Source organism: Elephantulus edwardii, unplaced genomic scaffold, assembly GCF_000299155.1.
Source record: "Elephantulus edwardii isolate Elephantulus edwardi_28Jun2011 unplaced genomic scaffold, EleEdw1.0 scaffold00074, whole genome shotgun sequence".
Lineage (NCBI taxonomy): Eukaryota > Metazoa > Chordata > Mammalia > Macroscelidea > Macroscelididae > Elephantulus > Elephantulus edwardii.
The window spans coordinates 257379-329091 of NW_006399824.1; the positions used below are offsets into that span (position 1 = coordinate 257379).

Genomic DNA, 71713 nt, shown 5'->3' on the forward strand with positions numbered 1-71713 from the left:
CATTTTACATTCTGCCTAACAATGTCTGAGAGTTTCAACTCCTCCCCACAGTCATCAACATTAATAGCTATCTTTTTTATTATAGTCATTCTGGTCACATGAAGTATTATCTCATTGTAATTTCCATAAGGATCACAAATGTTAAAATCTTTTTATGAATGGCTGATATATCATTTGCATATCTTCTTTGCAGAAATATGTATTCAAATTTTTTATTCACTAATTTTTTTATTTGAGTGAAAATTTATAAATCATTGATTCTCACTCAGTCATACATAGGCATTTTATTGTATAACATTAATCATTGTTAGGTGCCCACCAGCTCACAATAACTCCCAACAACTCTTAGAACAACAGATCTAAACCTTGCCTTGTCCAGCACCATCCTTGTGATCTCTGCCATGTTTGAGTTCATTGTCAAAGTCAGTGTCAGTTCAACTTGTTGAGAGTTATCCTCTCTTTCTCTGACCTTGAGCATTTCCCAACATATTGTCTTTTCTCAAAGACTGGTCCCTCCTGACAACATGCCCAAAGTATGTGAGAGGAGGGTTCACCAACCTTGTCTCTAAACAACAGCCTGGTTATACTTCCTTTAAGACCCATGTGTTGGTTTCTTTGGCAGTCCTTGGGATATTCAAGACATCACCAACACTACAACTCAAAGGACATTAATTTTTTTTGATTCTTCACTGTTCAACCTTCAGATTAGGAAGCAATTACACAGTAACCTTTGAACTGATATCCTTGTTCCTCTTTGGAGAAGTCCCTGACAGCAGACTTTCCTAATACTACCTATTTCCTGATCTCCTGACAGCTGTTATCATGGGTATAGATTGTGGCTTCAACCACAATAAAATTGTTGAGTACTTCAATCCAGCCTTCAGTATAGACTGAGGCTCAATGTCAAGAAGACAAAGATTCTCACCACTGTACCAATCCGTAGCATCAGGATGGATGGTGAAGAGATTGAGATTGTTCACAGTTTCAGTTTGCTTGGCTCCACGGTCAACACTCTTGGCACCAGCAGCCAGGAAATCAAAAAACATATCGCGATGGGAAAGTCTGCTGTTAGGGACCTCTCTAAAGTACTCAAGAGCAACGGTGTCTCTCTGGAGACTAAGGTGCCCCTGATACAGGTCATGGTCTTTGCAATCAGAGAGTTGGACAATGACTAGGGAGGATAGAAGGAGAATTGATGCCTTTGAACTGTGGTGCTGGAGAAAAGTATTGAATGTACCCTGGACTGCCAAGAAAACAAACAGATTCATCCTTGAGAGGGTTAAACCAGGCTACTTCTTGGAGGCAAGGATTCTGGGGCTTCGTCTGACATACTTTGGACATGTTGTAAGGAGAGACAGGTCCTTGGAGAGAGACATCATGCTGGGTAAGGTGGAGGGACAGCGCAGGAGAGGAAGACCCTCTATGAGGTGGATTGATTCAGTGACTGGGGTAATCGGGATGGGTGTGTCAGAGGCAATGGGACTGGCACAGGATAGAGCAGGGTTTAGGGCATTGTACATAGGGTCGCTATGAGTCGCAAGCATAACAACAACATCCAGATGTTACACATTGATCCAATGATGAGGATTTTTGTTTTCTTAGCACCGAGATGTAATCATGTTGAGGGTTAAAGTCTTTTATCTTCTTCAGTAAATGCTTCAAGTCTTCTTCACTTTCTGCAAGAAGGTTGTTTCTTAGTAATGTGTATAAATACTCCATTGTACGAATGTACTATAGTTTCTTTAGCAATTGTCTGTTGATAGGCACTTGGATTGTTTCCAGCTCTTTGCTATTGTAAGTAAAGCTGCAATAAACATGGGCGTGTGTATGCCAGTTTGTGTCACAGACTTTATTTCTTTGAGATGTAAGATTTTTGTGTTGCAGACCTCAATTCTCTGAATTTTAAGAGTTCTTCAAAAAAAAAAGAAAAAAAAAAGAAAAAAAAAAGAAAAAAAAAAAAGAGTTCTTCATGTACCTTAGAAGCAAATCCCTTATCAGATATTTGAATTGAAAATGTTTTCTCCTTGTGTAACAAAACCTCAAAATCATAAAAAAGACCAGGCTTACTAGTTTGTTAGAGAATGGGTGAGACCCTATGACCCTTAACCATCCTTCAAGCTTGGAGCTAAAATCACTTTTATGACTCAGTTTTCAATCAAACAATAGACAAACTTACAATATCATCAATAACATCAAAGAAAAATTAATTTACTGAAATAATGGACTATGCTTAAGTGGGCAGCATTTGTGCAGGGACCCATCTCAGAAGCAAGGAATGGACAAGAAAGAAAAATGGAAATGGGAAGTGCAGGGAACAAATAGACAGGGTCCTATTGTAATGGGAGGATTTTATTCAGCATATCAAAACAATGTGTATAAATTTTTTAATGGAAAATCAGTTGCTCTATTAAACTTTCACTTAAATCACGGGGGGGGGAATAAGAATATATACCGCTACTCTGCAATATTTTTTATTTCTTTTTTTTTTTCAATGCCATGTACATTATTTATTTATCCCCTCTTTTCTTTTTTTTTCTTTAAAAAAGAAATATTTTTGCTTTTATATAAATTTACTTACAAAGTTCATGTACATTGTTTTTCACACTTGATCTTTCCCATATCCTTTACCACCCCTCTCTCAATACATCAAATTGTGCAACCACCACCACCACCACCAACAATTCCTGCCCATCCTCATCCCTCTGTCCCCCCCCTATTTTTTATTTCTTAGTGGTGTTTTGTTGTTTTAAATAAAATTTTTATTTTATACTGGCTTACTTACAAAGTTCATAGTTTTTCACACTGGATATTTCCATTTCCTTTACCCACCTCTCCCTTTTCCCATCAAATTGTGTGACCCTATGATTAACAACCCCGCCTCACACTCACCTATCCTCAGCTCTTTGCTCCCACTCTCCTCCTCATGGATTCTCATACAGGTTCTACAATAATGGTCTTATACAGTATTTGTCCTCATCAGGCTGAGTTAGTTCCTTAGTGGTGTTTTTTGGGGGTATGAAAGTTTTATATTTTTAGACAATCTATCAGTTTTGTCTTTGTCATTCATACATATCTAAGAAATAGTGCCTAACTGAAGATCATGAATATTTACTGTGTTTTTTTTCTTAGAGTTTTATAATTTTAGCTGTAACTTTGAAGTCTGTGGTTCATAGCTGATAAGATACAATACAAAAGCATACAATGATATTAGAGAGCTGCTAAATTTTCAAGCTGGAATCAAGAAGAATGAGTCAGGGAAGACACAGAGGAGAAAAAAACAAAGGGATGAGACTGGCTCCAGGCCTTAATGGAAGGGCAGGGCTTTTAGGCAAAAAGAAGAGAAAGAAGAGCTGGTGGAAAGCATTGCCCGAAGGAAGCAGGGAATGAGCAGAGCCTGGAACTAGAGAAGGGGACAGACTGTGGAATGGAAGTGGAGAAAGCCAGTCATGCTTCAAGGAGAGGACATCTCCTCTGAGTTTCTTGGAAACATAAGCCTTATTTTACCCTCAGGCTGACTATCTAAGGAAAGGAACAGAGTGTGCTCAGCTAATTCTTGACTTCGTGAGAGATTAATGTCACCCAGGCCATCATTCTCAATACCAACAAGACCTCTACTGTGGAGACAGACACAAATGTTTTCCCTGTTTTTCTGGGGGCTGGGGTGGCCTCCCTGGAAGCACAACCCTGAGTGGAAACATGAATACTATCTTAATTCTATTACTCCCTGTCCTCACTCTCAGGGATTTAGAGTGAACAAAGTCATCCCATGGTCAGAAGATGATCATTCAAGGGCTTGGGCCTCTGTTTACACATCCTTATAGCAAATCAGGAGACATCTTGCACTGGAAAAGTCTGTAATCAGGGACCTCTCCAAATTATTGAGGAACAATAATGTCAGTTTGAGATCTAATGTATGCCTAGTTTAGGACATGGTTTTTGGTTTTTTTGTTGTTGTTGTTGTTGTTTGTTTGTTTTTTCAGTCACTTGCTATGCATCTGGAAACTGGACAAATAAAAAATATGACAAAAGAAGAATTGATGCCTTTGAACTGTGGTGTTAGAGCAGAGTGCTGAATATCCCATGAACTGACATAAGAACAAATACATGTCTTGGAGAATGTGATGAAGCTTCATCTCACACACATTAGAAATGTTGCTAGAGGAGGCTATTCTTTGGGGAGAGACATCATACTTAGAAAGATGGAGGGTCAGAAAAAAAAAAGGTCAGTGCAGGATAGGTATCTGGGTATCTTCATTATTGTCACCCTTCATTTCCAAATCTAATTCTAACCCAAGTTGTTTGATTTAGGAGAGCAAATCACCCACTTCTACTAAAGAGATGTGGTACAGCTGAGACACCTCAAAGTTCAGGCTGAGTGTGAATGTCTGGGAGGTTGATGAAAAAGTAAATTTCTGGGTGTCTGCCAGGAAGTCACAACTCTTCTGGGTCCTATGTTATTAGGCATCAGATCTACTCTTGAGATGGTCTCTAAATGCAACAATGAATGAAAAATTTTTTTCAAAAGTGAACTGTGGGTAGGGAGGAAAATGTGCAACACAGAATGAATGAGAATAAAAAAGAGAAAGAAATGGCTTTTAAATCCAGGTGGGACACATTCAGGTCATTTTTTGGCTCTTATGGGTTTATTTTACTCTTCTTCACTTTCAACTTGAACTTGTGTAGGAACAATTGATGGTCTATTCCATAGTCAGGCTCTGGCCTAATTCTGACTGATGATATTGAGCTTCCTCCTTATTTCTTGCGACAGATGTAGTCAATTTAATTCCTGTATTTTCCACTGGGGGGTCATCCATGTATATAATTGTTGATTACAATTTGTGTGCGTGTGCTTTAAGGTATTTGCAATGAATAAGTCAGTAGTACAAATTCTATTTTGCAACTTCTGGCTTCATTTCTATTATCAAAGCCATATTTTCTGACTATGTTTTTCTGTTTCCAACTTTTGGATTCCAGTTATCAATTATAATTAATGCATTTTAATTGCCTGTTCAGTCAATATCTGACAGCAGAAGTTGATAGAAATCCTCAATTTCTTCATCATTGGCTTTAGTGGTTGTTCATGAATTTGATTACTAGTTATATTAACTGGTCTTAAAGAAGAAACCCAGGCTGCACTGATGGTATTGATCAAAGTAAGGCTCCAAGAATGGACAGAACACCTACTGAAGTGCTGTAGCAAACAGGTGTAATTCTGGATGTGCTTGCGTGTCTATACTAACAAATTTGGAAAGCAGTTTTCTGGCCAAAGAAATGGAAGAGATTCAGATTTGTGTGCAATAAAAAAAACTATTGAATGCAGAAAATAGCAAACAACATTAATATCACACAAACATAAAATCTTGCTGGAGATTATTTCAAACAAACCAACCAACCAAGCAACCAGCTGAAGCAGTAAGTACCTCAATAGGGAACTGCCAGAAATTCAATTTGGATTCAGAAGAGGTCACAAAACAAGGAATGTTGGTGATGTCAGATGAAACTTGACTGGAAGCAGAGACTATCAGATGTTTACTTGTGCTTTAATGATTATATAAAGGCATTCAATTTACATAAATAAATTGTTGTTGATAACATTGAGAAGAATGGGAATTAAAGAACACTTAAATGAGAAACAATGGTTAAAGATCCTACACATGGACCAAGAAGCAGACTTTATTTATTTCTATTAATATTTTTTAATTTTTTTTTTAAACCAAGAAGCAGACTTTTGAACAAAACAAAGGAAACAACGGAAGGTTTAAAATCAGGAAAGGTGTGCATCAGAGTTGCAACCTTTTACCACACCTATTCAATCTGTATAGGAATAAATAATTTAAAAAACTGGACCTTAATGAAGAATGTGTAGTGGAGGAAGACTCAACAACCTGCATTATGTAGATACCACAACCTTGCTTGCTGAAAGTAGAGAGAATTTGAATCACGTACTAAAGAGGAAAGTCTTTCTATTAATTACATCTCAACATCAAGAAAACAAAAATCTTCGCAACTAGACCAATAAGTAACATCTTGATAAATAGAAGATTGACATTTTCAAGAATTTAATTTTACTTGAATCCACAATCAACACCCATGGAAACGGCAGTCAAGAAATTACATGATGTATTGCATTGGGAAAATTTCCTGCTAAGATTGCTTTAAGGGAACTCTGGTGGCCTAGTGGAAAAATACTGCACTGCCAACTTGAAGGCACATGGTTCGAATCCACCAGATGCTCTCTGAGAGAAAGAAAGGCAATCTCCTTCCCTGCAATTTACTGCCTCTGGAACACTGCTGAAAAAGTCAGCTATGGGTGGATTCTGACTCAATAGTATACAGCAACAACAAAGAGCAAGAATGTCACTTTAAAGAATAAGGTGTCCTAAGCATTTTCTATTGCTTTTTTTATATACGTTCATATAGGTATAGGGAGCTCTGATGATGCCGTCTGTAGAAGTTGTGCTGATAACCAAGCCTCTTTGGTGATTGGAATCCACTAGTGGCTCCCATCAATTTGCCTGGGTCAACTATGAGTCAGTTCTGATTTGACAGCAATGAGTTTGTTAACTATACGAAAAACAAGACTGAGGAAGAATTAATATCTTTGAATTATGGTGATGACAAAGAATTATTGAATGGACTGCCAGAAGTACAAATTTCCCTTAAAAGAAATGCAGTCTGAGTGCTTCATAGAAGTAAGAATGGCAAGTCTTCATATAGTTTGGACATGTTAAGAGGAAGACCCTCAGTGAGACGGATTGAAACAGTAAAGGCAAAAATGAGTTTAAGCACCACAGAGGCTGTGGGGCTGGCCAGGACTGGGCTGTGTTTGATCTGTTGTGCATACATGCTTGTTATTCGAGTTGACTCAAGTCTCCTAAGAGCAGCAGCAGTCAAAAAGCCAAGGCCCTCTGAGTGACACAAATTATTAAATGTGCTGCCTCTGAACAAAAAGTTAGTGATTCAAGCCCACCTGGAAGGAAAGGCCTAGCTGTCTGCTTGGGTCATAGCCTTAAAAACCCTGAGTGGCGCGGTTCAAATCCACCAGATGCTCTGCTGGAGAAGGAGGGGGCAATCTCCTCCTGTACCAGTCAGATCTGATTTGATGGTACACGTAAAATAATGCAATAATAAAAAAAAAAAATCCTGAGTGGAGGACCACTCCAACCTATGCCGTCTCTCTGAGTTGGAACCGACCTAGAAGCAGCTGGTTTGCCTTTTTGGTTTTGCCTCAGCCCCACTTAATCAGACTCTCCACAGGGATCTGTGTTTAACCAGTCACAAGGGCTTTGACAGCACACTGAAGTGGAAGAACCAGTGTTTCAGTCTTGTGGGCAAACAAGACCTATCTGGGATCAGGAAAAGAAACAAGGGAGATAACTGTACAAAGTCTAGCTGGTGTGGGAGGACCAGTCTCAACAGCCTCAGAAGTAGGAAGGCCTTGGCCTTCATGTAGCCCAGCCCCCATGTTGGTGATAAGGAAATTGAGGCCCAAGCAGCACAAAGAACCCAGGACTCCCAGAATGTTTTTCAGACAGGCTTGCAGTGACTAGGCTCCGCCCTCACTGCCCGCCTCGCACCTTCACCTCTGTGCACCTGTAAGGTGTGAGTGTGTGGTGTGGTGTGGTGTGATGGGGAGGGAGGGCTGGATCTGCCGTGGGCATGGCCACGCCTCCTCAAGGTGGTAGGCCACACCCTCCTCTGATCCCTAGCTCTAAGTGTAGATTAAGTCATTTTTTTGCTAACCTTTTCCTGGTGTGCCTGGTCTCTCACCCTTTAAGATTCCAGTATTTCATGGCTGTAGAAAAGTCAAATTGTGATTTATTCCCTAGAAAAAACCCAGATTCTTCTAGCCTTAACATCCAATACCTCAAAGGAGACTAGACTCCAAGCAGGGTGCCCAGGTGAGCTCTTGCTAATACGCTCTGGCTCAGCAGGGGGCCAGAGTGACCTCATCTTCCAGTTCTTTCCCTGGCAGCCTCTCCAGCAAGGAGCCAAAACTTTTGGCACAGACTGCATGACTACATACCTCTTTCCAGGTTGGTAGTCCATCCCAGTAGAGGAAAACACAGGTGAACCCCAGGGTCAGAGGAAGCTGGGTTTACCAGCAGCTCCCTCCCTCTCCTTTTATTTCAGAGCACAAATGACAAGCAATCGTTTTTAAAAACCGTATTTTTTATTAGAAAAGTACAAAATATTGCATAGGTCTTAATACTTGAACATCAAGTGTATTCATGAACAGGGAGTATCTTCATGTAAACAGTTCTAGATGGAAGACCCAGATGGCACTTCTTTGGCGAGGGGTCCAGCCCCCACCTCCAACCAACCCCATCCCCTCCCTCCAAGCTCCACTCCTCAGTACACAGCGGGGGATGGGCCAATGCAGCTCCAGGTGCAATTTTTCTTTAAGTGTCAATGATCTCAGTGATCTCAACACCGATTCCTTCCTAGTCTTACATTCATGCGTCTGTAAGATAGCTGCCTAGAACAGGTCAGTAGTGAAACTTCGATCAGAAAAACAAATGATACGAAAACAAACAACAAACACGCTTGGTCCGTTCAGACCATGACACACACACAGACCACCCTCCATGGCCTCCCCCCTCCCACCAGGGCAGGCTACAACAGAGCAACTCCGGCAGAAGCCAGGGCAGCTCGGCTGCTCTACAGGCCCTGTAAAACCACTGCTGTCTTAACTGTCAGTAATAATAAAAATAATCAGGTACATGCTACACATCTGGCCAGAGTCTGGCTGGCCTCTACGCCTTTGTTTCATGCTACAGTACTGAGGGGCCAGCGCTTCCAAAGCACGGCCGCTTGCACACAGCGCAGTGAGCTTCCTAGGAAGCCTTCTGGCCCCTACTTCAGCCTTCCTCCCATCAGGTGGCTGTCGTCAGTTTTCTAAGGGCAGGCGCAACAGTCCCTTAGCTCCTGCCTGCCCAGTGTCCACCCCCAAAAGTCCCATGGTCTCTGTTGTGGACTCAACACTCCTCGATGAGCAGCTGTTCCGAGCTATACAGCTTTTTCTTGATGACTCTGAAGCCTGTGCTCAGCGTTAGGGACTGGCTGAAGCCCGGGACGAAGGAGGAGTTGGCAGAGCTGAACAGCCCCTGGATCTTGGGCCAGAGGCGTGAGTCCAGGCGTAGGACGAGGGTCAGCTGGAAAGTGGGCACCAGGCTGGGATCGAGGGCCAGCTGGCCCACGCTGTGGCAGCTCTTGCCCTGCTCTACGCAGACGTCCAGCAGCGCCCCCCGCAGACCGCACGGCTCGCTGTAGGCCAGGCGCAGGAGCTCCTTGCCCACCTGGCTCACCAGCTGGCCGGGCATCAGCAGGCGCGCGGGCCGCCGCGAGCCTAGCCGTGCCTGGGCCAGGTTGTCCTGCAGCAGCTGCATCAGGCTGGCACATAAGTGCTCGTCCTCGGGGTCGCTGAGCAGCTCGAAGTCGGGCAGGGATACCTCATCCAGATAGGATGCATCTGGGAACGTTAGAGCGGATAAGACTGGGATCATTTAGAGGAGCTGCTACTCTAAGAATCCCGAGCCCTTCCACTCCGTGCCTCAGTTTCTGCCCCACGTTCCTATCCTATGCTCAACCAGCTTCCCAAATCCCCGATCTCCGCCTATCCATGCTGATGGGACAGGAAGCCCCAGTGGCTTGAACCCCTACTTCCACGTCCTCGTTCACCACTACCCCGACCCCTCGAAAGGCTCCGGTCCCAGATCCCAGCTCACCTTCTTCCGGCCCGAAGCCGCTGTTGCTGCTGTCCAGGGACTCACAGTCCGAGTTCTCCAGGCTCGCGCAGCGGCCCAGCCCCTCCTCTCGGGCCGCTGACCCCCAGGCGGAGCGCGGCTGGCTATCTGAGCTGGGAGTCTGAGACAAGGACGAGGACGACAAGGATGACGACGAGAAGCGGTCCCAAAGACTAGGCATGGTGGCTAGGGACGCCAGGACGTCTGCAGATGAGCTCAGGATGCGGAGGCACGGGAGAAACTGGGAGACGAAAGGGATACACAGCCCGGCGTCAGTCTAGGCTGGGGAAAACCGTGAGCCCCTATTCTAGCTGACGCCGTCCGCATAGGGATAAGTACTCACCGGTTAGAGAGGTGATGGAGAGTTTCTAGACCAGGTGTAAACAGCCGCTTTAATGGGTGTGCAGAATGGTGCCAACCCCGAGTCCTGCCCGAGCTTGTCCCTTCCACCCACCCTCACCTCCCTTTCAGCCCTCTAAGCTCCCTAGCACCAGGGTGGAGTGGCCTATAAGGACTACCTTGGGGAGGGCGCCTCCCCTCCGCACCGCGGGCCAATCTAGACCCGGGAGTGTGGCCCTGCTCAGCCAATGGGCTTCGGGCGCACGTTCGCAACGTTCTCTCCTGCCCGGTGACAGCGGCCTGGCTCCGCCTCCCCTGAACCCCAGTACGCTCCCGGCCCAGGCGCAGCCACGCCCCCTTTCTGGAAGGGCTGAGCTAAGGCTGCAGCTGCTGAGGTCCCCGAGGGCGCTCGCGGCAGGGGAGGCTCAGAGAAAAATTTGTTTATTATAGGGTCGCATTGCTGGGGGAGGGGATAACCCGTGACCTCGCGGGGTGGAGAAGCCGGGGAACACTAGGTAGGCAGGGAAAACGGTTGTTCCATAACCCCACTGTCCAGCGTCTGGGACCAGGAGAGCTGCGGGCATTTGGGTGGATGGTTGCTCGTGGGACCATGGCGTCAGGAGCAGTCTTTAACTAGGCTGGTGCTCGCGCACGCATGCCAAGCTCTCCAGCCTTACAAGGAGTCGGGATATGAGGATGGAGGCCAAAGACTGAGCGGCTCCGAGCATGAGGAAGGGTCCTACGCACCCTCTGCCCGGTACTCCAGCGGTTAATTCGCGGGACAGTGTCTCCATTGTGATCCCGGTCAGCAACACGCTTCCTCCCTCTCCCTTGCGGCTTCAGAAGAGAGTTTGAGGAGGGTGCTTAACAGGCATCCAAGGAAGGGACGGAGAGGGACACGTGCATCTGGGCGCAAATAGCGGGCAAGGGGCGGCAAGAGGCGGCCAGCCAGCGGGTCACCTCCCATCTCGGTCTCCGAGGCCGGAGAGCGGGGGAGGGGGAGCAAACTTCGAGATTGCTCCGGAGAAACAGGCCTCTCTGGTGGCTCGGGGGTTGTTGACCAGGTATAATGAATACAGGTCTTGCTCTGGGGCTGAGAAAGGGGCCCCATAATCAAACTGATATACTGAACCCTGGGCTGGTCGGACAGAAGGCCGCGCTGCAGTCCTTTCCAGGCCAGTTACGGCCTGAAGCGTGGGCGTCCGCCGGGTCCTAGCGCGCTGCCTTCTGAGAGCTTAGTGTAAAAGATCCAGAGAATTGCATCAGGACCAGGGACCTAGATCTTCACAAAAGGCCCGGAGTGCAATGACCACCTTTAGTTTCGTCATTCAGACAAAACCACATAAAATCTGACCTGGCCTCGGCGACTGGGAGCGTGAATGGATAGAGCCTGAGTTACAGTAAAAGGAGGTTCCTTGTAGTTGCATTCCAACCTTTATTTCCTTAAGGCTGTTAGTTTATTAGAACACCGGACCCTGATGGAAGAGGGAACAAACTTGCATCAGACCCGCAGAAGCTTAACCAGATCAGACCGGCCAGCCTCGCCCACTCCTGAATGGCTTGCACTGACAGATGACAATTGCCAGAGAAGTTCAGGCCCCTGCCATCATTAGCCCTCCCCCCATCCCACTTAAGAGGAAGAAAAAAAATTAACCCACTGGTAATCCTTGGAAATCAAGACACACAGGGCCAGAACCCAAACTCTGTGCCTCCAAGTAACAAATGTATGGTTTAAAAGTTAGGGCACTCAGGAGATATGTTAAAGATGGCTGTAGCATAAACTCATCTCTGAGACTTCAAAGTCTGCACAGTCCCCACATTAGTCACTTGCAGGGAGCCTTGGTACCAAATCAAGGTGTAATCACCCCTCATTGAAGTGATGTGGACTACCCTGTGGGCGGTAAGGGTGTGAAGAAGATCTATGACCTCCATCCAGGAGGAAAGTCCATCCAGATTCCCTCCAGCATTCTCTCTGACCATGCTGGCCTGTAGTGAGAAATACTTAGGGTTTTTCTTTTTTCATCTTTGTTCTTTTAGCTCCTATTTTTTGGATGGTGGTTGTTGGTTGGTTTATTTTGTTTGTAAGACAGTATATTCAAACAGTATCAAACATTGAGCTAAGAAAAATGAAAGTTTATTTAGCTAATTGTAACTGGATATTGATAAACCAAAGACTCCTGAGCAAACTAAGATAATCCTGTTTATTAGGACTCATTCATTGATTCAATGAACACCATCACTATGTGGCTGTCCTCATTATGTTAGTAAAATGGCTGCTTCCATTGTATTTGCTAACAGTTTTGAGTTTTTTATAAGTGAAGAAAAAAAGAATTAGCTCCCAGCCCTGGAGGTGTTTCTCAGAGTAGGAGGGAATTGGGTGTAGAGTCCAAGGTAAACAACCTTCTGCAAAGGGCCTGTTGGAGGTATGCGCTTTGTGTAGCTAGTCCCCTGACACCCCCACCCTCCTTGAAAGATTGGGAGCGGCTTCATACCATTGGAGCCCACAAGCAGAAACTTTGATCCTAGAAGGGGAGGTTTCTAAATCATTAATTCTTCTGCATAGCCAAGGTGAGGTCATCAGAGATAATATGAAAGCCAATTTCTTAAAAAATATTTTTTAAAAAGTATTTTTAATTTATTTGATTACTTTTTAAGTGAAAGTATATGAATCATAATGGTTTTTCATTAACTCATTCACACACATTTTGTTTTATAACATTAATGATAATGAATATAATTAATTATATCTGATCAGCTTCTAATTAGTATATTACATTTCCTTTCACCCAACTTAATAATTGTTCAATATCTGTTTATCTGTTTGTTCATTTTTACTCCCTTTCCCTCCCTTCCTATCCCTTAATAATTATCCAGGAATGATTTTTTTTCCCTATGTGTAAACCTTGCGTGAGTTCTTAATGATAGTGGTCTTACCATAATTGCCCTTTTGCAAAGGACTTATGTCATTTAGCATCATTTCCTCTGGATTTATCCATGCCATGTCAAGAATTTTTATCATTATTTAGTGTTACATAATACTCGGTTCCTTTAACCACTTGTCTTTTGTTGGATTTAGATCGCTTCCATCTCTTGGCTATTGTAAATAATGCAGCAACAAACATTGGTGTACATATATCAGTTTGTATCACTGCTCTCATTTCCTTAGGATATACACCTAGTAGTAGAATTGCCGGATTAAATGATATTTCCATTTTCAACCTTAAAAAGAAGCATGAGACTAATGAAAGTCAATTCCCTTCTGTGAGTTGGAGGGTAGGATTCCCTCTACTTGGCTGGGACTCTTATCAAAAGGGTCAAGGGATGGGAAGACTAGTACCACTGCATTCCCCTTTCCTTCCCAGAAGATGCCTTGATTGGGTTCAATCCACAGGGTCAGGTGGAGAATGGGGCTCCATCCAGGCTTCTGAGCTAGACCTCTTAAGATTCCTAGACAACCTGTAAGCCTGACATTTGCTGCCCTCTTCTCTCCTGTGCCTTCGGGTCAAGACTGCATGTGCCCCATCAAGGATCAGACTTGTCTGGACATGCCCCATCAGCAACCAAGGAGACTCAACACTGGCATCTCTGTCTCCAGGAAGTTTCCCTAGCAACCCTCTCTTCCTACAAGTTTTCATCCTTTAGTGTCCCTCTCAGACAGCATCTTTATGCTCTTTGCATATCTGTTATTAATTATTCTTTTCATTCTAGTTTCCATACCCATACCGCCTGTGAGTAACTTCCAATAGTAACTGTGCCAGATATCCAGCAGTAGCTCAGAACATGTTCCTTGAATGGAAAATAGATAGTTGGATGAAGCAAGGAGGTGATTTCCCCCAGATTTGTACAGATTTACACTGCATTTCCAGCATTTGAATGCATCTTCTGGGCTGTCCAGAGCCTTCCCTTCCTCCTCAACTCTGGTTTGAGAGTGGGGTTGCTTTGAGATTTAATTTTAAACAGGAATAAAAAGGCTTAAGTTTGTCACACATAAATTAATTTTGTTTATTGCAAGGTATTCATGTCAAGGCACAAAAGTAAGAGCACAAGATGTTCATGTAACAAGGGATAAAGAATAAGAAAGGACAATGACAATGTTATTTCAGTGGTGAGCGTCTCAATCTTCAGATTTCAGCCTTGGTCTCTGGCAAAGACTCATAAGAGTGTTAAGGGTCTAAAAAAGGAATCATTTGCCTCTATGTTCTTTCAAGGGATATATAGAAGCCCGGTGCTTACAGACAATTTTCTAACATCAACCTCACGTAATAATGGCTGGGTGACATCATGTTTGGCATGTTAAATGTTTTCTTCAAAGTCAGACTTTGCGCAGTATGGCATCTACTAGATATTAAGGAGTTGTTTAGAACTGGCTTAATATCTCAAGGCCCCCTTCCAGAGATAAAATTTTGTTACATTTTCTTTTATCACATCTTGTAGGTGTCAAGGCAGCTTAGGGAGGTTGTTTATGACATATCTCACATGCTTCACATTATTTCTGTTTTTTAATTCAGAAATTTTCTATTTTTACATTACATTGTCGATGACTTATGAATTTGTGGCATAAACAAACACATCAATACCTAATGCATTTTGCAGACACATACCTAACGCTGTTTGTGAATGTGTGATTTGAGAAAATTACAGAAGAAGCTATATAATGTAGTTAACAAAGGCTTCTAAGCAACTCAGTTCTTCCTGCTGGGATCTGGTGGACAACTCCAGGAAGCTGGAGAGAGAGAAGATAATTGTGAAGAGGACTGACTTGTTGTAGGAAATAATTTTAAATAGCCAATACTTGCTTTTTAAGTGCTTTAAATGTTGTTGTTATGTGCCGTCGAGTCGCCTGCGACTCATAGCGACCCTATGTACAACAGCCCTAAACTCCGCTCTGTCCTGTGCCAATCGCACTGTCTCCGACACTCCCATCCCAATTATCCCAGTCACTGGATCAATCCACCTCATAGAGGGCCTTCCTCTCCTGCGCTGTCCCTCCACCCTCCCAAGCATGATGTCCCTCTCCAAGGACCGGTCTCTCCTCACAACATGTCCTAAGTATGTTAGACGGAGCCTCAGAATCCTTGCCTCCAAAGAGCCACCCGGTTTAACCCACTCCAGGACAAATCTGTTTTCCCAGCAGTCCATAGTATTCTCAATACTCTTCTCCAGCACCACAGCTCAAAGGCATCAATTCTCCTTCTATCCTCCTTGGTCAGTGAGGAGGTCACAGAGAAGCTCAGTGCTTTAAATACTTAATTTTTTTTGTAATTGAAACAAAATTCACATAATATTAATTACTTTAAAGCAAACAAGTCAGAGGCATTCAGTGCATTCACAGTGTTGTGCACCCACCACTAAAACACCTTTAAAAGAAACCCTAAATCAAGCATGTCTTTCAAAATGCTTTTAAGTCTTTGTTGCTGTTCATTGCTTTGTCAATGGGGTGCAGGGCTGGCCCTTTGCACAACTCCAGAGGGCACCAGTCCCACTGGGTTCTTCAGGTTTACATTTATCCTCTAGGGAGTAGAGTTCCAGGAACACACATCACAGAGACCACAAAGCGCATCATGGATTCTCTCAAGGCAGCCCTAGCCAGGAGACTGGCTGAACCCTGAGCAGGGAGTGGGCTGGTGTCACATCCCAGAAGACTCAGGTCTCTGGAGCTGGTGACCAAGTTCCACGTCCCAATCTCTGTGGTCAGGCTCTTGCCTTTTCTCTGGCCCTGCTCTGTTCCCGTGGGACCCTCCAAAGCCTGTAATTTAAAGTCACCACTCACTCCCAGACACCTCCCTCTCCTTGCTTGGGCAATTTCTGTCCTGCACCCAGTTCCCAGGGCCTTGGTCTGATAAGTTGCCCTAGTCGAGTTTGGGGAGTTAAACCAGATCTGAGGGGTAGGGGTGTGATTCTGAGAACCTCAGAATTCTGGATGGGAACCCCTGAAGGCTGGCCAGCTTGCCCACACAGGCTCTAACTCAAGTGCCTCTGACTCTTTGGAAACATCTTATTTCAAGGTAAGGGAGCAAGAGAGGCCAATAGGTCAAGGGGTGGATGGTGGGAGGATGTGGGGACAGTGAAGTCACCAAAATTGCTTAAAGGATTTTGATGGCTTTTTTACTTGAAAACCAACAAAGTGCTTGGTCAAAAGAGCAAGATTATAAATGCACCTGGCATTTATAGAAGAATTGGGGGAAACTGCCCATAGCCCAGGGTTAGGTAGGATTTAAGTCACTGAAGAAAAACCTCGTGTCAAGTCAGCAAAACAGAGGAAGACTCTCAGTTAGACGGACTGACTCAGGCCTGCAACAGTGAGCTTAAGCACAGAAGATTTTGAGAAGGGCAGAGAACTGAGTAGGGCTCAATAGTTCTTCCCCGCCTCTGTGAATCTGAGCCCAGGGGAAGGCACCAAACACAATGCCAGCATTAAGGTAGAAAGAAAAAACCCAAACCCTCAATGGGAGATATTTGCAAGTAAAGTTCTTTTGAAATGGGAATGCTAACAATACACTGTGGTTTTGCAGCTTTTCAGAGAGTTTTTAACACCTATTATCTATTCACCCCAGGAGGAATGAACATAGGCCCCAAGCTAAACAAGAGGAAACTGAGGTCCAGGAGGTCCAGCAGTCTTGCCTTCATCAAACATCATCGAACCCAAGCCTGAAGGATAAGACAACCATCTGAGGAGTTCTTGAAGCACAGGCTCACACCTCCACCTTCCATTCTGATTTAGGTGCTCTGGACAGGTCCAGAAGCTCTTTGGTACAAAAGCTCAATGGGTAATTCTGATGCTCATCTTTAGCTTGACATCAGTTGACCTCACCGAAAGAAATGTAGGGCCTGGGATGAATGCTGGGTCAGCTCCCCAACTGAGCAAAGGGCTTCAGTGTGGGAGGGGGAGCTCACAGGCTCTTCTGGGGTCCTGAGTTTCACAAAAAGTCATTTTCTCTGGTGGACAAGCAGGGGCCCATGACAAACACCACTCATGACAAAGGATGGAGGTTTTTTTGTTTGTTTTATTTTATTATTTGTGTGTGTGTGTGTGTGTGTGTGTGTACCGTCAAATCAGATTTTACTGGTACAGGAGGAGATTGCCCCTCCTTCTCCAGCAGAGCATCTGGTGGATTTGAACCAAGTACATCTGGGATTGCAGTGCAGCCTCTTGCCACTAAGCCACCAGAGCTCCCTAGGATGGAGGTTTTGAGAGCTAAGAAGGCAGCTTTAGGATTTTGAGGGACCCCCATTTATCTTATAGATAGTGAAGTCACAGTATTCCAGACTTCAAGCAGCTTATCCAGGTTTGCTTGTCCCAAAGCCAGAGTGGTCAAATGAATTGTCCCAGGTGAGCCAGCCAAGCTTGGGATTTGGCTCCATGATTCTCGTTCCCATGAATCTATCCCATTGCCTCTTGGGAAAACTAGTTTCCCAGGATTCCTCTCTCATCCAGTTCTGAACCCTTTTGATGAAAATAAAAAAACAATGAAATAGAGTTCACATTATTTTCTCAGATTATTACCTCCTTCTCTCAAATTACTACCAGAGTTCTTAAAGTCCTGGGGCAAACTCTCTTGAAGTCCTAGGCAAGGCCAGATCCTGTGACTAAGGGAACTGGATTTAGCTGATTTGAGTTCTAAGATCTATGTGGCCACTAAAGATGAATCAGGTTTTGCCCTGTGGCCTGAGCAGCCCCCAGGAAGCATGTCTTTGAAATCTTTGGTATTAAAAATTTCAGCTTGCTTGGTTCCACAATCAACTTTTCTTGGTACCAGCAGTCAGGAAATCAAAAGACAAATTATACTGGGAAAATTTGCTGTCAGGGACTTCTCCAGAGTGAAGAACAAGGATATCAGACTGGAGACTAAGGTGCACATGATCCAGGCCTTAGTCATTGCAATTCAATTAATTACTGAAGATGACAGAAGAAGACTCGATGCCTTTGAGTTGTGGTGTTGGAGAAAAGTATTGGACATTCCATGGACTGACAGGAGAACAAACAAATTTGTTCTGGAGATGGTGAAACCAAGTTGCTCCTTGGAGGCAAGGATTTTGAAGCTCTGTCTGATATATATTGGGATTGTTGCCAGGAGAGACTAGTCCTTGGAGAAGGGCATCATGCTTGGAAGGGTTGAGGGATAGAACAAAAGAGGAAGACCTAAGATGAGATGGATTGACACAATAACTGGGGTGATTGGGGTTAGATGTGTCAGAGGCAGTGAGATTGGCTCAGGATAGAGCAGCAGGTATCAGCGCTGTTGTGCATTGGGTGGCTATGACAACAGCAACAAGAGATCCTTGGTGGCTTAGTGAGTAGGGTATTATGCTACCAATCCAAAGATGGGCAGTTTGAATCTACTAGCTGCTCCATGGAAGGAAAGATAAACAATCTTCTCCCATGTTATTTTTAGCCTCTGAAAACATGCTGGAGGCTCAGCTATGAGTTGGTTCCTATTAGGCAACAATGAGTTTTATATTTTGGGTTTCTGATGGTAATAAACTGTTTATGCTATTTAGGTGCAAACCTAAAGGTTAGCAGTTCAAATTCATAGCAGCAATATGAAGGGAAGACCTGGAGCTTTACTTCAATAATGCTTGTTGTCATTGGCTGTCACAGAGTCTGTTACCACATATAGTGACCTCACGTGACGGAGTAGAACTGTGCCATGTGGTCTTCTTGTCTGTAATCTTTACAGAGGCCAATCACCAGGCCTTTCCCAAGGAGTTCAGTTCAAGCAGTTAGCAGGTGAGTGCTGAACTTTTGCACCACCATGGCTCCTTCTGCGGCAATTACAGGCAGGATCAATTCTGCTCTCTAACACATGGGGTCACCATGAGGTGACATCAACTTGAGGGCAACAAGTTCTTTCTAACAGATAACAGAGACTTGCATTCTGCTTTATATTTTATCTTATTTTTAATATCAAATGCTTCAATTACTTAATTTCTCCTGTCAAATAAATAAACCAACTTAAAAAATAAAATGGTACTGTGTATTTATGCTATGCCTTCATGTAGTGCTGTGTTTTTCACATCCCAATTGTAAGTAAGCCAGGGAATCTCTAAAGCTTCTTCAACCTCCTCAAGACATTTAGTGACTAAATTTCATGGAGTTGCTTTTTCAAAAGTCCCAGGCTGGTTTATAGGGAGGAAGCCTACAAAATAGAAACAAGCCCTTCAGTTATTTCAGTGTTTATGCCTTTTGAGGGTTTTGCCTTATGTCAAAGATGGCTCAGGGCCAGGCAACACTCTGTTCTAGCGAACATGGGGTCAGCATGAGTTGGGGTGACTCAATGATAACGAACAACAACAACTTGTCCCAAGGGGCTGCGGGTTGTGGAAGGGCTTTCTGGATGCAGTTGGGTTGGCTGAGAAAGAAGCAATCCCTGCCTGGATAGTCTCAGAAAAGATAAGATCTGCCCAGTACTGGGGATCCCTAGGAAGTGAGGTGAGCAGGGATCAATTAGGGTGTTCAGGAGAGAGAAGAATCATCTCTCTGTCAGGATTCCAGTCAGTATCAGGGCTGTCGGGGTGGGTGTGCGTGGGTGGGTTAGGAGAATGCTTCACCCAAACTCCTCTTCTACACTTTAGAAAGAAGGTGGCCTTGTGAGGTGCCCACCCTCCTGGTGTTCTCTACCTGTTGTTAGGCCTCGCTTGACAATCAGGAATTTATTTACTTAGAAGTTGGAGGACTTTCTTCTCCTAGGTTTGAAATCCCTTTCTCTGCCAAGCTTCTAACCTCACTCAGTTGTTCTTGTGCACTGTATCGTCAAGTCAAAATTTGACTGGCTCCAGTGGGTTTTCTTTTCTTTTTTTTTTTTTAATTTTTATTGTATTATTTTTATGTGTACCGTCAAATCAGATCTGACTGGTACAGGAGGCGATTGTCCCTTCCTTCTCCAGCAGAGCATCTGGTGGATTTGAACCGTGTACCTCTGGGATTGCAGTGCAGTCTTGCCACTAAGCCACCAGAGCTCCCTTCCAGTGGGTTTTCTGAGGCAGTAAATCACACTGAAGGAGATTGCCTATCTTTATCTCAAAGAGCAGCGGGTTGATTTGAACTTTCTACCTTTGTACTGGCAGTGCAACGCCTTAACAGTAAGCCACCAGAGCTCCCTTAGTCCATTTTTATCTTCAGGACCTCAGCAGCCAAAGACTTGGGAAACTCACTGCTATAGAAACCCTGCATTGGGTTTTTGAAGCTATACCTCTTATCAGGAGACTTCCCAGCTTTCTTGGCCACTGGTGAATTCCCACCAGAGGGCACAAGGACTTTTGCTCAGCCTGTGAATTATATCACAGAAATCATGTCTGTTAGGAAGACAGCTACTCAAGGCGTGTGTCCTGGGCCTTTCTTTGTAATCCTTTGGTCTGCAGGTGCTGGGAGCTTCCAGGCCCACATTTTCACAATGATTTTATGTAGCTCTATCATGAGTTAAAACCACTTTTAAATCCATTGGTATTTTTACATCAAGTCTGTCAGTAAAAGTAGCTAATATTTTATAGTGAAGGCAGAACAGGGCTCTCATTAGCACCACCTCATAGATGAGAAAACTAAGGCTCAGAAACATGTAGGGACTCGCCTGAGGTCACAGAGCCACTCAGGAGTGGCCACTTTGGAGTCAATGGCTCTAGATTTAGGCTTCCCTCCTTGACTCCTGGCTTGTGACATTTGTAATTTAGAGTCAAAGAGGATTGCACAGCTTGGCAGAGAGGAGGGCATAGGGCAAGGGTGGGTGCATGTGACACGGGCACAGGTGGTGTCAACACCTGAAGTCACTGTGGATGGCTTTATTGACACAAGACATTGTCTCCAAGTTAGCCCTGTTTTATCAGATTAGATTCTTTCCCCGTGGAGTTTGCCTCTCTTGCTCTCATTGCTATCCAGTTGGAACTGGCTCATAGTTGACCTTCCAGTGGTTTCTGAGGTTGTAAATCACTCGCTAGGCAGGAGATTGCCTAGCTTTGGGAGTTGCAGATGGATTCGAACCACCAACCTTGGGTCTATAGAGGACTACACCGCTAGAGCTTCCTAGACTCTAGCAGGACCCACCTAGGCTGGCCAGCCAAGTCAATGGCGTCCAAGGGCTTGTTAACCTTCGGCTGGACACATGAAGTGGTATGAAATCCATGAAGTGGCAGTGGTTCTGTCACCACTTCCCATCTTGGTGCCTTACCCCTAATAGCGTTGATCACACCAGGGAAAGTCAAACTAGGAAAGGGTGCATTCAAAAGGAGCTCCTTCTCTTCTCCAGGTGTCCCATTTGTAAGGCCACCAGGACCCCAGAGTGAATCTTTTTGTCTTTAAAAAACAAAGGCGAAAAAAAAACAACAAACCAAAAAACAACAAAGGCGGAGAAACACACAAACCCCTCCAGAGCGTGCTGCCCTGGGGACGCGAATGCAGAGCTCAGCCACTTTCCCTGCGGTTTGCAGGGGCCGCCCGCAGCTGGCCGGCGAGGGGGGGTGGGTAGGGGAAGACCCCCAGCCCTCTCCCTTCCTCCCAGGAGGTGCGCTGTCGGGGGAGCTGGGCCGCCTAGGTGACAGAGGCCGAGCAGCTGACCTGGCCGGGGGCAGGAGGAGAGGGGCTCTGTCCTCCCTGACCCTCTGGCGGGGGTGAGAAGGAACCGAGCGGGGACGTGACTTGGAAAACGTGCGGCTGGGGGACGGGAGGGAGACGGAGCGAGGGTGGGACTGGGGGCCGGCCCCGCCCACGCCGGGGGAAAGGCGCGGGGCCCCGAGATGCTGAGCTCAGCGCTTTAGGCGCCCCGCTGCTAGGTGGGGGCAGGGCGCCAGGCCCGACGCCTTCTCTGTGGGAAGGGAGAGGGGGAGGCGGCTGGAGGGCGCCCTCAGGACCCCGGGGCTGGAACTTTCTCGGGCGGGGTCGTGCTAACAAAGGGGTCTCTGTTGGGGTGGGAGAGTCCTCCTGGGGCCCTGCGAAACCTGAGGAGGGGAGAGAGGGCCCCTGTTTGTGAGTCACCACCCTAAACCCTGACTTGGTCTCAAGAACCCGCGTCACAGAGGCCGAGCCTCTGTGCCCTCTGACCCCTGGATTTGTTTGGTGGAGAAGGGTGCCCAGCAGTTCCTGCCCCCGCGGGGCGGCCTTCTAGAGTTGGCCTAGTCAGTGCAGGGAGGGACTTTTTGTTTTAGACAGCCTTAAAAAGAACAGGGAAGATCAGCTTGGAAGGGGTCGGAAGAAAGCCCTTTGTACCCACCTGGCACAAATGGGTAGCCAGGCCAAGTGGGCGGGTGACTATTTTTGAAGCTGACCCACATACCTATTTGCCTCTTTATCTTTGTATTGTTACAGTTATTATGGGAGCGTTTCTATGGCACTTGGTGCAGCTGCTGCAGCTGCTGAGGACTCAAAGCCAGGCAAACTGCCCGGGTGGGGGTAGGAGAAGCTCCACTTTCCTAGCAAGAGAGTCTGGCTCTAGGAAAGGATCCCTGGGCTGTCAACTGCCACAGGTTCAAATCCATTAACCTGCTCTGCAGGAAGATGATGTCGCTGTCTGCTGTTCCAGTAAGGGATCACTGCCTTGGACACCCCTGGGATCAGTTGTCCCCTGAGTTACAGGTTTGGTAGGCATTGCAATGGCTCCATGACAATAGGTCATTAGAAAAATCATCACCAAACTCTTCCTAATCCTGTTGCACTGGATTCTTTGCTTGCAGAGAATATTCAGATTGGACAAGTGTCTTGGATTTTGCGAAGGCCTACCAAAAATAACGCTGCCTCTGGGGTTTGTTGTTTTACAGTGTCAGTCAGATTGTCCTGCATCTCTAATGTGCCCCTGGAGGCTTTCCTTTATAAGTGGGGAAACTAAGGCATAGATTTAAGTTGAAAACAGAAGTGGCTTGAGGTTTACTGCTCTGATCATAGAGGCAACTGTTAAGAAACAAGAACAGTCTGGAGTTTTATTTATTTTACCTTTGCTCAATTTCTCTGGGACCTCCCTTGCAAATCCTTTTAATAGCTCCCCTTTGCCTTTAAAGCAAGTTTGGCTGTTCCTGTTCCTTTAGCCTGCCAATCCTCAGGGCAGGCCCTTGACTATCTCTGGATTCATCTCCCTCCCACAGCCAAAGGGGAGGGGGAATCCCATGTGGTTCTAATTACCTCCAAAATGCTCTTAAATTTTCCTTACAGAACAGTATGCCTGGCTTTATTTATACAGCTTTGCATAGTAATATGTATGGTGGTTGTTTTGTGCCCTAGAGACAGAACCAACTCAAAGACCCTCCAGTGGGTTTTCAGAGGCAGTTATACGCACAGGAGGAGACTGGAGCAGCTAGTGGATTGATCTGAATGCTTTTGGGACTGCAGCTTCTTACTCCTGGACCACCAAAGCTCCAATACATATGGAAATCTGCAAAATATATGCACCCACACATAGTGCATTACAAAGAGGACATCAGCAAAGTCACATATACATTTAGAGTTTCTTTAATTACACTTCAAAGACAAACAGAGAGAAAAACAGATTTCTGTCTTTTCCCATCTAGTGCCCATGCTGAGGCACGACTTGTGCTGCATATGCTAATCTTTTTGTCTCCATAAACTCTACATCCCCCCCCATGTTACTGTTATTCATTGATTTAACCCAAGTTAACTCTTCCTTGTAGTTGCCAATCTTCTGTGATCTTCAGCATCTTCAGTTGACACTGCTCCCCTATTTACATGGATTCTACCTTCTCTCAGTCTGTCTCTGACATGGTTCCTCCAGATCTGAGAAACTCCATGTTCCCCTCCTGGGAGGTGCAGTGCAGGTCCATCCCAGACCTTTCTGACCACACAACCTTGGATGAGCATCTTTTCTTTCTCAACACAGCATATTCAAATAATCCTATCCTGCTCTAATGCCATTCCTCTTCCCCCATTAGATTATAAAATTCCTCAGGGATGACTTATTTTTCATCTTTAAACATCCCACCAGCCACTCCACACAACTCCATACAGTGTGTGCTCCATACAGTATATACAAGCCTTTGGCCCAGGACCCAGTGGAACTAGAGCCTGCATGTGACTCAAGGCCAAGCCATGAAGTCAGCAAGAAATCTCCCCCTGACTTCCCAGGCAATGGGAACTCTGCTTCCCTTGAACTCTGATAGCCTTTATTATTGCCACAGAAGGTTAAAAGTAGAAGGGGGTTTCCCCTTCTTGTACAGATGAGGAGACTAAAGGGGAAGTGACTGGGTGGCCTAGAATGGGAACCAGATCCCATGTCTCCTAGCTTGCACTGGTTTGCTACCCAATGCTGCACCTCCTTAGTTCTTCAGAGAGGTCTTCTCTGCTGTTTCCTTTCAATGTGCTCATTCTACTTATAAATACAAATGTATTTATCTGGGGGGGTGGTGTCAAGGGCTGTATTTTCCATTAAACTGCAAGCCTCAAGAGACCAGGAACTACATCTTTTTCATACAGGAACCCCAGCGCTCTGCACAAGTCAGTCACAGCGTGCTGATAAATAAGTGAGGAGAAAGAGTGAGCATCCTTGAGAACCTTTGTCCAGTTCCCCAGGACAGGCCCTGACTTAAACACTGCACTGTGGCTGGTCTGGAGAGTCCAGCACAACTAAGACTGCTTCCAGGAGCTTAAGGACTGGAAGGGAAGATAAGAGGACACCTAGTGAACATGATACCACAGGGAAAATAGTTAAGGGGGAGACGGACAGATGGATGTTGGCAATGTTTCTCTGGTAACGTGTTGAGAGTGAGTTAGTGATTTAAGACCAGAGGCACACATTTGATGGTTATTGCAAAATCTTAAAAGCAACTGTGGTGCCTTGGAAGAAAGGCCTGGTGACCTGCTTCTAGAAGATCAGAGACTTAAAAACCCTGTGGAGAGTAATTTTACTCTTGCAACTCATGAGGTTGGCACTGGTCAGTTCTGACATGATGGCCAGTGATTTCGCTTGGCAGAATTGTTAACTAAATTATAGTCCATCCAAATATTATGTGAGTGTTAAAAAGACTGAGGTAACTTTTCAAAAGGTGCCCAAATACCTTTTTAGATAAAAAGAACAAGTTGCAGCTAGTGGGAATGTAAAATGGTACAACCATTATGGAAATCACTTTGATACTTTTTAGAAAGTTGGAAATAAGGATACTATTTGATCCAGCAATCCCACTACTAGGTTTATATCCAAAGGAAATAAGAGCTTCACTACAGATTATATGCACACCCATGTCCATTGCAGCATTATTTATAACAGCAAAGTGAGGGAAACAACCCAAGTGTGCATCAATGGATGAATGGATTTAAAGAAACTATGGTATACTCACACAATGGAGTACTAAGCAACCCTAAAAATCAGTTCTTGAAATACTGTATAATATATTTGTTTCTAGAGGACATTAGGCTTAGTTCATAACAAAAGGACAAATATTCTCTGAGATCATTACTACTAAAATTGAAGGAAAGGTTTACACACAGGTAGAATCACTCTTGGATAGTTACCAGGGATTGAAAGGAAGTAAAATTTAGAAATCTGGAGGACAACTGACTGGAAGAGATATTTCCATATTTCTTACCATTCGGAAAAAGGTGGCCTGACAGAGTTTGGAAATTATTGTACAATTTGGAAGCAGGAGTAGCATCCACTTCCTAAACAATATGCCTCCAGAAACTATGGACTTTGATAAATGTCGATAGTTTAGAGGGGCTTCAAGCCTTTTTGTTCATAGGGTTGCAATGAGTTGTGCTCGACTTGAAAGCAATCAACAACAACAACATCACTTATATCACATGCAAGAAAAATCCTGCTGAAGATTATCCAGAAAAGACTGGAACAGTACAATGACAGAGAAATACTAGAAATATAAGCTGGGTTCTGAAGAGGCCGTGGCACTAGAGACATTATCACAATGACAGATGGATCTTGCCAGAAAGCAAAGAGTACCAGAGGGATATCTATCTGTGCTTCATTGACTATGTAAAGGCATTTGACTGTGTGGATCACAACACACTGTGGTTAACCTTGAAGAGAATGGGAATCCCAGAGCACTTGATTGTACTTATGTGAAACCTATAGGAAACACTGCATGGTTCAAAATTGGGAAGGGTGTACTCCAGGGATGTGTCCTATCTGCATACCTTTCAACTTATATGCAGAACATATTATCCAGGAGGCTGGGCTGCATGAGAAGTGTGTCATCAAGACTGGAGGAAGATTCATCAACAATCTGCATTATGCAGATGACACAACCCTGCTTGCTGAAACTGAGGAGGACCTGAAGCGCTTACTGCAGAAAGTCAAGGACTGCAGCCTTCAATATGGATTTGAGGCTCAATATCAAGAAGACAAAGATTCTCACCACTGAGCCAATTGGCAGCATCAGGATGGATGGTGAAGAGATTGAGATTGTACACAACTTTAGTTTGCTTGGCTACACAGTCAACACTCTTGGCACCAGCAGCCAGGATATTAAAAGATGTATCTCCAAAACAACTATGAGATATAATTTCACCCCAGTAAGAATAGCAAAATTTAACAGAACAGCAAGCAACAAATGCTGGTAAGGCTGTGGAGAAACTGGAACCCTTATTCACTGTTGGTGGAAGTGTAAAATGGTGCAACCACTATGGAAGGCGGTATGGCACTTTCTCAGAAAGTTGCAAATAGAGATACCATTTGACTCAGCAATTCCACTACTGGGAATATATCCCAAAGAAACCATAACTGACATCCAAGCAGATATATGCACACCCATGTTTATCGCGGCTCTGTTCACAATAGCAAGGAGTTGGAAACAACCCAGGTGCCCATCAACAAATGAATGGATAGAGAAGCCGTGGTATATTCACACAATGGAATACTATGCTGCATTGAAAAACAAGGAACTTATGCAATATTATTCAAAATGGGTGAGCCTGGAGGCCATTATGCTGAGTGAAATATCTCAGTCGCAAAAGGACAAATATTGCATGGTGCCACTGTTGTAAAATGGGTCTGATCCCTGTGGAAAGCAGTATGGCGCTTTCTCAAAAAGTTGCAAATATAGATACCATTTGACCCAGCAATTCCACTACTGGAAATATACCCTGAAGAGACCATAGCTGACATCCAAGTAGATATATGCACACCCATGTTTATTGCAGCTTTGTTCACAATAGCAAGGAGTTGGAAACAACCTAAGTGCCCATCAACAAACGAATGGCTAGAGAAGCTGTGGTATATTCACACAATGGAATACTATGCTGCATTGGAAAACAAGGGACTCGTGCAATATTATTCAAAATTGTTGACTCTGGAGAACATTATGCTGAGTGAAATATCCCAGTCACAAAAGGACAAATATTGCATGATGCTACTGTTGTAGAATGGGACTAACCTCGGGGTTGGGGAGAGGCTGAGTAAGATGGGTTCAATAATGTATACTGCACTGAAACAGAGGAGGGAGAAAACTGTGTAAAAGAGATATGTGACTAGGTATTTCTGTCATGACAGGAGTCTAGAGAGATGGCTCCATGGTGGAGGGGACCTGGGGGAGGGTTTGTAAAACAATGAAAGAATCTTTTCTTTTACTTTTCCATAATTTTTGACTCATGTACTTTTAACTTGTTAGTTAAATTTGTGTCTTCTAGGTTGCAACACCCCCATAATACATCTTCAAGGATATGAACATGTAAGGCTAAGCACAATTAATAACAGTGCATCTAAATTCCAAAATCAATCTCCATGTGTTTTCTACTGCCAAAGGGGCCCTTTAGAGTAGTGAGAGAAGATCTTCACCCTGAAACCCACAGTGTCCCTTTTCAGCAGGAAGTAGCTAAAAGAATACGCCATCCCCTTTTCCTTCTGAATCAGGGTGAAGTCTCTCTCAGGGAAGAGTGATAGGGAATGGCAAAGGACACACTGACAAAGGAGATTAATCAGAACTGGCTTTGACAAGCACTGTGGCAATTGGACAATTAAAACAGACATTCGGAGGGCGGGGGAAGAAGAATAAACTGGAGAGGAGGGTAGAGAGAACGGTGCAGCAATGAAGGAATGAAAACCCCAAATCCATGTAAATGTTCATTAAAACTAATAAAATTTAATAATAATAATAAAAAGAAAACAAATGGGACTGATAATCAGGGTTGGGGTAAGACTGAGAAAAACTGGATAAATTGTGTATACTGCACTGAAACAGATGTTGTTGTTGTTATGTGCCGTCGAGTCCTTTGTGACTCACAGGCGACCCCATGTACAACAGCCCTAAACTGTGCTCTATCCTGTGCCAATCTCATTGAGGGAGTGAATAATTTAAAAGGGAAGGAGTGTTTCTTTTACTTTTGAAAGAGAGGAGCGAACTGGGGGCCGGGGCGGGGGGTGGTGGAGGGCTGGGCGGGGAGAGAAGTGCAGCAATGAATGAATGGAAATCCAAAATCTCTGTAAATGCTCATTAAAATTATTATTATTTTTTTTAAAAGATGTATCTCGATGGGAAAGTCCGCTTTTAGTGACCTCGTGAGAGTACTGATGAGAAATGGTGTCACTCTGGAGACTAAGGTGTGCCTGATCCAGGCCATGGTCTTTGCAATCACTTGCTATGCATCAGAGAGCTGGACAATGACTAGTGAGAATAGAAGGAGAATTGATGCCTTTGAGCTGTGGTGCTAGAAAAGAGTATTGAATATACCATGGACTGCTAAGAAAACGAACAGGTTCATCCTGGAGAGGGTTAAACTGGGCTGCTCCTTGGAGGCAAGGATTCTGAAGCTCCATCTGACATATTTTGGACATGTTGCAAGGAGGGACCAGACCTTGGAGAGGGACATCATGCTTGGGCACAGGAGAGGAAGACCCTCTGAGGTGAATTGATTCAGTGACTGGAGTAATGGGGGTGGGTGTGTCAGAGACAATGAGATTGGCACTGGACAAAGCAGGGTTTAGGGCTGTTGTACATAGGGTCGCTATGAGTCACAGGTGACTTATCAGCACATAACAACAACAACAACAACAACATACTTGGACCAGGAAGCAGACCTCAGAACAGAGCAGGGAAACACTGCATGGTTCAAAATCAGGAAGAGAGTGCATCAGGGATGTGTCCTGTCTTCGTACCTTTTCAATCTATTTTCAGAACAGATCATTCAGGAGACTGGGCTTATGAAGAGGAATGTGGCATTAGGATCTGTGGAAGAGTCATCAACAACCTACATTATGCAGATGATACAACCTTGCTGGCTGAAACCGACGAAGACCTGAAGCACTTGCTGCAGAAGATCAAGGACTGTAGCCTTCAAATATGGATTGAAGCTCAACATCAAGAAGACAAAGATTTTCACCAATGGGCCAACTGGCAGCACCATGATGAATGGAAAAGAGATTGAAGTTGTTAACAGTTACAGCTTGCTTGGCTCTACAATTAACCTTCTTGACCCCAGCAGTGAGGAAATCAAAAGGTGAATTACATTGGGAAAATCTGCTGTCAGGGACCTCTCCAGAGTACTGAGAAGCAATGATCAGTGCCTGATCAAGACCATGGTCTTCAGATTTACTTGCTATGCATCAGAGAGCTGGACAGTGACTAAAGATGACAGAAGAAGAATTAATGCTTTTGAGTTGTGGTGCTGGAGAAGAGTCTTGAAAATACCACGAACCACCAAGAAAACAAGTATCTGTTTTGGAGAGGGTGAAACCACATTTCTCCTTGGAGGTTAGGATTTTGAAGCTGTGTCTCACATACTTTGGGTATGTGACCAGTATGGACCAATCCTTTGAGAAGGACATCATGCTTGGAAGAGTGGAGGGACAGTGCAGGATCGGAAGACCCTGGATAAAATGAATTGATACAGTAACTAGGGCAGTGGGCATAGGTGTGTCGGAGTCAGTGAGACTCTGGTTCCTGACAGGGCAGGCTTCAGAGCTGTTGTACATAGGGTTATTACATAACAACATCAACATCAAAAAGCACACATTAAAATGGGCTAAAGGAAAGATGATACACAATTAGGGAGTGAATAGCATAACATCACTAAAGAAAGGGGAAAAAGAGAGGTATAAAGGATTAACGTTGTTAGATGCTGATGAGTCAACTAGGACTCAGTGAGCCCATGGACAACAGTTCTGGACTCTGTCCTATCCTGTGCCATCCTCATCTCTGAAATACTTGATGGAAAGAGAATACTGTAGTTCCCTGCCCACCCCAAGCACTTGGACCAAGGCCTGATCCTGACAGTACCTTGAGGAGGCCTGGCAGTGTCCTGATAAGATCTGACCACATCTTTTATCTTGGCAAGGTCTAATTGGCCCTGGATCCAATCATATCCTGACAGGACCCCTGTGCCCAAATTCTTGAGCAAACTACCACCCCCTATAAATCTCCTTAACAGCCCCTATAAAAGGAAACTGCTTTTGTCTGCCTGCATACCATTCTGATCTTCTCTGTGCACAGTCACCTGGCATCCCTCTCATGTCTACTTAATGAAGGTCTGTTTGTTACTTGGGACCAACTTCTTTTCTTTTTTTAAAAAAATTTTTTTAAATTTTATTTTATGCTGGTTTACTTACAAAGTTCCTATGTATTGTTTTCCATAACAGATCATTCTTATTCCTTTACACTTCTCGCTCCAGCCATCAAATTGTGCCCCCTTCTCCACCCATCCTCACTTCTCTGCTTCCCAGTCCCCTTGGACACTCATACACATTCGAAAACAATGGTCTTACACAGAATTTGTCCTTATGGGACTGAGTTAGTTCACTTCAACTTCTTTTCTCTCTCTCAGCTCTCTTTCTAGCACTTGAGTCCATTGCTGAAGTCACTACGTCAATTCATCATTCATTGAGGATCTTCTTTCTTCTCTTTCCCTGACTCTCTACCTTTGCCAGTATGATGTCTCTTCAAGGACCATCTCCCTCCTAACAAGGTTCTCAAAGTATGGGAGAGGAAGCTTCCCCATACTTATTTCCTGGCTGCATTTCCTCCAAGACAGACTTCTTGGTTCTTTTGGCAGCCCATGGGATATTCAGTCCTCCTCACCAACAACACAACTCAAAGACATTGATTCTTCTGTTATCCTTAGTTATTATCCAGCTTTCAGCTGCATGATGGAAATCAGAATTATGGGGAAAAGAGCAGTTACATGGTGGATATTGAAATTAATGTTACAGAACAAAATGTGCATGAATGGTTGAGTGAAAAATTTATTTGCCCTGTACACTTTCACTCAAATCACAACAATAATAATAATAAAAAGAGAGAACAAGTTGTAGAACAATTTGTACTATGGTCCATTCAGGGGAGGAGGAGGAGGGCACTCCCCTACAGATCTGCAGATCAACACGCTGAAACCTGCAGAGAAAGCACTGGCGCTCCAGGACACTGAAGCTGTTCACAGATGTTATCTGAGGATGGGGCGGGAGGGTTTCCCGGGCGGGAGGGTTTCCCATTTTCCCCTTCACACCTTGGATGTTCACTGTTGGATTTTTACCCTGAGCACATATTACAGTCACCGTTTTTTGGTTTTGATTTTCACTACTGTAGGACTGACAGGCTGGGGGAGTGGGAGAGTAAAGAAGTTGGTGGGGCTAGAGCAGTGGAGACCCAGCGAGAAGTATCCTGAGGGGGGGCTTTGACCCAGCGGCGTGCTGGGAAGTGGAAGATACGCTGAAGGGAACCAGAGGCACTGTGAGGCTAGTGAAGGGGGTCCTTTAAGGTGATGCTCCATGACACAGGGCACTGGGGCAAGGAAACCCCGTTTTGGGGGAAAACAGGGCAAGGAAAGGAAGCAAATCGACCTTTAGGACCCTACGGATTCCTTGGCTGTTTGCACCACCCTTCGGGTACAGACCGTTCTGTCTGCCGCTGGGAAACAAACAGAGCTAGGAGGGGCCAAAGCTGGGGCAAGAGGAGGTGCACTTTCCCTGGCGAGATCAGCAGGGACTCCACCTCATGGGGCAGCCAGCCTCCTCCTACTTGTTTTCCAGGGCTGCCAGATGACAAGTCTGCCAACGCCACTCACTCACTACAGTCGGAACCGACCCATAGCTGACCCTCCAGTAGGTTTTCAGAGGCTATAAATTTCACAGGAGGAGACTGCCCTCTTCCTTCCATGGAGCTGCAGGTGGTACTGTGTCTTTGAGATAACAGCATAATTCCTTTACTACTAGACCAATAGCGCCCTTCAAGAAAGGCCAGGGCCATTGACCCAATCCGAAGGCAAAGCCCCCTTCCCACGTCACAGAGCAGAGGAAGCCGGAACAGTGCTGTTCATGGACAGAAGAGGGCGGTCTAGCAGATTTAGATATTTCATGGCCCAGATATGCCAGTAATATTACTCCCATGTTTATTGCGGGCTATTTATAAAGCAGGGAGTTCTGGTGGTTTAGTCCGTAGGGAGGAGTACTGCTATCGAAAAGGCAGAATCTGCAATTCAGAATCAGCACCTGGAGCTCCATGGAAGCAAAATGGACAATCTCCTCTTGTGCGATTTAGTCTCTAAAACCCTCAGCTATGGGTTGGCTTCAACTCAGTGGTAACCAGTTGAGTTGCTGAGCTTTGATTTATAAAACAGTAAAAAGTTGGAAACAACCTCAGTGTCCATCAAGAAAGGACAAATGGCTAAAGAAACTGGCACATTCACACACAGTATTATGTGCCACGGAGAAATGATCAAGAGCTTGTGAAATACAACACAGATGTGAAACCTGAACAAATTATGCGGATTGACTTTGAATCAGCCCCCATAGGACAGCATGGTATGAGACTATTAATATAGAAAGCTAATCTAGTATAACATAGGGAGCTCTGGTGGCCTACTGGCACTGCAATCCCAAAGACATGCAGTTTGAATCCACCAACGACTATGAGGGAGAAGGATGGGCAATATCCTTCTGTGCTATTTACTGCCTCTGAAAACCCACTGGAGGGTGTGCTATGGGTTGGTTACGACTTGATGGCACACACAATAACAACATAGAAAGCTAAGGAAATGTTTATACACAGAATCATCTCGGAGGTCTAACAGAAATAAGAAGCTACAGAAAGGGGGGGGATTATTATGTTCATTAAAAGAAAAGAAACCAAACTGCTTTCTCCTTCAGCAGCCAGAGTGTCTGCCCTATCGCAGCAGCCTCTCCTCTGCTCTCATTGTCCCTTCTCTCCTCTTGGGGGTGGAGGGGGGAAGCACCTAAGGCAAGCTGGTGATAGGTGACTTATAAAAAACTCACTGTCATTTGTCATCATCTGACTCACAGTGATCCTCCATAAGGTTTCTGAGCTGTCTTTATGAGAGAATTGTCCATTGTTTCTCTTTGGAGCAGCTGGTGGATTCGAACCACCAACCTTTTGGTTAGCAGCCTAACATTCATAATGCTATCATGGCTTCTTATATTTCTAAGAGAACAGTTCATTTATCTCATGAACAATTAGTCATTACTTATTTTAATTATAATTAATTATTATTATAATTATCTCATGAGTTTTCAACCTGTATGCAGAACAGATTATCCGAGAGGCTGGGCTCTATGAGAAGTGTGGCATCAGGATTGGTCAAAGATCTATTCACAATCTGCATTATGCAGATGATACAACCCTGCTTGCTGAAATTGAGGAGGACCTGAAATGCTTGCTGCAGGGGGTCATGGACTACAGCCTTCAGTATGGATTGAAGCTCAATGTCAAGAAGACAAAGATTCTCACCACTAGACAAACTGGCAGCATCAGGATGGATGGTGAAGAGATTGAGATTGTTAACAACTTTTAGTCTGCTTGGGTCCATGGTCAACATTCTTGGCACCAGTAGCCAGGAAATAAAAAAAATGTATTGCGATGGGAAAGTCTGCTGTTAGGGACCCCTCCAGGGTACTGAAGAGCAATGGTGTCACTCTGGAGACTAAGGTGCATCTGATACAGGCTATGGTCTTTGCAATCACTTGTTATGCATCAGAGAGTTGGACTAGAGAGGATAGAAGGAGAATTGATGCCCTTGAGCTGTGGTGCTGGAGAAGAGTATTGAATGTACCATGGACTGCCAAGAAAACAAACAGATTCATCCTGCAGAGGGTTAAACCAGGCTACTTGTTGGAGGCAAGGATTCTGAGGCTTCGTCTGACATACTTTGGACATGTTGTAAGGAGGGAGAGGTCCTTGGAGAGGGACATCATGCTTGGGAGGGTGGAGGAACAGCGCAGATGGGGAAGACCCTCTTGAGGTGGATTGATTCAGTGACTGGGGTAATCGGGATGGGTGTGTCAGAGGCAGTGCGATTGGCACAGGACAGAGCAGAGTTTAGGGCTGTTGTACATAGGGTCGCTATGAGTCTCAAGCGACTTGATGGCACATAACAACAATAACAACATGAGTTGTATCACTGCCCATATGCAGGGTTGGATAAGAACCCTCCTCTTAGGAACCATGTTTAAGATCCCAAGGTCTCACATCCTGGGCTGTTAATTTCTCAGAAAGCTACTAGTAAAGGAAGAATAACCCACTCCGTGTACCATGAGCACTTGCGGTACCTTCACAGATGTACTGCATCCACTTAACCAACACCTTTAAAGGAAGTTTGTTTTTTACCAAGAGGAAACCGAGTCTGAGGAAGATGGCACCTATGACCATGTCATTAGGAAATTTGAAAACTGGGATTCGAACCTGGGTGTGTCCATGTCCCATTTATAATTTGGTTGCTTGGAGCTCAGAACACATTTTCCCATAGAAATAATGCTGTAAGTAGTGGTTTGGTTGCCAGAATGGCCTAGTTTACTCAGGGGCTAGCTAGGATTAATTCTATGTTTCATTGCGGTTGTGGATGAATCAGGCTTCACTGGGCAAGCTTAGAAATCTGTAGGAGAGAGAGAAAATGCATTTGAGGGCGTGCTCAGCTGGGAACTCCTGCCCTTCCTGTAGCTCCTGGCTCAAGGCAAGCAGGGAATATGGTAACTCAGGAAAAACTTGTCCATCCCTAGGGGTCTACCAGAAAGCTGCTCACAGAAGTGGGCCAAGGCATCTGGCAGGATTGATGTTTGTGATAGAGAGTGCTACATGAGGAACATACATTAAACTTTGGACTCTGATAATCACTGCCTCTCAATTCTATGCAGAGTATACCTTCTTCCTCTAGGGTGAATACTTAGGGCAAGTTCTTGGGCTCATTTTACTACAAACCCAGACTGATGTTTGTTTGTGAGCTGGACGGTAATGACCATCCAGAGCTAGTGATGGATGCTACAGCAGAGTTAGTTATGGATGCCACAGTTGTTGAGAGAAGGCAGGATTAACCAAACCTGTCATAGTGAAGTCAGGGAGGGTTTTCACTGATTTGTTTTCTCATGCAAAGGTTTAACAAACCCTTGCTGTGGGTGGGCTCGCCACTATGTTATTCCTTTCATGACACTTCTGTTTGAAAGTAACACTGGGAAGGTGACTGAGGTTCTCAGACCCAGAATACTAGCATTGGGAGCAATCCTTTTACAGATGGAAATGGCAGCCATTCATTAATTCATGAACATTTGAGTGTCAGGCTCTGTGCTAAATGTTGAGATTATATTAAGTATGAAAGTCAAGGTCCAGAGTTAGATGGGAAATGATTTTCTCATTTTCCCGGTCCAGGGTCCCTGTGCTGAATTAGCCAATCCTTCCAGCCACAATCATGGCTTTTCTGCCTCATGGTGATGAATATGTCCCTGTCATCTTTTAAGCTTGCCCAGTTTCCACGGGATTGCAGTCTGGGGCAGTCTGCAGAGTTCTGGGGTCCTTTCTTTACTGCTCAACAATGCCTGGGCCCACCTCTGGCAGGAGGATGAATCAGAAGGTTGACTTTGTTGGTAGAGCTCAGGCACTCAGAACACGGCTCTCACTGAGCCACACGTTCTTCCAGTTTTTGATTCTTTGCACTATTATCTCAGGGTCCATTTCCCCAGTCTCCTTCTCCTAGCTAATGCCAACTTCCCCTCTGGGATTGAAAGATATTTTCAAGGAGACATTCCTGGGCTTTCAGCTCTTCGCTTACATACAGCAGCACCCTGGGCTCAGAGATGGGTTTTAACCTTCCCTCCCCTACTGGAGGGGCAGAAACTACAGCTGCCTCTTCTTTGTAGGCTTGTTTTCCATCCGTGTTGTCTTAGCCAGTCCTTGGTCCCAGTAGGTGCTTAATGCATAGCTGTTGGATGACCGAGATTCATGGTTTAAAAGGCAAGTCTTTCTGATAAGTGACTGCCATTTAGTATTCAACAATGATTTCTCAAAGACTCAGCACACACAAAGCAATGGATGTTGTCAGGCAGGATACACAGATGATTGAAAGAGGCTTACAGTCTAGTAGAGGAATTTATAATTCAAGACCCAGTTTAAAATCTCTTAACTAGCGCAGCTCTCTCCCTTCCAAGTCTCTGCTCCCTTTCTGCTGACCCACTGACCTAGGTTCCCTCTCCTGGGGCCCAGTGTATGATTCAGTTCCAGGACCCAATAGCAGCACAGGGCAATGCTGGCCAGTGGCAGTGCTGCACGAGCACTGAATGTGGCCCTTACAGGGTTTCTTGCACAAGGGAGGGAAGGAAAGTTGGGGCTCTGTAGGTCCTGTCCAGGAAGGAGCAGGGTGGCAGTTTCTCTACGTAGCTCTGTGTCACAGCAACCAAGAAAAAAACCTTATCTTCATTTGAAGATCATCCTGAAGGCAAAGGCTCATGAGGATTTAGTTTTGACATGATGCCTCAATGTCAGTTATTCCTGAAGTGACAGAGGACCAGGGTCCAAAAAGCTTTCCTAAACACTCACTATTGAGTATTTCAGCATTGTCATCTGAAAGATGGTTGGCTATACGATGCTATTGTGTGAGTACCAAGTGCCAAAAGACAAGATGCTTCAGAACATCAGGATGATGCTCATAGTCTGATCTCTCAGGGCTTTAACCAGCAGGTGAGCCATCGATGAGATATCTTCCTTGAAATGCAGAGTGCAGGCCAGTGAGGGCTGAGGCCTATGGAGAGGAGCACTAGGACCCAGGGCTGAGTACGTTGCAGCTTCAGCCTAATAAGTTCACAGCCAGAACACAATGTTCTCAGCGTGCCCACAGGAAACCCTGAAGAAGAGAACTGCACATGGCCCTCGGCTGGGTGTGTTCTGGTCTCAGCCTTTTATTCTTTTCCCTAACCTCAGTCCCCACTTTCACATCCTGTAACCAGCAGGGCTGCCCTACCCCACCCTGCTTGGCGGGTCCTGGCCCTGGGGAGCAATCAATGCAGGAAGCCCAGGGCCTTGCCAGGTTTCACCATTTTCAAATAAGACCTGTTTGCCTCTAACCTTGGCTTCCTGAATTGACCCTTTGTGATGGAAACTTTTTCCAGTGAGGAAGATAGACCCAGGGGACAAAACTACATTTTAAGCTGAGGTGAGGGTCTTGGCCAGGATGCAAGGGAAACAGCTGATGTTTCTTTACCACCTCCTCCCTTCCTCCAGAAGGAGGGCCCACCTGGGACCGGGTGAGGCCCCGCTGCTGTGGCATAAATCAGAAAGGACTTGGAACTGCCTGGGGAGCCAGAGTCAACTTTGCAGCAGAACATCCTATGATGTGGTTCCTCGTTTTTATTTCCACGAGTGCTAGAATATGTTGTCCCATCAAGCTATTTTTATTGAATGAGAGAGAGAGAAGAAAAAAAAAGTCTGCAAACCTAACAGCCCTTTACAGGGAAGGACAAGATGAACTTTTCACTTCCTTCCCCCAGCCCATCAACTCATGTGTGGTTTGCTGTCACCCATACACATTTGCTATTATTCCATCTCAATTTTTGCCTGCCTGTTTTTGAAGCTGCAAAAGCAATGCTCTCAAACCTGTTATTCCTGCCAGCTGCGTGAGGCTTTCAAAGGAACCTTCACTGATCTGCGTTCTCCCCTTGCCTCTGCATGGGTTCTCACTCACAGCCTAGCACAGCCTATAGGGTTCCCACAGTTAGAAGTCTCAAAGCAGACTGCAACATTGCTGTCTTGCAGAGTCGTGGGTGGGTTCCAACGGTCAACCTTCTGGTTAGAAGTCAAACATGTTTACCACTGCACCACCATGGATATTTGAGATTGCCTAATGGAGACCTGACAACCAACCCAGTACGAGGGCAGGATGCTAGGCCCAAGAAAGGTGGCACAGTGGGTGAAGCACAAGAGTGAGAAACCCAACACATTCCCAGGCAAATTCTGGCAAACTGCCTTGCTCCCTGGGGGCTGCAATGTAGGAGAAAAAAAAAAATCTCCAGATGGGACGTTTTTATCTTGATAATAGTCAATAAAAATAAAATCAGGAATTCCTTTGAGTTGTGGTGTTGGAGAAAAGAACTGAACATCCCATGGACTACCAAAAGAACAAACAGGTAGTCTTGGAAAAGGTGCAGCCAGAGTGCTCCTTGAAAGCAAGGTTGGCAAAGCTTTGTCTTTCATACTTTGGGCATGCAGTGAGGTGAGGATATAACTTGGTAAGGGATATATATCATGCTTGGTAAGATGGAGCGTCAGTGAAGGAGAGGAAGAACCCCAATGATTGCCACTGCTACTTCAGCAATGGACTCTAGTGTGTCAGAGAAGCTGAAGATGCACATGATAGGGGAGGGCTCAGGATGGCTGTTCATAGGGTCACTAATAAGTTGTACTCAACTCAATAGCACCGAACAACAATAACAACAACATATTAATAAAAGAGAGCTATGTTGGCCCAGTGGTAAGGAATTGTACTGCCAGTCTAAAGGCACAGGGTTCAAATCCACTTGCTGCTTTGTGGGAGAAAGATGGGCATTCTCTTCACCGTGTGAATTACAGCCTCTGAAAACCCTCTGGAGGGTCAACGATGAATTGGTGCCAACTTCAGGGTACATAAAGACAACAGTATTAATAAGGCTCTTTCACTTAGGTATTTTTGAGTTTTCTCTCCAAGTACTGGTTGCTAAGAACGCCCCTGTGTCTGTGCCCCAGGTCCGATTGGGCTGTGCTATCTAGAGGTTAAGCTGGCCCGCTGTGTGCTTCTTAGCTCATGCGCAGAGACTGCACTCTGGAAGGGGATCCTTGAGCGGCTTTGCTGCTATTCCTGTGTAGTTTTGCTCTAGACTTGACTTTTCAATGACCTGGACTGTATGCAGTGTTAGCTTTGCAAAACCTGCTGTGTGACTCTGTGAAAGTCCCTTTCCTACTCCTGGTATCAACAACCTTATTTATAAAAGGAGAGGGTTTGACTAGATGCTCTAATAAGGTCCTAACTAGTCTTAAGATATAGGGCTCTTTCCTCATCTCTTTCCCCTGTAAGAATCCTGTTTGTCTTCCTAAGCCAGAGTGAAGACTGCTAAGCGTAATGTCCCCCACACAGTAATGTTCACTGGTAGCTAATCATGACTCTTCCTAAGAGTTTCCAGAGCCTGGAGACTTCTAGTACCTTCGCTAAGACTAGAAGAGATGGGCTTTCAGCTCTGCCCCTCCAAGATCATCACTGATGCCTTGTTCTCATTGCCCTGGGGACCATCCAGAGATCTTTTAAATGGAAGGCTCAACTGGCCACAGAGCCAACAAGGTTAGAAAAAGACACTGCAGCAGCTCAGAGATTATTTCTCTGTCCTTGGGTAAGAAGTTTTCTTCAGTTGGATGAGATGATCCCCAGGGTCACGTAGACCTGCAGCATGCCGGTGCTAAACCTGTTTGCCCATTTACCTCATTAATGAGGATAATGCTTGGCAGGCTGGGTATTGGAGCAGGCTTACCTACAGGCTGTTGCTGGGCTTGTGCTTTTAAAATCAAGGCACTAACTTCCTCCCCATTATTCACCGTCCCTCCCAACCTCTTCTCTAGCACTCGAAGGCATGGGAACCATGTCCAACTTTCTTCTTGGCTGCTGAGTGCACAGGCCTTTCATGACCATGGCACTGTGGGCTCTGGCTGCAGTCTCAGGCTGGCTAGGACAGCTATTTTCCTTTTTCATTATCAAGAGTACTCTTAAAAACCACTCCTCATCCTTGAGAGTTGAAGCAGATCATAAAGCAAGCCTGGAGCCTCCCCTGGGCAACAACATTGGCCTAGGATGGCCAAGTCCCAGCCTGTCCTCCAGTTAGTCGGTGTTTAAGAGCTAAGTAGTTACGCAGAATAGTCTAGATTTTTAATATTTTGAAGATTCTGAGGAAAATGGGTAGAATCTGGTTTGAATAGCTTCCAAACATGACCTTTGGGTTTGCTAAACAAATCAAGTATCTGTTGTTTATGTTCAAAATTATGCTTGGAGATTTCTAAGAAGAGAGAGGATATGGGAGTTGACATTAGGCTTTCCTAGCCAGGGTTGGAAAGAGAAGAAGGAATTTTTTTTGGGGGGAAATAAAACCTCTCTTCACGATGTCTATATACTTTATATTTGATCACTTCAGGCTGCCCCTTATCCTGGTTTTTGGCTCAGAGCCCAGAAAGGAGGCTCCTTCAATAATTCTGAGCAGATGCTTTTCCCAAGAAATAAAGAAAATAAATACATAGATACATAAGTACAAATCTCAGAACAAAATTACTGTTCACCACCTAGTGGCCTGCCAAGATTACACTGATACATTCAACCAGCTTGTGAGTCTAACTCTTCTAGGCCCTGAGAAGCCTGTTTTCTCAGTTATTTATTACAATAGTCAGCATTATTGGCCTCTTTCTTAGAGAAATGTTTGTTTTATAGGAACTGGTTTATGGTGAACGTACCTCAATACAATCTGGTTCTCGCTTCCCTCTCTGGAGAGCAGTTGGCACTCCCCCGTTTATAGCCTTTTTTCCAGCCACATCAAACCAAACCTCACTGCTGTCCAGTCAATTCCTATGCAGAGTGACCCTCCACTGGGTCTTTGAGGATGTCAACTTTACAGGAGGAAACAGACCATCTGTCTTCTTCAGGGAAGTTGGTGGATTCAAACTACCCACCTTTTGGTTGGGAGCACAATTTGCACTATGCCAGCAGGGCTCCTCCTGCACACAAGCGACCTGGAATTCCACGCACATGCAGCTGCTGCTGTGCTGCCTTGACTGCACTCGGGGCTTCTTATACTGGGCACCCTTCTCCTCTTACTCAGCTCACTCTGATTAATCAGTGATGCTTAAGTATAAGTTCGTTTTTTCTAGGAAATTTTTCATCATCCCCTCAGCATCCCAAACCCCAAGCTCTCTGGCCCTTCATTGAACCTTGAATAGTACCCATAGACTAGCACCCTGGCTTACTTCACGGTATCAGGTCCGTATGTCTGCTCTTCTACCAGTCCAAGTACTTTCCAAACTTGGCTACATGAGTCACATTGGACTCCTCTGACTCAGGATTCCTCCCTGAGGCCAGCGAATCTGCCTTTTTATTAAGCTGATTCTGAAGCACAAACAGGTTTGCTACCTATAGCCCTAATCTTTTCGTTTTCTTTAATACTGTCTGAGCCAAAGTATGGCAAAATTTCATCTTGCATACCTTGGGCATGTTGCTTGAAGAGGTTATTACTCAGAGGAGAGGATATCATGCTTGGAAAGGTAGAGGGATGGTGAAAGAGAGACCATCAACTAGATGGACTGACACAGTGACTACAATTATGAGCTTGAGTATTGTCAGAGATTGTGAGGTTGGCATAGGACAGGACTCAGATCTATTGTTTATAGGGTTGCTATGTCATACTTGACTGGATGGCACCCAACAACAGTAACATTAAACTTTCAAAGTTTGACCCTTCCAGTTTATCTCTGGCAACCTCTTGTTTTCACTTTCTTCCCTCTGCAGCTTAGACCAACAATTTCTCACCTTCCCCCCCCCGCCCCCGCTCTTGCACACATAACCATAACCATTCCTATGCTGGGAGCTGCTGGTGGACCTCCTCAGAGACGGGTGCCATTATACGTAATTTGTGTACTCCAACTGCAACAAGATCGTGAATGTACTTGGCAATCCTTCTGACTCAGTCAGTTCTTGCCCATTCCCAGAGATCATTCCTGACCCCAACTTTTACCACTTCCTCCTGCTCCTCACCACAGGCAGTAGACCAAACTTTCTTCTCTTCTCACATAGAAAATATAAGCCATCAGCTGGGACCTTTCTTAAGTTCCTGCCACTGACCTTCCACCTGCCCACATTAGTACTATCTTCACTCTTCCTCCCTTCTAACACTAATCACAGCGACTGGGCTCTGACTCCTGCTCCCTCCCACTTCCTCAGGACCCACTGCCTTGACCTCTCCTTGCTAACATTTCCCCATCAGCATTAAACTTGTTCAGAGGACTCTCATAGTAAAAGTCCTCCTGACTCAGTGTCCTTTTCTGAGTGTCACACTTTTTGTCCCTTATTTTGACCTTTTCTTTGAGCTTCTAGAAAACACAGTCCATGTTTGGCCTCCTTTCCCCCCCATCTTCTTCCTCTTCTCTTTCCACAGCAGGCTGGCTCCTGTCTCTACCACCTTGAAAACACGTTGCTCTATAGGAGGAAAAGGTACTAACAACACCCTTGGTAGGAGTCAAAGGTCTTTTCCAATCTTCACCTGATTGAACTGCTCAGCTGACTAAATACTGTCCATAGCATTCCTCACAAATGCCTTTCCCCCTTACTTTCCTTAATGCCACACTCCAAGTTTTTCTCTGGTGACTTCCTGCCAGTTGCTTTCCTGCACTACTTTCCCCCCAGCTATCCCTTATATGCCAGGGTTCCTTGGTTCCCCCACTGATCTGGGTCTCTTTTTATTCTATTGGCAAATCCATCTGTACCCCACCCCTGCTTTAATAAGCATCGCTAGGCTGTTAACCCCTCATCTGTTGCTGTGATGCTGGGAGCGAGGCCACCAATGCTTCAAATATCAGTGTAGTGGACAGGTGTCAGCACTTGAATCACTGTTGACGATCAGACTACAGTATGGCTTGCATTTCAGCATGAAGAAAACAAATATCCACACAAATAGACCAATAAGCAACATTAGGACAACTAGAGAAAAGACTGAATTTTATTTCACTTGGATCCACAACCAACAGGGACACAACAATCAAGAAGTCAAGTGATGTATTACACTGGACAAAACTACTGCAGAAGACTTCTCACAAGTGTTGAACAACAAAAATGCCATGTTGAGGATTAGTATACCTGACCCAAGTCATGGTCAGGCAGTTTTCAATTGTCTTATATGCATGCCAAAGCTAAACTGAGAATGATGAAGACCAAAGAATTGGTGTCTTTGAATTATGGTTGGTGAAGACTATCAAACATACCACAGACTGCCAGGAAAAAACCCTCAGTCTGTCTTGGAAGAAGCACAGTTGGAAGGCTCCTTGGAAATGAAGATGGCAACACTTCATCTCACATACTTAGGAAATGTTATCAGGAGGGGCCGCACCTCGGAGAAGGACATCATCATGGCTGATAAAGCAGAGAGCCAGTGAAAAAGAGAAAGACTCTCAACAGGATAAACTTACACAGGGTCTGCCACAATGGACCCAAACACAGCAATTGTGAGGAAGTGTTTGGTTCTAGTGTACACAGTGTCAGTATGAGTTGGGATATACTAGATAGCCCCTAACAACAGGCAAAGCCCCAAAACTCCAGCTCAGCTCACTTTCCTGAGCTAGAAAACCCCTGCCCTTGAACCTACTCCCTCCTGTACCTTTAAATCAACAAATGGTACCATCTGTCCCTTAGCTTTTGACATAAAAAACCCAAGTGGCCTTACTAAGTTCTCTTAGATCTCTTACTTACATCAAGTTCTGTATATAAATGCTGAGTAACTCAAATCAATGCATTCTCTTTACATTTTAAATTCAGACTGCAGTAATTTTTCAGATTATCTTAATTTCAAAAGAAATCTGGATTCTAGCAGCATCATCTCACTATATCCAGTCACTAGTTTTTGAAACCAGATCTTGTCATTCCTCAACTCCAAACCCTTTCATGACTTCTTGTCCTCAGGTTGAAGTTCAAATTCGTAGCACAAAACCCATCATGATCTAGCCTGTTTTTATCCTGTCTCATCTCTTGCACTTGTACCCTATAAATCAGTCACAACCAACCACCTGCAAGCTCACAAAAGCTGGATACCCCTTGTCCTCATGTATGTCATTCTCTCCACTTAAAGAACCTTTTTGTCTATCGTTTTGCCCTTCAGGTCTCAGCCAACATGTCATGCCTTGAAGAAGCCTTCACTGGGCCCCTTGTCCTGTGAATTAGTTATCGCTACTCTCCAGAGCTCTGGGGTCCTAGTGGTAAGGAGCTGTAATGCCAACCTAAAGGCATTTGGTTCATATCAACCAGCAGCTCTGTGGGAAAAACGTGGGCAATCTCCTTCCCTGTGATTTCCTGCCTCTGGAAGCTTGGTGGAGGGTCAGCTCTGAGTCAGTTCTGACTTGTATTTAAAAAAAAAAGGTTTTTAGAGTATATTTTTTCTCTATAAAAAGGATTGTTTTTAGTAATGATAATTTTATAAAAATGGTATTAAAATTAGGGGTTTTTTCTCCTGGCAAAACCTCTTACATACAAAAAATTAAAACATTCATTCACTCAATAAATATCTTAAAACACATCATGTGCATTCCATTTCAGTGTTCTAGAAATTGAGGCTGCAGCAATGAATGAAACAGGTCCTGAGAGGGAACAAGATCACCTCAAAGGTCTCTTTAAACTCCTGAAATTCTGAGACTCTCTCCTTGACCAGATGCAAAGAGACAGGCCAGGCTGGTGGCAGAGCAATAAGCTCTGGTGTCTTTCTCCTATTCTCAGTCCCTTAATTGTGATCTCCATCCCAAATTCAGTGGCCTAGAAGCTTGCCTTTTCTATCAAACCAGGAAAATATTCGATGTAATTTACTTTGTCTATAACCCAAGATCTAATTCCTTAATTATTTAGTCATTCAGCTTTGTATTAGCTGAACTTCAGACCAATATAGAGGCCTGGCAAGGTATTTTAGTGAAAGTCCTATGTCTGGCAAAGGACAGGGAGAGACAGAGTAGCTTCCTCCTCCTCATACCCTTTAGGTTTACCCTGAAATGGCATCAAGACTTTGGGTTGATTCATTCTCTTCCTTCTCGATGAGGGGCATCTCCCGTTTCTTTCCTTTTCTCTTACCTCATCTTAAGTTAGACCTAGAGTTTCTACTGCTCTAAAGCCTTCAATACCTAGTGCTTGACTGAAGCAGGCAACTCAAGGACTCCCAACCAGGCAGGGGACAGTGGCTGTAAGTGAAAGGGCAGAGCAAAAAAAACAAAGAGGTCCTAGGGTCCAGACATTAGAGTTCCAGACCATTGCCACTGTAGGTGAGGTACTGAGGGGGGCCTGCGTTAGAAACACAATGAAGCATACTGGAGAATTCCTGACTGCAGGTGCTGTATATGATGGTAGTTATTTATTATTTATGTTTCATTACCATATAAAATAATTATATGGGATTAAACATCAGATTGACACAAAAATCCTTATTTTTTTTAAAAATCCTTATTCTAAACAGCAAACTCCACCTTCAAATTCTGTAGTATCTTATATAACAGAAGGCAGAGAGAGATAAATATTTGAAAGACTTAAATCCTGGTGTATTATACCTTGGTAAAGGGGCTTACCTATTTTGCTCCTCAGTATCCCCAACTGAAAAGTAATACCTGTCTATCTCAAAGAGCTGGTGTGAAGATCAAGGATAACACTGTGGAAATAATTCGGAAATGGCCATGCACAGTAGATACCATCAGCTCTCTCTGGATGGCTGTCTGCAGGCCTGTAATTAACAGCCATATCCCCTCCTGCCCTTTGTTCTCACCCAGGAGGCAGAGAGAAGGAACAGCATTCCCAAATCAATGAACTACATTCTTCTTAAACCAAATCCTAAAAGGATATGCTGATGCAAACATATTGTTCATTTCCATCAGTTCCAAAAGACACTGTCACCAAGCACTGGGAGTAAAAAGGGAGGGTACTGATAATGCTTATTTCTTCCAAGTGGTTAACTGTCATTTTTTAAAAGTTTTAGGATTTTCCTTTGTACAAAGCACAGACCTGGGTTCTGCATCTGTAATAATCTAAATTCTGCAGTCTAGTAGACTTGTGTTGAAATCCAAATATTTTTTAATTTGCTTTGGCAAGTAGCACTCTGAACTTCAAGATTCTCTTTTGTATTAGAGTGTATTATGCATTTTGTAGTGTTACTGGAAAGGTGCAAGGTGGGAGGCACTATCTTCAAAGAACAATGAGGGTCTTGTTACTGCCAGGATTTAAAAAGGAGTTGAACAGTTAGCAGGAAAAGTGCTTCAGAAAGGATTCCTGTTCAATACTAAAATTTCCTCATCATATAAAAATACATGTACAATTTAAAGAGAAAAAATTCTTTTAGAGAGTAAAGATAGGATAAATGGTGTCTATGTGGTACTGTTTTACAATAAGACATGAGAAAAGTAGCAAATGTTCTAAACTGCAACTAGAAATCTAAAAGGTTATTTAGGGCAACGTCTAAAAGGTAAAACATCTAAAGGTAAAAGGGCAACGTCTTTTAGTTTTTCCTTTGGTAACCTTTAAAATGGTTGATGCTAAAAAAGACAATGTTAGGAAACTCTCTTGCTTTCAAATATGAAACTTGTTTGTTTTGATAGAGAAACATTAGTACAGAAATAGGTGAGTTTGTGGGTTGGTACTTCTTGTGCTTGATTTGCTTTAGAGATAGGGGCTGTGGGGTGAATTATCAAGTACGATTTCTTTCTAATTCAAGATATTCAAGATTGAGTTGAGTGATCATGAGTAAGGCTTTAATTATATTGTGTTCCTATTTGATTTCTTTCCTACTGCTGAGTTCACACTACCTGTCATGTAGTAAGCAATAAAGATTTTGACTTCTGAGATTAAAGCCAACTGCTACAGGGATTACACATACTTACAATGAAGCAACCCTAAGCAGGTCACCTGATCCAGGCAATAGTCTTCTCAATTACTTGCTATGCATCTGAAAGCTGAACAATGACTAAGGATGACAGAACAAGAATTGATGCCTTTCAGTTATGGTGCTGGAGAAGAGTATTGAACATACCATGACTGCCAAGAGAACAACCAAGTTTCTCTTTAGAGGCTGGGATTTTGAAGCTCTACTTCACCTACTTTGGGCATGTGGCCAGGAAGACTTGTCCTTGGAGAAGGACATCATGCTTGGAAGGGCAGAGGGTCAGCACAGGAGAGAGCCCCTGGACAAAATGGACTGACACAGTGACTATGATAATGCGGGAAACAGTGTCAGGGATGGTGAGATTGGCTCAGGATAGGGCAAGGTTCAGGGCTATGGTTCATAGGGGAACTGAGTTGTAGTCGACTCAATGGCATTGAACAACAACTGCAAAAACAAGCAGGTCCTAACTTGCTTCAGGTTACTAATAAAGAGCAAGTCAAGATGCTGTCGAGGTAAAACTTAACAAACACCCAAACTACTATTTAAGAAAATAATTTTCCTTGAGACTCTAAAAGGATAAAGAAACCAATTTGGTGCTCTTTTAAGGGATTTATTTGCTGCTGGATTGCTTGAATCTACCAACGAGACAAGCTAAGGGTTTTGTTTACCTCTTTATGCTTATAGCTCTCCAGTGGAAAAAAGTAGTTCTTTTTGGCTAGTATTTGGCATGTCTAGAAGAGGATACAAAAAGCCAGGCTTTGGAGAATTAGATAATTTTTATCTATGAAATGAACTTTTTTTAGATCAGAAATACTATATAACTACAGGTCTTGACCTTGGACTTGACTAGTGAGGCTTTCCAGGCACTGGCTGAATGACAGAACAGAAGCCATTCAGTTGGCCAATTCTGGCATGTGGCCTACCTTGCATGTGAAAGATTCTAAATATCTCTTATACCTATAACTTCTGATTCTCTGATAGCAACTTAATCAAATTCTCATACTAAAAAAAAAAAAAAACAAAAACAAAAAACATAATAACACAACCAAACAAACATTTTCCCTGAAAGATCACATATTTTAGTATTTGTTGCTTAGAGAGAGATAACAGATAAACCAAATGTGGATGCAATAAACAACTCAGCAATATAGTTGGGAACTTCTGGAAGGCCAAAGAACTATGAAGAGGCCCTTGCCGGCTCTACATTTGTGCTCTAGAGGCAACAGCAACCTTAGGAAGGTGTGAACCCCAGCAGCTGCTCGATGGGTTTAAACCGCCATTCATCCGCCTCCAGCTCTTCTACCAAACCAGCTAGTTTTTCCATCCGAGCAACTTGCTGATCTGTAAAGAGTCAAGGAGGTAACATAAAACAATGTATTCCCATGAGGCTATCATGGACCAATGACAACTTGCTTACAAAGAATTTCTCCAAGGCTTTTCCCTCAATATACTAGTAATGGGGTCTTATTCTGTTTGAAGACTTAATATTTTATTTTTTTACACAACTGGAACCTTCCAGATAGATCAATACAAGCATCTACTCATTCATTTTCACAAATTCGTATCTTTCCATCTCCTTTCTTCAGCAACATTCCAGCAGCCACAATGACCATGTTCCTTCACAGAGGGCAACTTCTATATATTCTACTCTTACAAGGTGAGAGAAAAAGGAAAGTACTTATCAATGTTTTATGTACTAAAATCTTTGTGTCAGAGGCAGCTGCAGTTTCTCCCCTTCCCCTACAATGCTTTCTATGATGAAAGTGTTTGGTGAGGGTACAGTTCCTGATGTGAAGTTGTGAAGTGAAGACATGTGAAGTGTGACAGAACAGAAAAGGCCGTATTGGGAGCTTAGAGTCCAGAGAAACCATGACTATTTAGAGATGGTAATGATATCAGTGGGAGATACCAGTAAAAGGTCTCAAAAAAGGAGAAGAAGAAAAAAGCAATGAAAGAGGGGAAAAAAAAGAAGATAAAGAAGATCTGTCAAGTTGTCTAGAAAATGATCTGTGTTTAACTTTAAGCCTGAGTGTGGATAGCATGTCTGAATCGTTTTATTTTTCCCATTTTTTTAACTTTTAAACATTTTCTTTTCTCCTCCCCTCCTCTAGTTCCCTCAGCAATGCACCTTGTTCCAGATTGTTGGCATACATATATTCCTTTGACAGTTCTTCCCCTCATCTGATCTAATGCACTGTTCATTATCTATCCACTTGTTTCCCACTTCCCCCCAAGGCCCTCATGTCTGTCTTATTTTGAAACAGCAGTATTATGAAGCATTTGTACTCAGGCTCCCCCATGTTCTAGGTTTTACAAGCTTATTGTTTTTCAGTGCTGCATAATATTCCATTGTGTCAATGTACAATAGTTTCCCTATCCATTCATTTGTTGATGGACATTTGGGTTGCTTCCATTTCTTTGCTTTTGTCAATAATGCAGCAATTAACATGGATGTGCATACATCTATTTGAGTCTGGCTCTAGGTCAAATGGTATTTTTATGTCTTAACTTTTTGAGAAAGTGCCAGACTGTCTTCCATAGTGTCTCTACCATTCTAGATTCTCACCAACAGGGAATTAAGAATTCCAATCTCTCCACAACCTTACCAGCATTTGTTGTTTGTTGGCCTGCTGAACTTTGTTATTGTTACTGGGGTGAGATGATATCTCATAGTTTGAATTAAGGTTTTAGAAGGTTCTGATTTATAGGTAATTTAAGAAGTCTACTTAAGTAGCACGTCGAGGACTCTTCTTCATAGGGTTGCTACGAGTCGCCTGCGACTCAATGGCACTTAACAACAACAACTTAAGTAGCATTGCCAAATTTTGGTAGTTTTTGTTGCAGAACATACTGAGCTTCTAAGTCTGCCTTCTCCCCTCCAAACTTATCCTCAGGGTAAAGTATACAATATTTGTGTTCTCACCATGTTTCACCTGCTTAAGTGTGGATGCCACTTGATAGCTGAAAACAGATTCACAGAGGAATCTCTCAGAGCCATCTACAAACAAAAAAAGGAAAAGGTTTTAATTTGTTTTGACAATTTTATGGCTCCTGATAAACTATGTAAGCATGCCCATTCTTGTTCTAGTTTTTATATTCAGTCTTGTTTTCAGTGTTTATAGAGGGCTTCTGTTGTATTTAATTTAGAATACTGTCATTACAAAAACTACTTCTTCTATACCTAGAATATTAAAATAGTTCTCCTACTTAGGACTTTAAAAATAGTGCTTATAAAAACAAAAACAAGAAACCTCAGTCTGATCAACAAAGTCCTGGTCAACACTCTACGCTTACAATGTGACTGTTTCTTAATGTTCCCTTACTTTGTACGTCAGGCAAATACTGACAGCTGACACATTTGGCCATGTGGTCCTTGTGCTATCAAAATACATCAAAATGTCAGTCATTTCATTCTAAAAAAAAAGCTGCTGCTGACTTTTAGTATATCAAATTACATCACTATGGCTATCACAAAACGTTGGGAAACTTTATTCTGAAAACGCAAATTGCAACCTTGATTTTCCTACCGAACCAAAACACTGCAATTTGGATTATGATAAGAATATGGTGCAACTTCAGAATCTAGCATTGTGCTGGAGCCAAGAACTGCCAGAAAGTAGGTGGCTGACTCAGTCACCACAGCACTTGGAAGATGACTGTGAAATATAAGGTAGTTCACGTTATTCCTTGTTGGGCAAGGGTTAGTCAGCAAAATACATCCCTAAAGATACACAGCTCATGGTAGGAAAGAGTGATTTTTAAAAGCATAGCTGAAATTATCTGGGGCAGGAATCTTATTGCAAAACCCAGGCATAAATGAAGGGAAAAGATACAGCTGTCCTTTCCAGGGCAGTTCACACCACACTATTGGGTGTCAAGCATTCACCCATCAATCACAGGCTGGTGTGATGACTAGGGACAAGTGACAAGGAAAGACCAATGCATTCTGAGCTCTCGCTGCCTTGATAAAACAGGAAAAGGCTTTAATCTACGCTACAAATTTTATGGCTTCTGATAAATGAAGTCATCCTTCCCCCTGCTTTTCAGGAACCTGAGTAACCAACACCATACTGTACAGAAAATTATTCCAAATGACTTGACTACAAAAAGAAGAGGGCTTCCTTGCAGTATTATCTTTAAAATTGGTATATACACACAAAAATGTAGAATTACTGGAAGTAGACATGAGGAAGTGTTATGTTTATGTTTCTATTTTTTGGTGGATGCACCAGGGAATGAAGTGTAAAGTTCTTTAAATGAAATGTCCTTCCTTTTTTCTGCATCTTGTATACTTTATTAGATATGATTCTATTTCATCCATTCATTTCTATTTCTCTTGGCTATATGCTCACCATTTCTGAGCATTTCATTTATTCTCCTCCCCTTATTTTATTGTGATTTAACAAAAGTTTCTAGAAAACCTGGATTTTCTTTTTTAATAATTTTAATGAACATTTACAGAGAATCTGGATTTCCATTTATTCATTACTGCACTTCTCTACCCGCCCAGCCCTCCCCACCCCCCGCGCCCCCAGATCGCTCTCTTTCAAAAAGTAAGACTCCCTCCCTAAAACCTGGATTTTCATTCATTGTAGTACACTTTCCTTTGTCCCCCTCTTTTCCAGTTCACCTTTTCTAAAAAAAAATATTCATTGTTGCTGAGCAGATCATTTAAAATGAAGAAAAAAAATTTTTAAAAAGTTATTTAATATTATACTGACTAGATAAGCTAATGGTACCATTGAATTTTTTTTCTTTTTAAGATAAAGGCAATGGTGGTGAATGACAATGAACATACTTGGAAAAGACTGCTATGAGATGACATCAACACGCAAACAAAAGCTCATCTGGGTAAATGATATACCAGCACTTACTGTCCTAGTCATAGTCTTGCTTAAATAGTCCAATATCTAACATACGTTTTTATTTTGGGAAAAACAAAATGTAAGAGAATTAGAGTGCCTCCCAGGAGGTTTGATCCTGAGTTTAGGATCTTACCACATGGCAACAGGATTATGAGCTAGCTATAAGTATCAAGACAAGATATTTATGGCAGCTATGAGAAGCAGTACTTCCCATTTAATCACAGGTACTATTAGAATAAAATGCTTGAGGGTTATTTGTATATTTTCCTTGGTAAGGAATTTCAAAGCAATACAGTCGTAAGCTAATTGTTCACAGAGGCAGCTGCATTTCACTCCACTGCTCTGTATGTCTACTGAACACAACTTTGCTGATTTGCAAGCCACCGAGCTTCTTAGCTGCATCCTATTAGATGTGATATTTGTACCAATCTAAAGTTTGGAATTTCTCCTGAGGTATTAGCATGGGGCAATTGGTCTTCCATTAAGAAATTGTAATCAAGACTTTTGTAACACACCAGGCAGAAATACATCAGCTTTTCTCTTAGGGGGCACGCAAAGGTGAAAAGTTCAGTAAATTGTCCAAATTTAATACCACTGGCAACTCCAACAAGCAGGATGCTAACAAACTCATTTAAAAGAATATAACCTCACAGCAGGAAATCAGACAGTGCCAGATAATGTATACTTTGGTGGTCTACAACGTCACCAAAATACAAACAATTCAAGGTTAGAAGGCAGACTCTTAACTTGCTCATTAAATAACTAGTAAGGACAATTTTAGCCAAGGGCAGCAGAATGCTGGCAACTGCTGTGTAACACCTTAGGTGATGTTTCTATTACCAGAAAACAGATGTGTTACACAAAAAGTTAATTTACAAGGTTAACTATAGGTTATTTGGTATTATTATTCTAGACTTAAGAAGACGCAAAATCAGGGAGCTCTGGTGGCCTAGTGGCAAGAAGTTGTGCTGCAATCCCGAAGGTGCACTGTTTGAATCTACTAGGTGCTCCGCTGGAGAAGGAGGGGAATCTTCTTCTGTGCTAGTCAAATCCATTCAACGGTACACAGCAAGAACAACAACAAAGATGCAAGATCAAGTTGAACCTGTTAGGATCATAAATTGCACTTTTTTAAAAAAAAAAATTTTTTTTATTATTATTATTTTTGTGTGCATGTACCGTCAAATCAGATCTGAGTGGTACAGGAGGAGATTGTCCTTCCTTCCCCGGCAGAGCATCTGGTGGATTCGAACCATGCGCCTCTGGGATTGTAGTTGTAGTTCCTTGCCACTAGGCCACCAGAGCTCCCCATAAATTGCACTTCTAACCTTGAGTCACTTTTGTTCCTTATTCTCAACAAGCAACACTTCACAGATTCATATTTTGTTAAGTACAAGAAAACTGGTCAGGGGTATGTGTATTACATTATTTGTAAAATAGTACCACCTATAAATATAGTAGAAAATGCATCTACATCTAACAACCATATTTCTCTGTTAGTTTATTCTCTTTTCAACTTAATATTAGACCAAGACAGGGCAAGCGTTGCCATATCTGTATTATTTTGTATAGTCTATCTTTAAGTGGAAGCAGCTTTAAGATGCAGGTGAAACTTTAAACTTATGGAGCAATAAAAACTGCACTACAAATTTAAAATAAATTAATCTTACAATGAAAATCCAATGCATTCCTTCACAAACTGCATTAAGATGGAATAAAAATGGACAAGAGCTGCAACTTATTAGAACATCAACATTTAGACTAATCTCAGAAGGCTTTCTTCAATGTCTTCAGGTACTCATGTATACTGACAAAGAATGCTCATAGTTTTGAAACTATGGCGGTACCTCCTGAATCAAATTCCTCCTATAGTCAGGACTGAAATGACTTTAACTGTGGAGCTCCAACAAAGGTTCTTCTTCTGCTGCTGCTAGAAAACTCATTAAGCAATTTAAGTGCTTCCAACTTTTGTTTTGGGGAAAACTTCCTTACTTTCAAGGCTATTCTACATATACCTGAAATCACATTGTTCATGCCAAATATAGTAAACCAAGCCCCAACTGTTGACTGCCCATAGAAGCAGTGGTTCAAATTCAGGTATTCAGCAAATACAACTGAAGAAAATGACGAGAAAGGCAGAAGTACATAGATCTCAGAATTCTCACTGAACTACCTTGTCATCTGCTTTACCACCAATCATGACCCAAACCAATCTCAGAACGCCCTGTGGTCATAGTCTTCTCTTATTGTCTTATCACAAATGACTCTTCTGTTTGTCCCAGCTTAACACTACCTCTCTTTTTCATTTTACCTGATGAAAATGAATCACTCATTCCCAGCTAGTTTATATCTTTCTCAAACACCTAAATGGAGACAGTTTCAGATTTTTAAGTTTGCACCCCAATGAGATGGATTGATATAGCAACTGGGGCAATGGGAGCTGGTGGTCGGAATTAGTGAGACTGGTTCAGGACAGGGCAGTCTTCGGAGCTATTGTACTTAAGGTCACTAGGGGTCGCAGGCAACTTGACAGCACATACAACAACAAATATTAAAGTTGAAAAAAATCCAACATATAATTAGCACAAAATTGCCAGCATCAAATAGATTTTGGTTCTTTCCAATGTTTTCTTAATATGATGTGAGAACCACTACTACAAAAACCTGTAGAGTTTAGTGAAAAATGATGATTCTTACACTGCACACCAAACTCATTCAGCATCTACAGGGTGGGCCTGAAATATACATTTTAAGTAAGTCTGCCAGGCGATTCTTCTGCCCTCTATTAAGAACTACTGGTCTAGCTCCTAAAGTGACCTCCATGGGTCTGGCCCTACTACACACTAGGGAAAAACCAGTAGTAATTTTCATTTGTTTATTTATTAATTCACTGCTTCTCAGACCATTTGTTCACTTGGTCCCACCACAGCAAACTGTGACAAAGTGCAGACACCAATGCTATGTCACACTTATAGGTTGTGCCCTGATCTTGCCTAGGCAGTTTGTAAATGTGTGCTGAGCAAGAATGGAAACTGTCTGATGTGAAGCCAGCTCCACTGATGGAAAAAGCCACACAGCCTGTCTGCAGTGGGTCCCATGACTCATCCTCAACATACAAGGGCAGCATATTAGTATTTCCTCTTTGAACTTTTCTGATAGAGTTGATACATCTCAAGATTATAAGAGAAATAAGTACTCCATTCCTACTGATTGTTGAAAGGCAGACTGTGCCAGGATAAAGCAAACTGGAGCTGAAGGTTAAAAGAATCCCTGGTTCCAGTGATGACTATGCTCTCAACATGGTCAAATCAATTGTCTTCTCTGTCTCTAAATAACTCTAGATGACCCCCTTTGACTCCTAAAATCTTTCCAGCTTGAAAATTTTCTTCTGGAGAATTATACCCATGTGCTTTAAAGATAATTGTTTTGAGATGACAATAAGATATGAAATGCTGAAATCAGGTCAAACTTGCTCCTAATCCACTTAATGGCTTCTTTATAATTAATATTCACTGCAGGTCTGAATCCAATTATTCAGTAAAAAGCAGCTTGAGATCACCTTCCAACATTTCTCCAGCTCCTTTGGGGTAGGTGAAAAGGGCTTTCCGTGGTGGGGCAAGATCTGAGACACTGAAACCAGAGCCAGTGACAGAACTTCCACTGACCCCACCAGCTGAGGAGGATGATGAAGATGCAGCCATTTCCTCTCTAGTAGAATCTGCACTTCACTAGAGAAAGAAAAACAACAACTGGTAAGTTTATGGTAGTGAGATGAACAACACTTCATTCTTGCTGTTAAAGGGTCCGCACAGTTTTTGAAAGAACTCCCTCTTTTTCTACCTTCTCTACTTCTCTCTTTTACTGACATTGATGGGCCAAAATGCCAATCAGGTTTTTAAGTAAAAACAACTTTTATGAATATAAGGAGTTTGTTTACTTAAAACGTTATTTTAAATCACTAACAAAACTCTTTTGGAAGCACAGGAGTGGCATCCACTTCTGTAATAGCTTGCCTCTGGAAACCCTATGAACCTGGAGAAAGGATGAAAGTCACGCAAATGTTGAGGACTTTCGTTCACAGGGTCGCTATGATTCGCCTACGACTTGATGGCACACAACAACAACAACAACAACAACAATACTTTATGTCATGTTTGGGAACTACCTGTGTGAGTTATGGGCCATGAAGAGGTGATGTGATAGAACCAAGGCAACAATGTGACTGAGGAAATATATGAAGATAAAACAACTAGGTTTCATAGCACAGTTTGTCTTAGACACGGCATGACCAAGCCACACCATAAAAAATTCACTTCTAAAAGTTGCCAAATAAAATTCTGGAAAAACACTGTGTTATGTTTCCAAAGAAGTGAATTTGTTTAGGAAATACTGGTGTTTTTACTGAGTGGGGGGAAAAAATTTTCCAACCTTTCTTCCAAATGTAGTACCCAAGTTTATCACTTGGTGGCATCCCACAACTGAGCTAAAGGAATGGATCTCAGAAATCATGATCTGTTAAGAACTGAGCAGTTGCATTTAATCTTGTAATACATATTTAAAAGAAAAACAACCAAAAAATCCAAACCATCCAAATATAAATGGAACAATCTGTAATGAACACATCACTCTTTATAAAAGTTCAAAGCAAAAAAACCCCAGTCTTTGCCACAGTGGTAACCTCAAATCAAATAAGATAATTTATAAAACATAGAAAAGAACAGTTGAGTATCATTCCATTGTCTAACAGAACTCTCTACCATGAGGGAGATGTTCTAATGTTCTATTTCTGAGCTTTACTAATGTATGGTAGCTACCTGCTCATGTGGCAACTTGAGCAAATATGACTAAAGACTTTTATTCTGATTTAATGTTAATGAAATGAAATATCTGTATGTGGCTGATGCAGGGAACTCTGGTGTTCGTAAAATGCTGCACTATTAATCCAAAGGTGGAGAGCCTCTTTGGTGGTGCAAATCCACCAGCAGCTCCACTGGAGAAAGATGAGAAATCTCTTCCAGTATGATTTATGGCCTCTGAAAATGGACTGAAGGGTCAGTTATATGAGTATGTTCTGAGATAACAGACATAATTGAAACAGGGCTGATGGTTACTATATGAGATAACGCAGGCTTTGTAAAATGCATCTGTAAAATTATGCAGTATTTACATTAAAAATTCCTTTTCACAGAATTGTGTAGTTTAAAATGGTTGCTAATAGTTAATTTCTTATCTTATCTAACTTGTACCTCCACTTAAAAAAGACTTTAGATTTTAAAAATTAATTTCCAAGTTAATGGCTAGAGAAAACTTTAACTGAATAGTTTTCATTAATTCTTTAAGTTGCAAATATGAACACATTTGTTATAAAGATGAAACTTAATTTTTGGAAAAAACATAAAAACAAATACCACTGAGATAGAAATCATATACATATAAACCCAGTGTCCTTGCAGGGAAAATGATATACTATAGAGTTCTCAAATTCTGTTCCTTAGTTTTGTGATTATAAGTCAGTCAGAGAAGGAGAGTTTGGTTTCTCATTTCATGATGTATCGACAAGTAATACTGTTTTTTATCTAAGCTGGCTGTTAGGTGCTACAGAGTCAACTATGATGCATAAAGACCTTATGAACAAGAGAGTGAAACCTGGCCCTGTACTGACTGTGCCATCTTTATGTCCTCTGCCAGGCTCAAGCCCACTGTTGTACTGTGGCAATTTCGCCTGAAGGTTTTCCTTTTTTGCTGACCCTATACTTTTTCCAGCATTTCTTTTTCCAAGGACTAGTTAGTATCTCTTGACAACATGTTCCAGACAACATTCTGAAGATACTATAATTACTCTCAGCTTATTAAATATGAAAGCTGATTAATGACATTTTCAATCATACCATTATATCACATCTCCTTTCCCCTCTAAGTTCCAGTAGCTCCCAAAATGAATTCAAATCCACAGAGGACATGGTTTCCCAAGTTAGGTTCTTATCTAATTCTTTGGACCACACTGGGTCAAAATATAGCTTGACATGTTTTAAAATGCTTTTTAGGGATAACTTAAGGTGCAATGGACAAGATACAAATCTCTAAATGGATGCCTGATGGGATTCAAATAAAGTATCAGACAGCTTTGTCTTCTTTTGATGAGTAACTCAGAGTTTCTATTTTCTGTCAAGTCACAGTAGAACCTACTGTGAATTGCTCATATATCTCATCTAAGAACTCTTTTTTATTTTTATTATTTTTGTGTGCATGTACCGTCAAATCAGATTTGACTGGCACAGGAGGAGATTGCTCCTCCTTCCCCGGCAGAGCATCTGGTGGATTTGAACCATGTGCCTCTGGGATTGTAGTTGCAGCTCCTTGCCACTAGGCTACCAGAGCTCCCCAATCATCTAAGAACTCTTTAACCTTTTTCTTACATCCTGATGAATGCTCTCTTCAATTGCAAATGCAGAAGATCCTTTAAATTTTGAGATCAGTAGCTCAGCAGAGCACCCAAGCAACTGCCAGAGTGAGGACAACTTCAAAAGTTAGCACAGTGTGATTTCTACAAGGGATATAATCAAAGGGATTCCCTTTCATCCTATATTCTTTCAGACTCTCAGAACTACCATCGTTTAATAAGCAAAAACAGCTAGAGTTGAAAGCTGGAGTGCAGAATAAGCACATTAATTTTCTGCTGAAGTTGAAAGGCATAGTCATTTGTAGTTCTGAAAAGTGTTTTTGGTAAATTCTGTTGTTGAGATTATACACAGAAAATCATGTAACTTAGATTAAATGTTGAATGTCCAAGTGAAAATTTTTTTTTTTTAATAAAAACAATTTCAAAGCATTTATTATGATCTGGCAATAATATAAGACCAGTCAAAACAGTATGAACTGTTTCAGAACAATTTAAAACAAAACAAAAGAAAACAAAACCTAAAACAGAAGGGGAAAATAAACAATTGCCCTCAAAAACTTTTCATTTTCACTTCACTGATCATTTTTAGTTGGATACACTTTGTAGAAGAGTAATATTATTGCCTTTCAACATGATCCGACCCAGTTGTTTTCTTGACTTTGTTTTAGAATGAATCTCTTCCACATCATCTAATACCAGGTTCATATATTCATCAAAACCTATGATACAACCCTCTATCCGCATATTCACTTGCTCATAGAGCCACACTTGAATCCGAGATCTATTTTGCAGGTATCTGAAGATGAGGTTGATGGGCTGCACCATCACTTTCTGCACTTTCTGGCCCTGGCCACGGTACGCCATGGTGAGAGGTCACAAAGAGCAGGCTAAACCCCACGCTAGCTCAGAAAGCAACTTCCGGAACAAAGTGTCCAAGTGAAATTAACAATAAATTCTACATTGTAATTCCTTTAAAAGGTAGACATTCTGGTCACCAGAGTCAAACATAACGCCTGGCCTGTAGTACCCACTGTCTTGGAGTTGATTCCAGCTCACAGCAATCCTACAGGACAAAGCAGAACTATCTCATCTGGCTTCATCTTTCTCACTTGGAACACTTGGTGGGTTTGAACCCTCAACCTTTTGGTCAGGAGTCCACTGTTTTAACGCACAGTGCCACCAGGGCCTCTGGTCTGGAGTAACTCCTTATTTAAGTAAGTATTCACAGAATGAATGAAACATTCCTCAGGAACCACAGGTTTCTGAAAGGTCATTTTCTCCCCCCTTTTTAAATTCATTATTACACATTTCCCCCCATCCTTCCCCAGCCCACCCCACAATGCACTCCTTGTTCCAGATAGTTCTCTTTCATATAATGTATAGCCATGTATTCCTTTTGGATAGTTCTTGGCCTCATCAATTCTAAAAGGCCATTTTTTTAAGATGACAAAACAAATTTGAGATACAGAAACACTTTTTGTTCATTTGTTATGGCATTTTTGAAGCAATGGCTTTTCCAGCTAGTCATGTATCATGTGAGAAGTAAAACAGGACAGTGGTTAAGAACTCAGACTTTGAAGCCTTTCTGTCACTGTTAACATCCTTGCTACTTTACTTGCTGTACGACTCTATGCAAATCACTTAATCTTTGTTCTTCAGATGTTTCATTTGCAAAATTATAATAAAGCATCTCTCTCTCCTTAAGAGGGAGAGATGCTTTATTATCATCATCACTTTTTTAATAATTTCATAGAGCCAGATTCAGAAGAGCTGTGGAACAGTTATCTCTGCTGAGGTTAGAAAGATGCTGGCTAAACGCAGAGAATACCAGAAAGATGTCTGTGTTTTATTGACTGTGCAAAGTTAGCCGACTATGTTGCTGATTGCTGTTGAACAACTCATAGAAAACCCTATCAACAAAAGACCTGAGGCCTTTTTCAAAGTTCATAATGTTTCCTGAGGCATGCTGTTTAGGAAGTGGCTGCCACTCCTACTACCTGACTGTGAACGCTTAACTGTGCTCATGGGGAAACTTGTACAGAGGCAATGAATGGTTCCAACAGGATAAGGAATATCGCAAGGTTTAAAATCAGGAAAGGTGTGCGTCAGGATTGTATGAGCAAGTAATTTGAGAGGCTGAACTATCTGAAGAAGGCTGTGGCATTAGGACTGGAGGCAGACTCATCAATAACTTAGGTTACATAGATGACTCAAAGTTGCTTGCAGGAAATTGAAACATTTGCTGCAGATCAAGATTATAGTCATTAATATAGGTCACATCTCAACATAAAGAAAACAAAAATCCTCACAACAGGATCCAAAGGAAACATCAGGAGAGATGGTGAAAAGATTACATTTTCAAGAATTTAATTTTACTTGAATTTACAATTCACACCCACGGTAGCAACAGTCAAGAAATCAAAAGATGTGTTGCACTGGGGAAATCTGCTGTGAAGGTCCTCTCCAAAATGCTAAAGAACAAGGATGTCTGTTTAAAGCATAAGATGTGCCTGACTCAACTATGATATTTTCAATTGCTTCATATGCATGTTAAAGCTGGACAATGAATAAAGAAGATCAAAAAAGAATTGATATTTTTGAACTATGGGGTTGGTGAAGAGTGTTTAATAAGCCATAAACGTCAAGAGAATAAACATAGCTATCTTGGATGAAGTGCAGTCAGTAAGAGTGCTCTTTTCATCATTAAACTCTACCTCATATACTCTGGGTATTGTCAGGAGGCAGCAGTCCTAGTAGAAAAATACTTGGGAAAGCAGAGGCTAAGTACAAGACAGGAAAACCTTCAACAAGATGGATGGACAGAGTGACAGTTAACAATGGGCAACAAACAGTGTGGTGGAGAGTGTCATGATAGCACCAGATAGGGCAAGGTTCAGATCTGTTTCTCCTAGGGTCGCTGAGTCATAGTTCACTTGATGGCACCTAACAGCAATACATCCCTGGAAGGGAAATTTCTGACTCAAAGATTTTAAGACTACTGCTGTCCAAAGAACTTCATTGATGAAAATGTACTATATGGTAGATGCAGTAGATTACGTTAATTGGCAAAATGGCTTTCCTAGCCATTGGCTTTGACTTTCAGCACACGGCTGGAAGGGAACATCGAAACAGAGTATAAAAAGGATTCATTACAGAATTGGTCAGTTTTGCCATCCCATCAGGTTTAAATTCAGTAGGATTAGAAGCTAGAGAGTGAATAAAGAGGACAGAAGAACTGATGCCTTTGAACTGTAGAGTTAGAGAAGAGTACTGTATATCCCATGGACTATAAAAAAACAAACAGAGATGTCTTGGAGAGGTGCAGCCAGAATGCTTCTTGCAGGCAAAATGATAAAACTTTGTTTCACATCTTTTGGACATGTTGCTAGGAAACACTAGTCACTGGAGAGGGACATCATACTTGGAGAAGAGGGGCAGTGAAAGAGAGAAAGATCCTCAATCAGGTAGGCTGATACAGTAACTGCAGCAATGGGCACAAGTGTGTCAGAGATTGTGAGGATGAAACAGGATAGGACAAGGTTCAGGTGTGTTGTTCACAGGGTCAGTATGAGTTGTACTTGATTTAATGGCAGATACTGAGAATCTTATTATCAACAAGAAACAGAGAATGCAGTGTGCATCCTTTGGGGCCAGAGAGTTCTGCATCAGTCAGGCCAAGACTGTGATGAGAACAGTAGCTGCAGTGGAGGACCTGAGACTGGCATGACTTGGGACCACTAACCCCTACAGTCAGAGCCAGGTGCCTTCACCCAAGCTTACTGGAGGACTAGGGGGAGATGCCATAATTGGCAGAACTAAGGCAGTTTTGTAACACCGGCCTAAAGAAACAAAACTATGTTTGAAGGGGATGCAACTGTGCTTGAAAGCTTCCTACTTGACTTGTAATTTGTTTACTTCCCAATTAAATGCCATAAATATATATACAGTTCTGTGTGGCCACTGCAACAGGATACTGGGTCCACCACTAGGGCAGTGAGGCCCCAGTGAGGATTGTTGGTGCTATGATTGGTAGAAATAGGTTTGGGAAGGGGTGGTAAGAGGAGGGAAGGTGAGAGAGGAAGGGGAGGAAAAAAGACAGAGAGAGACAGAGAGAGAGAGAGAGAGAGAGAGAGAGAGAGAGAGAGAGAGAGAGAGAAGAGAGAGAGTTTGTGTGTGTGTAGGGTCATGTCTGGCCTCATCGGAACAGAATAGGTTGTGCTGTGGTGTTATTTTCTTTTTCCTTGAATTTTTTTCCCCTCTACTAGTTTATTTACAAAACTTGAATACACATTTGAGCAAATTCTTTCAATTTCCCTAAACCCCCCACCCATCAAATAGTACAACCCAATGATTAATCTCCCCTCCCCCTGCACATCCACATCCCTCTGCTTCCAGCCTCTCCCACTGCTCCTGGATCCTTATACTCATTCTACAATAATGATTTTATACAATATTTATCCTGGTGGGAATGAGTTAGAGTTAGTTCACTCAGCATAATGTTCTCCAGTCTCTCCCAAGTTAGGTAATAATTTACAAAGTCACTGCTCCTGCGTGCTGCATAGTATTCCATTGTGTTAATGTACCATAATTTCTCAATCCATTTGTTTGTTGTTGGACATTTGGGCTGTTTCCATGTTCTTGCGATAGTGAATAATGCTGCTATTAACACTGGTGTACAAATCTCAGTTTGTGCCTCAGTTCTCATATTCTCAGGGTATATTCCAAGTAGTGGAATAAGCTGGGTCATATGGAATTTTTATGTTCAGCATTTTAAGGAAGCACCAAACTGCCTTCCAGAATGGCTGCACCATTTTACAATCCCACCAACAATGTCTAAGAGTTCCTTTCTTGCCACATCCTCTCCAACATCTATTTACTTGCTGCCCTGTTAAACTTTGCGACTCTTACTGGAGTGAGATGGTAGGTACCTCATTGTAGTTTTGATTTGCATCTCTCTTATTGCCAGCGATTTGGAGCATTTCTTCATGTGTCTGTTTGCCATTTGAATATTTTCCTGTGAAAATTCTTTCCAAGTCTTTTGCCCATTTTGTAATTGGATTATCAGTCTTTCTCTCGTGGAGGCCCTGTAGTATTTTATAAACTTTTGTTATAAGACTCTTGTCTAAGATGCTATTACCAAATGTTTGTTCCCAGTCAGTAGGTTTTCTTTTCACCCTGTTGGAAAAAGTTTTTGATGACCTCAAAACCTACAACACAGCAGGGGTAACTAAAACAGCATGATGCTGGTACAATGACAGGCACACAGACCAATGGAACAGAACTGAGAACCCAGAAATAGACCCAGCTACATATGGTCAACTGATATTCGACAAGGAATCAAAGCTATCAAATGGGAAAATGATGACCTCTTCAACAAATGGTGCTGGCAAAACTGGACTGCTACCTGCAGAAAGCTCAAACAGTAGCCACAACTCACATCATACTCAAAAATTAACTCAAGGTGGATTAGAGACCTGGGAGTAAAGCCCAAAACAATAACATTCATAAGAGACAAACTGGGATCAAGCTTAGAAGTGCTAGTCCAAGGTATAAAGAGTCTGCTAAATACAACCAGATTTAAAGGGATAAAAATTAATGCATGGGACCTTCTAAAGATTAAATCCCTGTGTGCTGTGGTGTTATTGGGGACTGTTCCCCCTTGTGGAGTGAAGAGAGTTTAGATGTGGCTCTCCCCACATTGATCATTTAAGGTATAACAGTCCAACAGGTAGTCAAAATGTACCTAAGTTTAAAATACAAAAGAAAGACTGAAAGAAGAGATGATGTTAGGTAGGATTGGTAATAGTCAAAATTAATCTGAAAGCTAGACTAGAAATGCAGTTTCAAGATGATTCAACACTCAGAAAACTTAGCCTTACACTAACAATCAAATAGAGGTACTATAAAATTAAATGAGTGGATACATGTAAAGCATTTGGAAGAGTTACAGGCATATTAAAAAATCAAACTCATGACCATCAAGTTTATTTTAACTCATAGCAACCTGGTAGGATGGAATGTTGTCTTATGGGGTTTCCAAGGCTTTCAATCTTTAGGAATGCAGACAGCCTCATCTTGCTCCTGTAGAGCAGCTGGCAGATTTGAACTGCTGACCTTCTGATTCAGTGGATGCTTTAATTACTGCAACACCAGAATTGCTAAGGACATCTTTCTCATTGCTGTCAAGTTGGAAATGACTCACAGCTGACCCTCTATTGGATTTCAGAAGTTGGAAACCACACTGTAGGTTACGGCCCATTTTTTTCCTGAGGAGCTATTTTGGACTCAAACTGTCAAGAGACGAGGCTTTTGGGTTAACAGTGCATTACAACACCACCACCAGAGCTCCCTGTTACAGGCACAGTAAGTATTAATAATTGACTATCTAAAATTGCTTCAATATGGATCACATCTAAACATCAAGATGACAAAAATCCTCACCACTGGACTGGTAAGAAATTGTGACAAACAGAAAAAAGACTGAAATTATCAATGATTTCACCTTACTTGGATCTATAATCAACATCCTTGGTTCCAGTAGTCAGGAGATCACGAAACAGTATGCACTGGACAAGTCTGCTCTCAGGGACTTCTTCAAATTACTGAGAAGCAATGATGTCAGTTTGAAGACTAAGGTGTGCCTGATTCAGACCACGATATTTTCAATCACTTGCTATGTATCTGAGAGCTGGACAATGAATAAAGATGACAACAGAATTGATGCTTTTGAGTTGTGGTGCTGGGGAAGAGCACTGAATATCCGATGGAGTGCTAAAAGAACAAATAGATATGTCCTGGGAAAAGTGCAGCTAGATTGCTCCCTGGAGGCAAGGATGGTGCAGCTTTGATTCACGTATTTTGGGCACGCTACTAGGGGAGGGTTATTTCTTGGGGAGGGGCACCATTGGAGAAAGGCGGAGAGTCAGGAAAGGATAGATTGACAACAAGATAGATAGACAGTGACTACAGCAATGGGCTCAAGTGCGTCAGAGATGGTGAGGGTGGCAATGGATAGGGCAGGGTTCAGATCTCTTGTTCATAGGGTCACTGTGAGTTGTACTCAATTTAATGGCGCTGAACAACAACAGGGTTGCTATGACTCAGAATTGACTCTGGCAGTGAAGTGAATCTTTGTCTGGAAGGTATTTAAAACTTCAGTTTCAAGGTTCATGATCTTTGGAAGAATCCTGTGATCTAGGAAAGAAGTTCTAGGCCTAGCATAGAAGCTGAATACAAGCATGGCACAGGAAAGATTACCTATGCTATAGAGAAGTCTAATGTCATGAGGATTGGTCCTTTACTGTTTTTAATTCCCTATTCTGTACATCGCTTTACACATCTCTCTCGTACTGGATGATGAATAAGGAAAATCAAAGAACTGAGGCATCTGAAATACAGTGTTGGGTAAGCACACTGACTATATAAATACTATGGAATTCCAGAAGGAACAAATGTTTCTTGGAAGGGCAACCAGAATACTCCCTAAAAGTAAAGTTGGTGACTCTGTCTCCCACCTTTTGAGTATGTTATCAGGAGGCGCCAGGTGCTGGAGAAGGGCATCTTATCTGGTAGAGGGCACGTGAGAAAGACGAATTTTGCCTCTAACAATGAGTAATAATCTTAAGGATGGCAATGGACCGGGACAGGGCTTCCTCATATCCTGCACTTAACTTTCCCACTAGGCTACCAAGCCCACAGTAGGTGCTCAACGAGATTTTGCCCAATACTTAAGATTAAGAACTTGGCTTTGGCCTATCAGGAAAACTGGGACCACTGATAATAGAGGGATCACTGGAAACCGTGACAATGTAGGGATATCCTGTGTGCCTACCTAAGAAAATGACACATTTTTTTAGGTGACAGGTAAATCTGAGGGCAATCCTTTTAGGCAGACACAGAACAACTGTGCCCCTAACTCATGATTAAGTATTTATTTCATGTAAGACAGAGATGCTCTTGCATTCGCCAATTACTTTCTAGTAGATATCCATTTTTCTAATATTATTTCTTAAAATCTCATCAGAAAAGTAAATACTAAAAGAAGAAAAATAAACACTGAAGTTCCTCCAGGGGTACAAAGGCAAATTGCTACAATCATTCTCTTCCATCAACAAATTAACGCAAAACAGATGGATTACAATGGAATCGGAGAAGATGCTGCAACTAGAATGAGGCGGGGAGTGTGAAACAACTTAGATGTGAAGGTTCAAGATACTAGAGGTTCAAAAAAACAAAAAAAAAAACCCCAAAAAAAAAAGATACTAGAGGTTCAGTAACACGCCCGCTCGGCCCCAAATAGGAGACACCACCCGCACCATCCCACCGCGCAGGCGCCGCCCTCGGCCGCATGCGCACTGAGGCCTAAGACAAATTCCTCTTCCGCGTCCGCTGCGGCCGGTTCCAGTTTCTCCTCCCACCCTCTCCATTTTCCTAGTCTTTCCAGGTAGGATCCGAGGAGTCAACTCCTCTCCAAGCTCTAGAGGGTTCCTGGGCACCCGCTTACTTACCTCAAAGGCTGTGGCACTTTTCCCTAGAGCCCCGCCCCCAGGCCAAGCTGGGGCGGCCACGCTTCCTACGACGAGGACGGCAGCGTACTCGCGCCCGCTCCGAGGGAAGCCGCCACCCCGCCGCCCGCCGCGCGTCCGTACTGCGGTGGGCGTGGCTTGGCCGGAGTGTCGTGGAGACGCGCGCCTGGAGAGCACTTCCGGGTCCTTCTTTTTGTCGCTTTTGTACCTGGCGCGGGAGCATCCTAGCCTGTTGTTCACTTTGGCTTAGTGATTTTTCTGCTAGCTTTTATAAGTCATAACTTTGGATTCCTCTATGATATTGCAGCCCTTCTGTTTCTCCCTTTCCAAATCACCACGAAGGAGAACGAAATGTGTTATTTCTCCCTCGTCCTTCTGAACAGTGATAGCTGAGGGCAAGCCGGGAAAGGTAGATGATGAATTTGCTGACTCTGAGATTACCTTTTATTCTAAAACCCATTTTTCGGACTTCACTTCAACTTTTGTGGAAAACTTTTTTTTTTTTTTAAAAAAAGGCCATGAGAGAATAGTGCACTAGGGTATAATGGCTTCTAAATGAATTTGTCTTCTGTGTTATTTCTCACAGGTACTCTTCCTTGGTTCTGTAAGCAGACCAGTTGCCAATTAAAGCAACTTGCTGAGAGCTTGAATAGTAGTGTATTTAGTAAAGATTGATATATATGTATCTAACATATATTTTAGTGCTGTCAAGTCAGAACTGACTTTCCAAAGCTATAAATTGCATGGGATGAGATTGCTCATCTTTCTCCTGCGGGTTCGTGGTTAGATGCAAACTGCTAGAGCGGAGTAAACTTGGAGTTACCCCCTTAAGTTAGTAGCACAACTCTTTATGGACTAGGTCACCAGAGCACCGCTGTGTATCTCTCAAACCTCAAACTTACTGCCAGTTAAGTTGGAACGATCCCTTACCTCACCCTTCAGTGAATTTTCAGAGTCCCTTGAGGAGGGACTGCCCAGTTTTCTCTTGCGGAGCAACTAGTGGATTAAGATTGCCTCAAAATTAAGAGATTTTTCCTCCCAAGGAAAAGTTTATTAAAATTTCCTGATTGACTTACTTTTCATGCTGGTTGCAAACGGTGAAATACTTTTTCACTTTGCAAATTTATGGATAAATGCGTAAGATTGGATTGAACTTCCCAGTACTTTTGTTAGGTTAAACTAATAGAGAGATCTCTGTAGTTTTTCTTTTAGTCATTGACAGGTTGTGTGTAAAGAGCTCAGCATCTTTTATTTATTTATTTTTTATGATATATACCTAGTAGTGATATGTTTGTTGAATACTTTTGAGTCCGAACTGACCCGTAGCAGACCCTCCCGCGGGTTTTCAGAGGCATTAAAACACATGGGAGGAGATTGCCCATCTTTTTCCTATGGAGCAGCTGGTAGATTTGAACTGCGTGCCTTTGGGATTGCCGCATAGCTTCTTACCTCTAGGCCACGAGAGTAGAGAAGTATCTGGATTAAATGGCATTTCTGTTTTCAACTTTTTAAGGAAACCGTAAACTGCTTTCACATAATGGTTGCACCATTTTACATTCCTTCCCACCCCCAGCAGTTCCAGTGAGAGAGTTCCATTATCTCCAGCCTTTTGGTGACATCTGTTGTTTACTATCTTATTGAAGTTTTCTGCTGTTGTGAGATGATACTTCATTGTTTTGATTTGTATTCTCTATTGCTCGTGATTCAGGTGGCCAATAAACACATGAAAGAATACTCACGAGCTCAGCATCTTTTAATCAGCCATTTTTTGGGGAGAATGGGAGGTAATAGTTTAAAAATTACTTTTCTGCCTAAGATGAATTAGGAATGGAATCCTTTGTTAGAAGATGCAGCAATTGACTTAAAGCAATTTACAAGTGCAGAAAATCCAATAGAAATGTTGCTCTGTGTTGTGGAGTCAGAATTGACCCATAGCTGACCCTCCAGTGGATTTTCAGAGGCAGTAAGGCTCATGGGGGGAGATTGCTCATCCTGCTCCAATAGAGCAGCTGGTGTATGTATTTGAATCACGTGCCTTTGGGATCATAGTGCAGTTTCTTACTACTAGGTTATCAGAACTCTCTATGAAAATAGAGCTGTGAATTGTTGTCTTAACAGTGCCTTTTGGTGAGAAAGTGCTGTGAACTCATGGCCAGTTGTGTCCTTTCAGGCCTACAGCATCCACAGAGTAGAGGCAAGTTTGGTTTTTCCCTGACTGAAACGAAAACTCAGGTGTGACCTTATTTTTCAGGATTTCACTGCAATATTATTTAGAGAACATACTATGGATATTCTGCGCCCACAACTTATAAGAATTGATGGACGAATTTATAGGAAAAATCCTATCCAAGAACAGACTTACCAGCATGAAGAAGATGATGAGGACTTCTTTGAAGGTAACGCAAATTGCTCTTTGGTCAGGTTGGTAGTAAAGTGTATTTTGTATTGTAGGAGCAATTCTCTATTTCCTTATGTTCTAATTTTGAGATATTTGGCTTCTCAAGGGCTACCCTTCTCCCCCCCCCCAATCTCTATTTTAATTCTGTTGGAGTACGACCTAGACTTCAGTACATAGTCTGTTGTTGTTATATGCCCTCAAGTACATAGTCTATTAGCAATCTTAAAATGATTATAAAAATATTTTGAAATATAACAAACATTTTGAAACAAAACAGATTAAAAAACACTGAGTTGGGCAGATCAATTTCTCTATCATTGTTTTGGAGTCAGAACTGACTCCTAGTTAACAGAAATATGGAACGCTTCACGACTTTGCGTATCATCCTTGCGCAGGGGCCATGCTAATTTTCTCTGTATTGTTCCAAAAGGGCTACCCTTCTAAACATAATATTTTTTTTCCCAGGTACTGGCCCCATCTGACAGCTACCCAGAACATGTCAGATAGAACCTTATCATCTTTGCCTTTAAAGAGTACTCTGGCTCTATTTCCTTCTTCATTGTTCTTTTGACAGTCTGTGGTTTATTGAGTACTTTTCACCAACACCACTATCCAAAGGCATCAATTGCTCTTTGGTTTTACTTACTTATTTTCCAGTTTTCACATGCCTGGGAAGTAATTGAAAACACCGTGGCTTGGATCAGGCACATCTTACTCTTTAAACATTCCTACTCTAACACTTTAGAGAAGTCCTTAACAGCAGATTTGCCCAGTACAATACTGTCTAAGTGGCTCAGTGGGAAAATTCTTGCCTTTCAGGTAGGATTCCTGGCCCATGCTATCCACTGTCCCCTAACAGTGTTAGTTGTAATTATTATAATTCTTTTTCTTTTTACTCATATATAAGACGTTTTAAATATATAACTAAGTTTATTATAGTATAACTTTAACTAAACAGTTGGAAATTGATTCTAAATATTCTCAGGTTAATTATCTTGGGGATGAGTTTAATGCATAAATAGGGTTTTGCAGGTTCTCTGCTATCTTTTTTTTGAGTTAAAGTCTTCTCATCAGACCCTAGACCTTCCATGGAGTCTTTCCTCTGGTTCTTCTCATTGTTTCCTTTAGTCTTGGAGTTTTGAGTTCTTTTATTTTACCCTTCTTTTTTCTCCTGTCTCTTGTGTAGAGTAAGTTTTTCTTGTAACTCCTTCCTCATTTGTGGAAGTAGTTTTGTGGTTTAATATTAAAACCTACTTAAGTATACACTTTAAAAGAGTGACATTTATAGAATGTTAGCTATATCTCAGTAAAATAATTAGTGAAAAAATATTCTTTGTTTATTTTTGGGAGAAAACGGTTTAATAATGCTGTGCACCTGCCTTGTTCCCAAAGTTCCAAGACGGAATGATTTTAAATAGTTATTATGATTTTTTTTCATTTTCTTCTAAGAACAGGAAACAAAGAATATCATCGGTACTCTGCAATATGAAATGCTGGCCTATTTTCTGTGTGCGTGAATGCATATCTTGTGTCTTTCACATCCTGGAAGTGGCTGGCTGTGGGGAGACAGCCGTTTCCCCATAGGCAGCAGCTTCTGAAGGTGGTTGCTTTGGTTTCTGTGCAGGTAATGTGGAGTGTGGAGAAGAGCCCTGTGAAACCTATGTGGTGGTGCAGACGCAACGGGGTTTCCAGTGTTCCGTGAGGGCACCCAGCCAGCTCTACAAGTGAGTCAGGCCACAGCTTCTGCGCACTGAGACACCTCTAGGAAACATGGCAACACACTGGTCCTTCAAGCTTCCACTCTTGGGGTTTTGTTTAAATTTTTTTTTTTTTTAAATTGGAATTTTAGAGAAAGTTGACAGAAAAGTTATATTTTCATTCCTTCATTGATACACATTTTCCACCCTCTCTTTTCCCCCTCCCCCAGCTCACTTTGTAATGCATTTCTTATTCCAGATTAATTGTCATACATATCATGCCTAATCATACATTCCTTTCAGGTAGTCCTTTCCCTCATCTGTCCCACTGCAGAGTTCATTATCTATCCACTCTTTTCTTGTCAGTCCTATTTTATAACAGCAATGTTATGTAGTAATTGTCCTTTTTTTATTTTTTTAGTAGTTGTCCTTTTGTGACCAAGGTACTTCACTCAGGATAGTATCTTCCAAACTCACCCATGTTGCGTAGTGTTTTACAAGTTGATTGTTTTTCAGTGCTGTATCAAATTCCATTGTGTGAATGTACCACAGTTTTCTGGCCGTCCATTTGTTAATGCGCAGTTCGGCTGCTTTCATCTTTTCTCTATTGTGAATAATGCAACTGTAAACATAGGCGTGTATACATCTGTTTGTGTTATGGCTCTGGTCTCTTTAAGGTATAGTCCCAGTAGTGGGATAGATGGGTCAGATGATATTTCTATTTCCAGGTTTTTGAGAAGGTCCTGAGGTCACAATCCATAGTGGTTGTACCATTTTACCTTCCCACCAGCAGTCAGAGTTCCAATAGTTTCACATCCTCACCAGCATTTATTGTTTGCTGCCCTGTTGAACTTTGCTGTTGCTGGGGTGAGATGCTAGCTCATGTTATTTTGGTCCACTCTTGTCTGGATGCTTGATTACTAGGGAGCCAGCAGGTTAGTTAGTGTTTTATGCCTTAGAATTTGTAAGGACTAATAGCAGGTGC

At 42.7% G+C, this 71713-nt stretch overlaps 3 protein-coding genes across 4 annotated transcripts in view; 1 reads left to right on the forward strand and 2 right to left on the reverse strand.

Annotated features, from left to right (window-relative positions):
* Positions 1-8978: 8978 nt before the first annotated feature.
* Positions 8979-9984, reverse strand: DDIT4 (DNA-damage-inducible transcript 4). The gene is made up of 2 exons (XM_006888962.1): positions 9729-9984; positions 8979-9472 (listed from the first exon to the last, which is right to left on the reverse strand). Exons 1-2 carry the CDS (start codon positions 9925-9927, stop codon positions 8979-8981), a joined length of 693 nt encoding a protein of 230 aa, XP_006889024.1. The 5' UTR covers positions 9928-9984.
* A 38090-nt stretch (positions 9985-48074) lies between these two features.
* On the reverse strand, positions 48075-55409 carry ANAPC16 (anaphase promoting complex subunit 16). 2 transcript variants are annotated; one of them, XM_006888963.1, is made up of 3 exons: positions 55268-55409; positions 49767-49841; positions 48075-48184 (listed from the first exon to the last, which is right to left on the reverse strand). In XM_006888963.1, the coding sequence occupies exons 1-3, from the start codon at positions 55407-55409 to the stop codon at positions 48075-48077; spliced, it is 327 nt and encodes a 108-aa protein (XP_006889025.1). The 2 variants fall into 2 exon arrangements, with proteins under 2 accessions (XP_006889025.1, XP_006889026.1); XM_006888964.1 differs by lacking the exon at positions 49767-49841.
* Positions 55410-68902: 13493 nt separating this feature from the next.
* The window catches only part of ASCC1 (activating signal cointegrator 1 complex subunit 1), a 165435-nt gene continuing 162624 nt past the window's right edge, over positions 68903-71713 (forward strand). Inside the window, exons 1-2 of the mRNA XM_006888965.1 lie at positions 68903-69029; positions 70656-70755. Coding sequence (XP_006889027.1) covers positions 68918-69029; positions 70656-70755 — 212 coding nt within the window. The 5' untranslated portion in view covers positions 68903-68917. The remainder of the gene's footprint in view (positions 69030-70655; positions 70756-71713) is intronic.

What these genes read in the sequence shown, in the direction of transcription:
- DDIT4 (XM_006888962.1), bottom strand. Translation starts at nt 9,927, where the DNA reads ATGCCTAGTCTTTGGGACCGCTTCTCGTCGTCATCCTTGTCGTCCTCG. An exon ending in CGGCTTCGGGCCGGAAGAAG is followed by an intron (nt 9,473 to 9,728) that starts GTGAGCTGGGAT and finishes TAACGTTCCCAG; the next exon opens with ATGCATCCTATCTGGATGAG.
- ANAPC16 (XM_006888963.1), bottom strand. Translation starts at nt 55,409, where the DNA reads ATGGCTGCATCTTCATCATCCTCCTCAGCTGGTGGGGTCAGTGGAAGT. An exon ending in AGCTGGAGAAATGTTGGAAG is followed by an intron (nt 49,842 to 55,267) that starts GTGATCTCAAGC and finishes TTTTGTTTGTAG; the next exon opens with ATGGCTCTGAGAGATTCCTC. An exon ending in ACTTAAGCAGGTGAAACATG is followed by an intron (nt 48,185 to 49,766) that starts GTGAGAACACAA and finishes GACTCTTTACAG; the next exon opens with ATCAGCAAGTTGCTCGGATG.